The 72,089-nt window shown below is 41.3% G+C and overlaps 1 long non-coding RNA gene across 2 annotated transcripts; it reads right to left on the bottom strand.

Moving 5' to 3' along the window:
* Window positions 1-37,899: 37,899 nt before the first annotated feature.
* Window positions 37,900-70,249, bottom strand: LOC132377178 (uncharacterized). Of its 2 annotated transcripts, none has more exons than XR_009506559.1 (4): window positions 70,171-70,249; window positions 69,661-69,733; window positions 65,307-65,440; window positions 37,900-37,972 (listed from the first exon to the last, which is right to left on the bottom strand). It is a non-coding gene; the product is annotated as an uncharacterized LOC132377178 (long non-coding RNA). The 2 variants fall into 2 exon arrangements; XR_009506558.1 differs by lacking the exon at window positions 37,900-37,972 and adding an exon at window positions 49,065-49,122.
* Between the last annotated feature and the right edge of the window lie 1,840 nt (window positions 70,250-72,089).

Genomic DNA, 72,089 nt, shown 5'->3' with positions numbered 1-72,089 from the left:
ACACTCCCAGGGTGACCATCCCCTGACAGAAAGCCAATCAGAAGCCATATCACCTTATGACCTAGCTCAGAAGTCACACAGCCCCTCTTTGGCCAGTAACGGGGGCCCACCCCACTGCAAAAGTGGGTGATGATTCCCAAATCTGTATCTCTGGCCCATTCCTCTCTCCTAGATTCTGGACCTGATCACCCAACTACCTATTAAATATGTCCCCCTGGTTGGTTATCAGACTTCATCCTGGCAATGCAGGCTCGACACATCCCACACTGAACTCAGTGTCTCTGCCCTGCTTCTCCTCCTGAGAGAAAGTGGTTCTTCCAAGTCCCACAGCTGGTTGGTTCTACTTTTTCTGGACATGCATATCTGTCTCTTTTTCTCCCCAAACTACATGCTTTCCCAAATATTTCATGCAGACTGTTCATTTCTTATGTCCATATTACATACGGAAAAATTAATTTTATCAGATAAGGATAGTGATCATATTCCAAAATATTAAGGATGTTTTTGCAAGGAAAATAATTGTATTTACATAATTCTAAAAGCCTGAGGATACATCATAGGAGACTTGATGAGGTAGAAAAATGATGCTATGGAAAGGTGGAGTCAGAAAAGTCACAGGAGAGAAGATAAGGAATAAGAGGAGGAGGACCAGGGGTCGGGGGGAGGAAGAGAATAACTATCAAAGTCTCTCCATATCCTCGCTCTCACAAGGGGGACCAGCCACGCCTGTAAAATAACATCGCACTTCTAGCCTCGCACATTTTTCTCAGTCGCTCTTTCATGAATGCTACTGATGGCTCTCTTCTTGAGGGGTGGTATCTATCTCCAATCACCCATCCCCAGAATCCTTGCTGGTGAAGTGTTTAACTTAGACACCCAGGCCATCAAGCAGGCATCAGCAAACCACAATCCAGGCCAGATCCAACCCACTACCTGTTTTAGTATGGCATCCAAGCTAAGGATGGTTTTTACATTTTTAAATGGTTGGAAAGTGTCTAAACAAGAATAATATCTCATGATACATGAAAAGTATATGAAATTGAAATTTTCGTGTCCATAAAGTTTTGTTGGAACACCCTGATGCCGATTCATTTACATATGGTCTATGGCTGCTTTCACGCTGCAATGGCAGAGTTGAGTATTACAACAGAAACCACATCGTCCATAAATCCTAAAATATTTACTGTCCAGGCCTTGACTGAAAAAATGTGCTGACTTCTGACTTGAATCCACCCAAGTTATATCTCTTCCCTCCCCCAGCTTCCTTGGAAGGAACCATGTGGATTCCTATACTGTCTACTAGGCTCTTTTCCTATCTAGCCCCAGAATCTTTAGCTGAAGTATGAGTTATGTCCAGACAATTTAAATTTACAGCTCCTCTCCCCTTTGTCCACAAAGCACTTTGCCACTCTTCCTGTCTACACTGAACTTTTCCTATCTCTGAATCCACCTGTGGTACTACTAGCTAGTGTGACAATTTACTATGTTACAGTCTTTATGTTTTGTTGTGTTACTGCTATAAATTCCTTGAAGTAGTTTCTATGTGTTACTCAAAATAATACACATGGTTTGAGCTCTTAGTATGTGCAAGGCACTGTAGAGAATTTGAAGAAGCATAAGACACAATCTCTGCTCTCGTGGATTTATTATCGGGGCAGGGAATAAATTGAATTTTATGATGCACACACACACGAAATATATATATATATATACACACACACATAGGATGTGAGAGTTCAAAAGAGAGGAAAATATCATCCAACTGGGGCACAGAGAGTGAGAGGCAAACCAAGAACCAGCATGAGCCTTCAGGGACCAACAGAGGGCAGTGAAGTCAATAGGAATGGTGAACCCCAAGGAGACAAAAATTACCCCTGGGTTAGCTATCTCTCCCCACCTAGTGAGTTGCCCTCTTTTCAATAGGAGAGATGTTTTCTTGCCTTGCCATATGTATTGAACAGGACCAAGGACTAGAGCCAGGGCCAGTGATTGGCAGGTCCAAGGAGTGGGACCATGGCTGCAATATGAAGAAAAGCTAATATTCAGAATCATTCAAAGATGGAACAGACAGCCTTAAGAGAATATGAGTACCTCCTACTAAGAAGGTTTAAACATACACTAGATGCTCATCATAAGAGAATGCAGGCGACGGTTGGACTAGACCCTGTACTCAAAAAGATGATTCACGGACCAGAAGCATCTACATGGCTTGGGGGTTAGATGCTATGCAGATTCTCAGCCCTAATCCAGAATTACTGGATTAGAATCTCCCAAACCCTAGTTATTAGAATTAACTAGTCCTCTAGGTGATTTGTAGACACATTAAACTTTGTGAAGTGTGAACTAGACAATCTTCAAATTTCCTCCCAACCCTGAGAGTCTTGCCTTCAAAATTAGGAGTGGGGACGCCTTAAGAGACTAGACATTAATAATGTTATTCTGGATAACATCTTTGCTGCTTCTTTTAAAGAGATTCCTAAAAATCACCCACGAGCTTTCAGATATTCAGTATCATTAGGCCTATACTGTTGTCAGGGGCATCAAGTTTAAGGGTCAAGGAGATTATACCGCAGATAAGAGCTTCTAAATGATGTACCGTTATAGACATTTGAATTTTCATACGTGCTCAATTCCAACACACCATCAAGGTTAACAACACCAACCAGTGCTTTCTTGGTTCACATCAGATTCATATCACAGACTCAGTCACAGCCAAGAGGGGCCCATGGCCTATTTTGATCCAACTGCAGGAGAAAGACGACTTCCTGGGAGCCTCTGCAACCCTAACAATTGACATTGTGAGGCCCATTGCATGTCAAATACTTTCCGAGTGTAGTTCCCCACTCTCATCACCAAAAGGAAAACGGAGGGCAAAGGACTTACGCAATCCCTTCCCAGTGTCCCCACCCCCGCCCATATTGTATTCTGCACACACGCTGAAACATTAGCATCGGCTGATTTGGAAGGAATATTGGAAATGAAGTGATAGCCGAGTAAATGTCAATGCATTCAGTGTGACACCGTGAGCACCAGATCTTAAACAGCTTCATCATTGTGGCATTTACTGTATCCTGAAATAATATTAATCCCACTGTTGTCCTTCTTGATGGAATCATCCGTGAATATGGTTTATGGGCCTGGCCAAAGTGATAATAGGTTAAAAGAACAGCCCATCCAGTGTTCCGCTAAATTAAGGTCGCTTCATGGAATTTAATGAAACAAGTGCTGCATGGGGTTTTCAAAGGACGTTCTTGTAATTCATGTCTATTTAGGGCTCCTGATAACCAGAAACCTAATTTCTTAGAGTAAAATAGCTTTTTGTAAAGCCTGGTCATAGAGAAAAAGAAAAAACTTTAAAGAACAATAATCAACTGTAATATTTTGTTGTTTCAAATCCAAAGTTTAAGCAAAAGAAAGTTGGGAGGGAAGCAATGAGGCCTTTTGAATAAAACAAAATATGAAAATTCATCAGATTCATACGTCATTTTGCAGTTGAGGGCTGAAATAAGGATCTTGTCCGACCTGCTCCCATTAGCCACATACCCAGAGAAATAAAAAGATCTTGGGCTAGAGAAGGCCATGGCATGCTAGAAATGATGAGAATTGAAAGAACTGTTCAGACATTGAGAATGGTAGAGGGAAAACAATAACAAATGTCCCTGCATGTCTATTTCCATTTCACCTGCCAAGGCCAAACAGGGCTCAAGGGTTTAAACCTTCTCTAAGAAAGCCGTAACCCCAGATTCATGCCCTTGGAAGTATAGGAATATTCCATTGCCCCTGTCAAAGACTGAGCCAAAAGTATCAGACAATCATAAATATTTATTTTGCAGCCAATATGGATAGTAGGACATTCCATCTATGTTTTAGTGTAGAGGTAAGTCCCAAAGGGATGCTTCAAGTTCTTTCTGGACTGTGCCTTTTTCTTATTCCCTATTACCAATGACTTCATATACTTTTGTTGGGGGGAGGTCACAAACTCAAATAGCAACAGAGGTCAGACAGGTAATTTACATAGGTGAAGTGGGCTAGGTGAAATAGACAATAGAGCCTGGTTGGTACTGTGTTCAACAGGGAAATGTGTGTCCCTTTGATATGGAAAAGCCGACATTTGAGCTCCTGATAATTGTTTCCATGCCAGAACCCTACACTTAGTGTTGCTAGAGTTTCTGACTTTTCAAAACATTCCAGAAACTTCATCTTTATAGTCTAGCTATAGAAATATTCTAGCTTTAAAGGGGCACCATTTACAATTTTGTTTTTAAATGTTACAGGACATCATGTATATGGGCTGTGGCTCTAACTCAGCTTATAAACTGAGAATCTGACTGTGTGTCAGTGCTACAGCTAAGGAATATCATTTAGGATTTGAAGCACTAGATTGGAAAAGAGAATGTAGTATTAAAAATAAACCCAGAAAGTATATATAATAATCATGCAAAAAAACAATCGTTTGATTTTTATCACATTAAATAAAAAGAAGCCACTTCTTTTCTATCTCACCCGTTTTCTGTCTGCACTGGGCCAATTCAGTCAATTTTCAGTTAAATTTGCATTTTAAGCAAATCTTTGCAAGGCTCCTGAGGTCAAGGTTATTTTCTCTGACTTCAGGCAGGTGGGAGGGGACTATAGCCACCCACCACCTTCTGAGGGACTCTTGCCATGAGTTTCCATGAATAAGTCCTCCTTCCCATCTCTATATGGTGAATCACCAAAGTCTATTCTGAACTGCCCCTTTCACTAAAAATGTGTGAGGATGTCTCTCTCAGTAAATTTCAGTTATACCTCTCAAGACAAAACTGGGTTAATCACTCAGAAAGTTGGCTGTCTTTTAAGAGCCCAATTTACTCTGACCCAGAAGATACATATGTAATATATTCAGCACAAGCTGCCACGGCAGCCTCCCCAATCTCCAGCTCAGGCATGGCAGGACAGCCCAGTTTTTCAGCTTCTAAAAATGCTGAAGATGTAATCTGCCCGCAGACAAGTGCCCAGGTGCCCTCTGGGAAGGTGTCCCCTAGCTGGTAACCAAGTAGAGGGCTGTACCAAGGGCATGCACTAACCCTTGCAGTGGGCAGGACAGAAGAAAATGGCAGAAATTGCAGCAGCCATGCAAGCCCTCTGGGTTGGAGCAGAGTGATAGCGCCAGCTGTCTGGATTTTCCAGGAGACAGCACAGAGTGAAAGTGCAAACCAAGAGCCACCCTCACCGCACAAGGCCAGTCTCAAGTATGTCTTTACTCTGACACATCGTTTCTCTCCAGCATCCCTCCATCTCCTCCTATGAGCTCATAGCAAGTTCAGTCTGTGCTCAGTGACACCTTGTCTTGCTTTACTATTTAACTCTTTCTGTGTCTATGCCTGAGCTGAATTATGAGCTTTTAAAAATTAGGGTATATTTGTGATTTCTCTTTATATTCTACACAGAGCTAACACTGAGCCTTAAGTGTTGTTGGGACTCAATTAATATTTATGGAAGGGAGATGGAGTGGGAGGTAGGGGTTAGCAGGTGTAGACTATTATATATAGAATGGATAAACAACAGGTCCTACTGTATAGCAAAGGGAACTATATACAATACCCTGTGATAAACCATATTGGAAAATAATATAAGAAAAGAATGTATATATATGTATCAATGAATCACTTTGCTATACAGCAGAAATTAACACAACATTGTAAATCAGCTATACTTCAATTAAGAAATAAAGAACGTCAGCAAGAAAAATAAATTATAGAAGGGAAGAGAGGAGTTGTCCACCAACAAATAAAAGTCAAACTCAACCACTGAGAAGAATTCCACTGAATAAAGGACATAGTCAGAAGCAGGAAAATCAGCCCACCACCCATCAATTAACAAAGAATTTATAAAATGTGATTTTCAGGCTGACATCTCAAGCTCCTGGTCACAAGATTCTGGAGGGAAATGGTGATGTGATTTCTACTCAATCTTATGTTACCATCTTAGTCAATTCTTAGAATATTTATTGGGTCCAATCATGCCAGCAACAAAAACCTATAGGAGTATATCCCCTGAGATATGCACAAATGACTGCCGCTTGATAAAAATATATTTATTATTTTATCCAATGGTTATCCATTTGTTTCTAGTGAATCTAGAAGGAATTCATTAATGATGTGACTTTTTTGACTTCCCAAAATCAAAAAAAATGGAATCTGATTTGGCAAATATGAGAATATGTTTTCAGTGCAATCCAGGTCAATAGGAATCAGCATGATCTCCAAAGATCAGTGCTGGTCAGCTCAGGTCCACCCTCCCCTATGCTGGCTCAGACTCCCTGCCCCTTGCTCCAGGTCACTGTATTAACCTTCCCACGGGGCTCTCTCCACATATAATTGAGGTTAATATACCATCTGAACTAAGAAGAAGTGGGTAAGGTCTGGGGCTTCAAAGTAGAGAAAGACAATTCATAGGAAGATGAGAAAAGCAAATATTTGGTAAACAAATGTTTGCCATGCAGATAAATCTTTCTGATATAAAAACTTATCTCTGACAATAGTTCTCTTCCTGGTACAGGTCCATATCTAAATTCTTTTAGGCAGTTAAGGTGTTACCAGACCAAACATGGGTCTGCTGGCCCACTGCATAGCAAAGCCAATTTATGTTGTGGTAAAGAAAAGTACAGTGTTTGTTTATTGCAGGGCCCAGCAAGGAGTATGGATGGCTTGTGCTCAAAAGACCCAAACTCCCAAATGGCTTTCAGAAAAGGGCTTAATTTGAAAGGCAACATTTGGAGTGAGAGTTGCAGGGGGAATGACTTTCTTCTGATTGGTTGGTGGTGAGGTAACAGGGTGATATTTGTGGAATCTTATTCATCAACCTTCTGGTTTCAGCCAGTCTGGGGTCTATGTGCTTGTGCTCAGCATGAGGTCACCATCCTCCACCTGGGTGGGGTATCTTAGTTCCTGCAGAACAACTCAAAGATATGTGTCAGACTGTTATGTATTCAATATATTCCTTGAGGAGGAACTCTGTTTTATTGCTGAACTATTGTTTCTTGACTGCTTTTCCTTCGTTTCTGCATTCCCTCACTTCTCTAATTAATAACTGCTTAAATCTCTCTTTGGAATTCAGGGAAGGCCTAGGAGACTAAAGGCTTTTTCTACAAACAAGAAACAGGGGGTTTCTGTAGTCAGTAGACCCCGCAGGATCCTGCTCGGTTTCGAAGGGGGAGGTAAGATGCTCTTCCTGAATCTGCTGGCCCCTGCCTTTAAGCTCAAAATAATCCACATGTCAAAGTGGCACATTCTGGGGTGCCGTATTCTGCTCCACCCCCATGACCTATGTAAGCAAACCAAAACCTAAGCCTGCAAATGTCTCAAGGTAATGAAATCAAAACCTAAGGACAACCAATCACAAAGAGCCAACTAATCTTTAAGCTATAGCCAATCAAAAGTTTCCTTTCTTTGTTTCTGTACCTTCTCTATATAAGGCTTTCCCCGGCTCCTGACGGTGCAGCGCTTCTACCCATTTCCAATTTGATGCTGCCCAACCCAAATTGATTTTTGCTCAAATAAACTAAAAGTTTTAATATGCCTCAGTTTATGTTTTAACTGCAGAAACCTGACTGTGCTACATAGGCAAAGTTCATGATCAACCAAAAGCAAGTCACTTAGTGCTTCATCTACACCAGGCGTTGTTATCTACTTCTTGGGGAAAACAAAGGTGAAGAGGGTTCTTGTCCTTTTATCACTTACAGTGACCTGGGAAGATAAGAGCCACACAACAGAGGACAATGCCAGGTGTGGTCAGTGTAAGGAGCAGCTGCCAGTGCGCAGACACCCTCTTCCCTCCTTCTGAATTTGGGAACAAGGTGGTGGGTGATCCTCTCTAGAATTGAAGCCATTAGGGACAGGGTTTGCCATCTGCAGAAGTAATCCACTTGGCTCTATCTCATTCGGCTGTTATGTTTGCCTTTGAGCCATAACCCCTTCCAGCTACTCCTCACCAAACACACACACACACATAAACACACACATCCTTTTTTCTGCCTCCTTCCACTTCTTTCCACTTGTTTTCCCATTTCTTCTCCTTTCTGAGCCTCTCTCCACACTTTCCTTTCCACTGTGCTTTTCTATAGAAACAGGCCTCTAATGCGACACCCTGGGGTCCTGCAGAAAGTGTGCACTGAGAGGTGGGCAGAGGATGGGAGGCATCAAGACTGAGTTCTTTAAATAACACTTAATGAACAATAAACACAATCCAGCCCAGCCAAACTGGTACTTAGCTCCTAAGTACCCAGTCAATGGCCCATCTGTCATATTGTTAAGACCTTTAGAAGCTGTTTAACAAAATGTTAAATGAGATGACATTCAGCAGGCAGCAAAATGCTTGACTGCCTAATGCAACCCCAAAGGGCCGGCCTGGTGGCGGTGTCTGATATAATGCTTTGTATTCCCCTCCCAAGAACCCAAGAGCAGGAGGTCTCCCTGCCTGTCACTTCCTATCTCGGTAAAGTGAGCCTGGGGTGGGAAGGACATGATTACCATTGCCAAGGAGGCCCCAGCCGGCTGATGAGATGCTTTTCTGAAGAAGCACGACAGAGAGGGGGCACCTGGAAATAAAGCCAGGAGAGAGAAAAAAAACAGTAATTCATCAGCAGTTTCATTCTCTCCCCTTCCTTGTCTCCAGTGGACCCTACCTCTCTCTCTGTTGGCCTTGCGGGGAGAAGGCAGGGGTGATAATGACAGCTGACTTTTTCTAAGAGCTGAAATATGAAGCCAATTACTAAGGGGAAGATTTCCAGCAAATTGGTTCCTGATAGCTCACATTTATCTGCTTTAGATTTGCATAGTCGGGAGGAGAGGCTCGGCTTTGGTCCAGGTAGCAAAGACAGAATCTGTTCAGCAGAGGTGAATGACTTATTCAAGTTACCCTCAACCTTTCTATCCAGAGTTCAACCATGAAAGGCAATAATGAACAAATCACAAATCTCACAAAAAATTGTTTTAAGGGAAAGGGAGGAAAAGGTTAAAAAAAAAAGTCTTTTCCCCTTTGACTGATGCTGTAAGAGGCTTCTTTCTCTACAAAGAGGAGAAAGCCCCAAAACCGTTGTAATGACAAAGTTCTTCACTGGAAAGTAAGCTTCCAAAGTCTTTTCATTTCCTTCTTCCTTTTCAACTTAGAATTCCCTGGTCTTTCTACCATTTTCAAATGCTTACTTCAAGGAAAGGACTAAATATCCAGCAAATTTAATCAGCCCTCAGAACCCTACAGGAAATAGAAATTGTACCGTCACCTTGCCGGATAGAAAACTAAGATCTAGTCTTACTGAAATAAATCCCCCACCTATAAAGTCATCTTGCATAGCTCAACAATAAAAAGACAAATAACCAAATAATCCAATTCAAAATGGGCAAAAGATTTGAACAGACATTTCTCCAAAGAAGATACATAAATGGCCGATAAGCACATAAAATGATGAAATGATGCTTGACATTGTTAGCCGTTAGGGAAATGCAAATCAAAACCACAATGAAATACCCCTTCACATGCACTAGGATAGCTACAATCAAAAAGACAGATAATAACAAGTGTTGGTGCAGATGTGAAGAAATTGGAACCCTTCCATTGATGATGGGAATGTAAAATGATACAACAGCCTTGGGCTATAGTTCCTCAAAATATTAAGCGTGGAGTTACCACATGACTCAGCAATTCCACTCATAGGTATATACTCAAAAACAATGAAGACATACATGTAAATGAAGATTTGCACACTAATGTTCACGGCAGAATTATTCATAATAGCCAAAAAGGGGAAACAGCCCCAATTTCCATCAACTGATGAAAAATAAACAAAATGTGGAATAGTCATACAATGCGATATTATTCAGCCATAAAAACAAATGAAATATTGATACGTGCTACAGCATAGATGAACCTTGAAAACATTACGCTAGGTGAAAGAAGCCAGTCACAAAATACCACATACTGAATGATGCCATTTATATGAAATGTCTAGAATAGGCAAATCTATAGAGACAGAAAGTAGATTAGTGGCTGGTTAGGGCTGGAGGAGGGCTGGGGGACAGAGATGGTGGTTATGAGGAGTGACTGCTAATGGGTACAGTGTTACTTTTAGGGGTGATAACAGTGTTCTTAAAGTAATTGTACTATTGTAAATATACTAAAAACCAGTTGAGTTGTAAATTTTAAATGGGCAAATTCTATGGTATGTGAATTATATTGCAATAAAGCTGATAAAAATGAAAAAAATAATCAAAACATTTTTTAATCCCTGCATTAGTTTGCTGGGCTATCATAACAAAGTACCACAGATTGGATGACTTAAACAACAGAAATTTATTGTCTCACAGTTCTGGAGACCAGAAGTTCAAGTTCAAGGTGTCGGCAATTAGGTTCCTTCCAGGGCTGTGAGGAAAAATCTGTTCCATGCTTCTCCCCTAGCTTCTGACAATTTGCTGGCAATATCTGGCAGCCCTTGACTTGTAGAAGCATGACTCCAATTTCTGCCTTATCTTCACATGCTGTTCTCCCTTTGTGATTGTCTTCAAATTTCCCCTTTTTATAAGGACATCATTCATATTGGATTAGGTTTCACCCAAATGAGCTCATTTTAACTTAATTACCTCTGTGAAGACCCTATTTCAAATAAGGTGATAATTCTGGGGTACTGGGGGCTAAGACTTCAACATATGACTTCGAGAGGGCATAATTTAACCTGTAACAATCCCATTCAAAGGATTTAAAATTGGCTGAGACATGGTCCCTACAAGCTCGCAATTGATTGGGAGATTTTAAATCTAGCACCAGACCCTAGAATTTTCTCTCTCATGTCTCTTGTTAGCCGTTAGGCCTGGACTCTCTTAGGGGATTATCTATGAGACAGTGTATCAATCAGGATAACCTAAGTTACTATATGGTAACGAAACTTCAAAATCTCAGTAGCTTATGACAATGAAGACCATGTGGATCAGTAGAGACTCTTCATAGTCTTTCAGTGACTCAGGATGATAAAGCTTCTACCATTTGCCACAAACTCATAACATGTCTCATGATCTCTAAGCAAAGAAGGAAAGAGCATGAAGACTCACACTGTGTCTTAAATGCTTCACCATCTCACAGTTACCGAACCAAACTTGGGTTTGTTCATTCACCACACAACAAAGAGAATTTACTGCCATCGGGTTGTGGTGAAGGAAAGTGCAGAGTTTATTGTAGGCACCAAGCAAAGAGAATGGGCAGCTCATGCTCAAAAGACCTGAACTTCCTGATGGCTTTCAGAGAAGGGTTTTTAAAGGCAAGGTGAGGGAGAGAGTGTCTGGGCATGTGATCAGCTCATGCACCATTCTCTGATTTGTTGATGGTGAGGTAACAGGATGGCGTCACAGGGGTTGACATCATCAATCCCCAGGCTCCAGCCAGTCTGGGGGCTACACGTTCATGGTCATCTTGCAATTAACTTCTTCCATCTGGTGGGGGGTTTAGCATCTGCAAAACAACTCAGGAATGTGCATCAGACACTTTTATCTATGTCTCTCAGGGAGGAATTAAAGATTCTGTGGCTCTACTTAACGATTATGGCTGATCTATTTAAATTGTCACCAGTTTTCCTGGTCCAACTGCTATTTTTTGTTACTACGTGTTCACATTCTTCCAATCATTAATTCTTGAGCCAGCTTTTTGTGGCTCAGGGGAGCCCTGATAGACTACAGTTTTCTAAAAACAAGAAGCAGGCAGAGGATATGCGGGGGCAGGGGGTCTGTCCCAGGAAGACCCCATAGGACCCTGCTCAGTTACATCACTTCCACTCAATGACCAAAGTGAGTCACATGGCCATGCTTAACCTCAAGGTTCTGGGGAAGTGCCATCCTCCAGTGGGCCTGGATGGAAAGAGCCAGAAGTGCTGAGGAACAGCCCTGATTGATCTCTACCGCAGACAGAATCTGAGGGCTCAGGATGGCTCTTTCTGCCAAAAAAGTGGCTTTATCCTGAACCAGTGTAAATCCCAGCTCAGACACACACTTATTTTTTCAATCATGATTTTCTGGCATTATTTAGAGGAAAAGGGATTGAACAAGACAAGCAACTCATCTCCCAGCTCTGCTAATTACCAGAAAGTCACTTCTCATGTATGCTCTCAGAAAACACTTATGAAGGGTCTTTTAAGGCCAGGCATCATGATGTTACCTTGGGGATAAAAGGCTGAACAAAGCATCTCAGTTTCCTTATCTGAAACAAATAGGGTATGAGTAGCCCAATGAATACTCAAAGGTAAAAGTTTATATACCAACTTAACAAAAAAGTGGGGGAAGGGTCAGGGCTTCAATGCGAAATTATGCACGGTTCTATTGGGGTTTTTTGATGTTAATGGGAATGGGCAGTTGGTCTGTCTCCTTCCTGGACTTCGAAGTGAACTCCCTTGGAGGGGAGTTAATGGCAGCTCTATTTTCTGGAAGCTCTAGTTTAGTTAGATCAGAAAAGTTTAGACGAGATTTCAAATGTTTTTCACTTTAAAATAATCTTTATGCCCAAACTGTGATTCCTTTACTACCAAGTCCCCACATGATGCTGGTGTTGTTGGTCCATGGACCACATTTTGAGTTGCAAGAGCCCAGAAACCATCTCAAAGTCATCTCCAGCTTTCTAACTCTGGGATTCTACATTGCTCTGAGGGAAGAAAATATATACTATCAAATATCCGGGACAGGCTATTCTTTATAAGAAATAACATATCAGGATAAAGGCAGTCAGAGAGAACGTAGTTCTATCATCCCAGTTACTCAACATCCAAAGACTCTGAGCTGCCTACACCCAGCAGGCAAGCCCTAATTGCCATAGGAACAGAGGACAGTCCAGCTCACCAGGCCACATCCTGCTGGGGAGACTATTACATCCCTGAAGTCAGGACTCCTTCAACCTGTGATATACACCAAATCCCACCCCTACCCCAGCCCCACCCCATGCCGAGCTGGGTTCCACAGCCTGGGCTAGTCCTATCCCACTGCTGCCGAGAACATAATATCCTGTTGTTGATCTCAATAAGAAAAATCCATTTGAAATGGGATCCCTGGGTATAGGTACCAAACGGACTCTTCATTAAGTACTTTCTGATACCTGAATTTCTGCCCTTATACCTACCACTCTCCTTGCCAGTCAGACAGTTGCCTGAAACACAGCCAGATGGGAGACATTCAATAAACTGACTAGCTCTTCCCCCATAATACTGAGATTTACGGTGTTAATTTAAAGCCCTCAGACATCTGTGACACCATACCACCTTGGCCAATTTTTTCTCAAGGAGCTGTATGGGTTTTCTAAAGAATTCACTGTTAGATCAATATTAGCTTTAAAGGAAAAGTTGCACCCTGAAGTCAAAGCAACCATATTGCTGAACTACACTCTAATAATTCTGTGTGATGGGAAAAATGCTTACAGGTAAGTGCCAGTCCTAGAAAAGTTAGGAAAATCACTCAAGTTGCTCCTACTTTCAATTGGGAGGTTGGGATTGACATATACACACTACTATATATAAAATAGATAACCAATAAGGACCTACTGAATAGCACAGGGAACTCTACTCAATATTCTGTAATGGCCTATATGGGAAAAGAATCTAAAAAAGAGTGGATATATGTATAACTGATTCACTTTGCTGTACACCTGAAACTAACACAACATTGTAAATCAACTATACTCCAATATAAATTTTTTTTTTAAAGTTGCTCCTACTTTTAAAGGTGAGCAGGAATAGGAGACTTTGACTTTATTCCTAAATTAATGTCAAAATATGCCTTTCCCACTATACACAAGAATTATAAATACAAATGTGTGCATAGGGAGGGAGGGGAATCTTACTGTAATAATGGAAAGAACTTGGACCAAGTGTCTCTAGAATAGTTCTGTCTAATAGAACTTTCTGCAGCAATGGAACTGTTCTATTTATATTGTCCAATATGGTGGCCATTGAGCATTTGAAGTGTGGCTAGTGAACTGAAATGTTCATTTTATTTTAACCAATTTCAATTTAAATGGCCATGCGTGGCTAGTTGCTACCATACTGGTCAGTGCAACTCCACACACTGTTTCAGGGGTGTGACCTTGGGCAAGTCATTAAACCTCCATGAATTCCACTTTGGAGAAGTTGAGAGTAAGAATAAGAAATGGGTGTGGTTCCTTGGAGTTGTTTCACTCTATAATCCATGAATAAATACAACAGATGCTCTTGTACTTGGGGATGTATTCAGATCTTTGGTTAAACTTAGGAACAATCTCTCTCTCTCTCTCAATCTCTCTCACAACACGTTAGTGACCCAGCATGGACAGAAGCCTTTTGTGGCATATAATCTAAGTACATAACCCAACACCAGCTGCCTGGCCACCAGCGTCCCTCTTACTTTTCCTCCTAACACAAGACGAAATTAAACTTCTCTTGTTCCATTTTGGCAACAATAAACCTTGGCTGACCTGCACCATGAACTCTGTGTTACAATCAAGGCTATTTTACCTGCACACTGACCAGAATCCTCCAGTGTGGGGTCACAGGGCAGAGTACGGTGGAGAGTCTGACAGCGTCACAATGCCCACGTGACCCGGCCCGCAACTGGCATGGCCCCACTCTGCGAACCTTAGTTAATTTCAGGGCTACCTCCTACCAGGTTTGAAGGGAGCTGGGAAGATCAATTATAGAAATGATTAGCATGCAAATGGCAGCAGCAGGCTACGGGCAAGAACTCTCTCTATAGGGACTGCAGAGGCCAACTGCGTTAGGAGCAAATCATCCTACTATAAACTGAAGAAAAGTCACTAGCTTTTTTATCAGTGGAAAAGGAATTGCTCTCACTATTTTAAGTGTGTTATTCTGAAACATTTTAATCAAGCGATATAAACTGGAGACTCGAAATATAACAATCAAGATGAAAGATAGAATACCACTTTGTCCAAAAGACATAGTGGAACTTCTATGTTTTATTTATTCATTTCATCTCTCACTCATTTTCTTTTCTGCACTTATTGGTGTCCTTGTATGACTCAGACATGAGGCCATGGACAGGTGCTAGCTTATACCAACATTTTTCCCAGTCCAGGGCACATTTTAAAAAATAAGGACATTGTAATCAATTCTTTATAAGGCTAAATTTATTCAAGTAAAAGGAGTTTCCGATTATGTTTGTTCTACTTTTGATATTAAGAAGTTCTTTCTTTTATGAAATGATTCTAAACAGGAGTTTGTTTTTTCAGTTTGTTTTTGCTTTTTGTAAATATCCTTACTGGCAAAATTAACAATTAACTATTGCCAGATTTGTGTTATGTCTGTTTGGCTGGGTGAGTAAATCCCAATGTCTGGAACCCTCTGGCTTAGATATCAAGAGAGACATTCCAGATCTTGCCAGGGCCGGGTAGGCCATGGTCCATATAAGAGGACTCAGCATGGAGGTGTTTTGATTCTCCACTTCTCTGTGCTCCGTTAGTAGAAAAAATGGTTCTCCTAATCCCAGGTATGGAAGAAAGAGACTTCTGATAGCATCACCACCCCAGTGATATCTACTTGGCACTGACCAGCTTCAAATTAAAAAAAAAATTTTAAGTCTCTTGACAAAACACTGAGTTAGAAAAAAAAAAAAAAAAGGTATGAGTTATGCTGACTATAGACATTATAATGAACATTCTATTCAGCCATCCATTCTTGACATAGGTCATGCCCCTCTGGACCAGAGTATTTACAAATGAGAGATTCCTTCACATCACCTCCATGCTTTCTAAAAGGAGTAAAGCAAAGCCCACCCCAACTGTTCAAACTTCAAGTGTTGGGAAGAGCACAGTATCATCAGGGAGAAGGACCGGTAACCAGTCCTTGGGAGAAAAATGCTTACAGGATAATCGGGATAATTTTTCTACCTTCAAGAAGCAATAAGGGGGTTTGTGTGTAGCAAGAGAAAGATGTGAATATGTGCAAGTGTGTAGAGGGTGGGTAGTGTAAGAAGCAGTAGCAAAGAAGCTGAACCCAAGAGAGCTCTTTTGACGATGACAAGGATGGGGGCTAACGGCTCCAGATAGGAGCCAATCCAGAGCAGCTGCCTAAGCAAGATGCAAACTAAGGTCTGCAAAAAGGACACACGACAGAGGGTGAAGACTGAGGCTTTGTACTCCCCAAACCAGGAATTAGAGGATCCCTGTGCCAAGCACTCTGCTGCACCCTTTGCATAGATTAATTTATTTAATCCTCACAGCAACCCTGTGAGGCAAGGGCCAGAGGCTGTCCACTTCCTCCTACAAAGGAGGAAACTGAGGCTTGGATAGGTTATGTAACCAGCCTTACGTCACAAAGCCCGTAAGTTGGAATTTGAACCCATGGTAGCACGATACCAGGGCCCTTGGTAACAGGGAAAACTTTGCTACAAGAAATACCAGGGCAAGACCTTTTCAAACGGATGCTTGAGATAGAGCAATTAGACAAGAGGACTTTGAAAGTGCTATTTGCAAGGGAAGTTTTAATCATTTATGTTACCACATTAAGGCCAGTTTCCTACCTGCTCTCTGGAGATGAAAGTAAAGTAGTTTTTGGTATTTCCTTTTCTCAGAGTCACAGAATGGTAGAGCTACAAGGAAACTCGGGAAACATCTGGCCCAACTCCTTTATTTGACACTCCAATAGGTCTCAGGAAGATGAAATAACTATGGCGAGGGTCCATACTGACAAGTCAGTGATCTGTGCACAGCTTAAGTTGACAGTCCGGGTGAAATGAGCTGATGTGTCGTTTGGCATTTAACAGGATTTTGACGGAGTTTGGAACATGCCACCCCAAAATATACCACTTGGGCATACTGATTATTTTGAGGCACTTGAGAAACAGCCGATGCAGGAAAGGCTCTGTGACCTCCTCTTTCTACCTAAAAGAAGGTCATAACATCTCCCATGAGAAAGGTACCCCCTGAACCCAGAAGAGAACATTCTTATCACCAGAGACTGGGAGTCCATACCGAAATGGATCTACCCAAAAACCTACTAAAACAACCCATATCTTCCATTAGTTTCCCCCCATATATTTCATAGTCACTGCCCCAAAATTACTGCCACTAGCCCAAAACCCTTTGTCTTGTCACATCCCTATAATTTATCCCTCACTAGTAAGCTCTGGGGTCTGACAGCTTCTTTGGGTCTTCATTTTCCTTTTGAAGAACCCCACGTACATGTGAAAACATTAAATAAATTGGCATACTTTGTTTTGCTGTTTCTCTCTCTTATGTCAGTTTAATTCCTAGGCCAGCCACAGAACCTAAGAGGGTAGAAGGAAGTTTTTCTTCCCCTACAGTTCCAACAGTGTTAAAAAATATTACACTATCATTTCAGTGCCTAAAATAAACTTGGGCTCAGAAGTATGCACTCAGGCAATGGGCTCAAAGAGTTCTGTTGACTCAGAAAAACAGCAAAAATAAAACCTCTCCAATCAGCACAAGAGATGTGAATACAAAGTTGTGGGGCTCTGTGTGGTTAATAAATGGCACCAGTTTTATTTCTCAGTACATATAACCAAGTCAATAATAAATTTGGTCTAAGAATATGAACCAGTCATGGTGCATGCTTAGGTAGATTTTTATGCCTATAATCAAACAGGCTTTTCTTGGTCAAAAAGGAACTGGACATTCAGCTCCACCATATTTTATTAAGACTTAAATATGACTCAGAACTGGCTTGAAGCAAAATTAGTAACCAGATATTGTTACCTAAACCTTGGATAATCCCTTAATCTTTTCCACTTCCTTGAGAATTCTTGTCCTAAAATTCATCATGAAAGGGAGCAAAAAAGATGAGCCACTGGATACTTCTGCAAATAAATAAAAAGTCTTTGACTTCACACGGATCTCTATAGTTTTAGCTAATTTCTCACAAAAGCAGTGGTCTTTAACATGACTAATAGGACTTAACAGTTACATAGATTGCTGCCTCATTCTGGCAATTTACGTGCAGTCTCCAAAAAGGCATATTCCAGCCGTAAACCTACAGTGTTGATTTAGATTGAAATGATAAATTCCAAGATGATAAGTAGTATCTAAAAGAAAAGAGTAAGACCCCCTAAAGTCTAATATTGTGCTAACTCCCTGAAATAAATAGGTTCTCTTTGTAGAATGGTAGAGTTAGGGCAGTAGATGTATCTTGAATTAAACAATGAATTCACAAGATGAGGTTGTCATTTAAAAATCAGAATTTGGGGCTTCCCTGGTGGCACAGTGGTTGGGAATCCACCTGCCAAGGCAGGGGTCACGGGTTCAAGCCCTGGTCTGGGAAGATCCCACACGCCGCGGAGCAACTAAGCCCGTGCTCCAGAACTTCTGAGCCCACGTGCCACAACTACTGAAGCCCATACACCGCAAAGAAGAGTGGCCCCCACTCGCGCACAGCAATGAAGACCCAAAGCAGCCAAAAACAAATAAATAAATTTATATTTTAAAAATAAATAAATAAATAAAAAATAATAAGAATCAGAATTTGATCCTCAAAAGTCATGTGGCTAACTTTTCAAATGATCTTCATATCCAACTCTCACCAAATTACACTCTCCTTTTTATACAGTAAAAGGTAACCGTGACCAACATGGTATTCTGCTACCTCATGAAGACATGGATGGCAGGGTGAGAGTCGAGCAGACTAGAGATGTGGTCCAGAGCCTCTGTCGCAATAGATCAGCAGTCGGGTCAGGGAGAAGTTTTCAGAAAGAGATGTGAGTCTTGGTTTATAATCCAGGAGACCATCTTAAGGTTGAGAGGCAAGAGAGTTGGTTATGAAATTTACTGGTAAAGAGCCCACAAGAATATTTCCTGGGAGAAAACTTAAGGCTAGTAATGAAGCTGAATCAGAAACCAGAAAAACAGATGTCAGAGTCAGGAACACTTTCTGCTAGTGTTTCTAGATGTTTAATGAACAAAGAGCTCTGTGATCAAAAGCGTTTGGGCATGCGCTGGGTCAAACATGGTTTTTTGTTTTGTTATTTGACCACAACATTTTCACTCTTTTAATTATACTGGTGTCTGGTATGAATCTCCAAGAGGCATATGTAGCATATAGAGTTTCCAAACTCATTTGACCGGGAACTCTTTGTTCACTAAAGCTTCCATTGAAAGATAAGAGCATTGAGTCCCAAGAAGTTAAGAGATCTGGCCGGCGTGGCATGGCCACCTAGATGCAGAGCTGGGACTAGGACCGTCCGGAGTGCCCAGTTTGTGGTTCATCACAGCAAACCACGTGGTCCACCTTTTTCTCCTCTCCTTGCTGAAGCCTGCCTTCGTTAGACACCACTGAGCTCGGGAAAATAATAGCTATGCTCTCCTTCCTAACAGCAGCCAAGCCCACCCCAAGGCACTTCTGCCAAACCTTCCCAACAGGAAACCCAAGACTGTCTACCTCTGGCCCTTCCCTCCACCCGAGTTCAGGAAACAACTACAGTTTCAATTTCAACTCTTCCAGCAAAGCTACAGAGAAGCTCTTTGGTGATTAATAGCTGATTAACTTCTCTGCCAAACATCTGCGAGCTCCATTAATTAGACAAAATGCTAAATGGTAATCAGACAAGCACTGAAAACATCAAGACTGAGAGAGCGTTTTCCCTGAGTAGGATCACTACCTGTTACACAGGGCTCCAAGCTATGAATGGGGCTCACGGAACTCTGAGTCCTGAGGTCTACATTCTAGATCCTTCTCTTCCTGGGCCCTCCAGATGTAACCAGGAAGGAATGTTTACCTGCTTCAGCACCTTAAGCACTCCTTTTTAAAAAAGGAGGTGGAAGGGAGGAAACTGACCCTCTGCAATCTACATTCAAACACTCCTGGCTCAAAAGCCATCAATGTCTCCTTAACACTCACTAAGCATGGTTCAAACTCCCTGATCTGGTATTCAGTGTCCTCTACGATCTGTCCCTACCTCTCCCTGATTCTCCTACACAGAACCCTCTTTCTTACCTACACAGGACCACTTGTTGCCCCCATCATGCCTCTTCCTCTCCTACTTTCACCTAGAATGGCTCTCCTCACCCTCTCTCCCCATCTAACTAACCCACAACTATATCTCAAGAGTCAGACTACGTTCTCCATGAAACCTCACTGATCACACCTCCAGAAATTGATCTCCTCCTTCAGAAAATTTCTATACTTCTTCTTGTCTATAATTTCCATAGAATTCTTATCAGAAACCATCTTGAAATGCAATTAATTGTGCACATGTCTTATTTTCCAGACCAAATGGTAAGCTTTTAACGACCAAGGTCACTGTCTTCAACATTTTCTACTTGACACAGTGGAGGCACTCAATGAGTGCTCAAAATCCTTTAGTTGCCCCTCTCTACCCACACTTCCCCCATAGCCTTTAGGGTAAGGTTCCAACATCTGAACTTAAGATACAAACTCCTTCATAATTTTCACCTTTCCAACCTCTCCTGTCCAAGTCTACCCCTCTTGTCTAAATCCTGTCTCTAGCCATGCCAAGTTATTGAGATTTCCCAGAGGGCCATGCTTCTACCTCTGTGGACATTCTCCTCTCTCCCTGGAATGCATTTCACCCATTTATCTACCTGGCAATCTCAAGACTTGGCAATTCCACACAGGAGCTTTCATCCCTGGTCTAGGTTAGGGGCCCCTGCCTCAGTGCTCACAGAGCCCCTGTAACTTTGTCATGGTACCTGTAACACTTCCAGTTTACTTCTCTATATCCCCCACAACTTGAACTTCCTTAAGAGGTCCTTGAAGACAGGAATTGCATCTCATTCATTTTGCTATCTCCAGGAGAGCACAGTACCTGCATGTAGAAACCTGCATGTAGTAGATGTGCTCACCAGCCTCCAAGATGGCCCCCAAATGATCACGGCCTCCAGGTGTTCATGCTCTTGTGTATTCTCTCCCACTGAGTGTGGGCTGGAATTGCTAATGCATAGAATAAGGAAAAAACAACACTGAATGACCAAGATTAGGTCATAAAAGGCAGTATGGTAGCTCTCCCTTGTGCTCTTAAATCACTTGCTGTGAGGAAAGCTAACCCCCATGTCCTGAGCAGGACTACGCCCCATGTAGCAAGCCCCTGAAACCTCCAGCCAACAGCCACATGTGTGAGTTTGGAAGAGGATCTTCTAGCCTGGGTGGAGCCTCAGGTGATTGCAGCTCTTCTGACACCTTGATTACAGCCTTGTGAGAAACCATGAAACACAGCCACCCAGCTAAGCTGCTCCTGGATTCCTGACCCACAGGAACTACAAGATAATAAAAGTGTATTATTCTAAGCTGCTAAGTTTGAAGATTTGTTGCTCACCCTTAGATAACTAATACATATTTTGGAACCTGGAAGTGGAGCTCAGCAATAACAAATATCTCACATAATGGGAGCGGCTCTGGAACCAGGTAGTGGGCAGAAGCTACAAATCTATAGGATCTGGAGTAGATTGTCAGTGAGAGCTTAAAGTGCCTTGAACACAGTGTTTGAAGATCTTTGGACCCTGAGGAGGCTACTGGGGAGGATAATGAGGAAACTCTTTTTGGAAAGTGGAGGAAAGGAAATCCTTGCTATGTAGTGGTAGAAAATTTAGCAACACTGTCATCTGCAGTGATGTGGAAAGTAGAACATGTAACTAATAGATAATCTAGCTGAGAAGATTTTCAACCAGAATGTTGAAGGGGCCACCTGGTTTCTGTTTGCTGCTTCTAGTAAAATGCAAAATAAAAGAGATAGGCTAAAAGAACTGTTAAAACAAAAGATACCAAGACTTGCTGGTTTTGAATATTCCCAACCTCTCCAGACAGCAAACGATACTAAAATTAAGAAATGGTTTCTAAGCAAAGATCAAATGAGGGCACCCAGGAAAGCATGGTCTAAAGATAAAGCCAACAGTATAGCTACAAACTCTTCTAAGATCTCAGATCCTAAACTATAAATGCTTTGTTAAGAGAACCTAAAAGATGAAGTCCTTTTGGCCTAGAGTACTGATCAGAGAATCATGCCCTGCCTTTTTCAATAACATTAACACTATAGTTGATATTGATAAAGCACTATATTTTAAATTTCCCAAATTTGACTCTCAAAACAACACTGTGAATTAGGGCAGATATGAGTAAACAATGGACCCAGAGAGATGGGCAATTTGCCCAATATCTCATAACTAAATCATAAAAGAATCAGACGCTCAGTCAAGTGTTCTTTGTCCATCATAAAGCCACTTCATTAAGTAAATAGACCCTTGAAAGTATGTCTAAAATTGTGGAGAGCAGAAAAGTTCCAAAGGCACTTGTGTACAGATACTTTAACATTTTGTTTTTAAACTACATTTTTCTCTTTAGCTGAAATCTGTAAGAATTATGTAACTTAGATCTCTCAGCTGCTTCCTCATCACCCAGGTCCTGGGTCCACATGTGCTGTGACTGTTTTCACTTTGCTTAAACCCTGATACAGAACAGCATGTCCTTGATTTCCTCAAGGATGAATCTACTCGCATAAGCATTAGTGACCAAGGCACATGCTATGGAAGACTTTTCAAGAGGCAGAACATACTACAGCAAGCCATGTCAAAGTTCCCATTAAACACTTCTTTCCAATGAAATAATGCCATTTGCTGCAATATGGAGGGACCTAGAGATTCTCAGACTAAGTGAAGTCAGTCAGACAGAGAAAGACAAATACCACATGATATCCCTTATATGTGGAATCTAAAATATGATACCAACAAACTTATCTACGAAACAGAAACAGATGCACAGACATACTTGTCTGTGAGTTGCCATGGGGGAGGGGGTGTGGGGGAGGGATGGATTGGGAGTTTGGGATTAGCAGATGCAAACTATTGTACATAGACTGGATAAACAACAAGGTCCTACTGTGTAGCACAGGGAACTATATTCAATATCCTGTGAAAAACCATAATGGAAAAGAATATGAAAAAGAATGTGTATACATGTCTGTGTGTATATCTATACATATATATACCCATATATTATCTGAATCACTTTGCTGTACAGCAGAAATTAACACAACATTGTAAATCAATTACACTTCAATAAAATAAATTTTTAAAAAATACTTCTTTCCTTCCGAGTTCCCCCTTGGATTTGCTTCAAAATAAAAAGAGAGAGGAGGAAGTACATTGAAGACACAGATGTAAAAGAAATTGGCCACGGGTACCTGGCGATTCATTATATTATTCTGTCTACTTTTGGATATGTTTCAAAATTTTGTGATAAAAAGTTAAACAAACATAGTCCCCCCCACCCACCTTAGCTATGAAGACTTTGGCATTTTTCTCTTGGGTCTCCTCTCTCTTTTTCTCATATTCTCTCCCCTCCACATCCTGCAACCTGACTTCCTCTTCTCTCAGACCTCCAGTTCTTCCCTCCTCCTCCTCCTCTTCCGCACTGGCTTACCAAACTGCTCACTGAATTCAACAAAACAAAGGACTCCCCAAGTAACAGGACCCACCCTCCTTCCAAGGCTGTTGAGTGACTGTCTTTTGTTACTTGAGCATCCTTTGGGGGCTTAATCCCCAGTCAAAGTGGTTTATCAAAGTAATTCTCCCAAACGCCTACAGTGCTTTCCTCAAGAATACTGGTGAATAAAATTTTCTCCATCTTGTTACACTTATTATTCTGAATTCCTTTGCACTTTGTTCAAAAGAAGCCAGTCATTGAAACTTGATTTTGAGAACCAAAGCTTGTATTCAACTACTTCTGAAAAGAGTAGTTAATTCTATTTGAGTTTCTCTCCATAGCCCCATTCAAAACAGGTTGTGTGTATCTAAGAATAAATGGAATCACCACACAAGAGGTTTATTATCAGGGCGAAGCTTCGGGAAGCAACTCCCACTACTTAATGCTGAAAGGAAGGGAGAAAAAGCAGAAGGAATCCAGGCTGCAATGAATGGAAGGTGGCAGTTAAAGAGGAAGGAGGGAATGGAGAAACAGGAGGAGAGGGGGACAGTGTGGGAAATATTTGAAAAACCACTGTCACTATCATCGCATACAACTCTCTGCTGCACCGGTTCAAAAGAAGAACAAAAACTACCCGTACAAACCAGAAAGTCAGCTTTGATTTTACCCCCTCCCAAAGCCTTTGCCCTTCTTTGAGTATCTTTATTTAGACCGCATTTGGCTTTCTACTAGTTTCGTGGGGTTTTGTACTATTTTCACTGCCTCTTTTGGTTAAAAGGATAAACTTAGTCCCAAGGACCCTGCAGGCCTGTACAGTGACCTATGATCCTTTATTCTGCCTGCACAGGGTAGGTGTTTGATGTTTAAATCACCCTGAGCCTATTTTTTTTGTTCTTGTTTGTTTTTGTGAAACACCCCAGTTTTCTTGCTGCTGCACCTGCCGAGCAAAAAAGGCCTGAGATACAGAGAAACTGGTCCCTCTGAAGGGGACCAAGGGCTGATTATGTCAACAATCTCCCCGCCCTGAAAGGAGCTGGCCTGACGGGTCCCGAGTTGTCAAATGACAATTGTAACTCCCTGCATTTCAAGAGTCACGAACAAATGGTTCCATCTGAAGCCCTCTGGGTAATAGTAGCCTTTTGAGGTTATGATATCTCTGGATGGAATTCAATAAGAGAAATTCACATTCAATTGAGTCCTTGGAACAGAGCCAGGCAAGCTGAACAATACAATATGCTTCCCAAGAAAATTGGACCGATCCTCTTTCTTTTTCTCCTTCTTTTTGCTTTCTGCTTCTAACCTTGTTCACATGTTACCTCTTCCCACTTCCACTCCCTCCTTCTTTCAGGGGACAGCAGAGCTTTTAAAAATAAAACCCAGCACTTAAATAAGAGCTGTTGGTATAGAATGACACAGCTCCCATGTGACAGCCTTGAGAATTCACTCTCTCCTCGGCTGACCTTTGCGACTTCTACCAGGAAAATGGCACAGAGCCACTGTGAAGGGGAGACCGGGGATTATCACAACCACCAGTCTTCCATTACTGGTTCATATAAAGAGTTTGACTCTTTTCTTTCTATTTTTTACTTTTAAACTGAGAGGAGGTGAAATGTACAAAGCCTGCCCAAACACCGCGGCCTAACTGCTGGCTTTTTTTCTCTCAGTAACTTTCTGCCTCTCTCTCTCTGTCTCTGTCTTTCTCTCTCTCTCTCTCCCACCTCCGTGTGTGTGTGTGTGTGTGTGTGTATGTGTGTGTGTGTGTGTGTTCTTCTCTCTTTCTCTCTTCCCCTCTTTTTGCTTGGTTTATTCCTCATTTTGCCAAGATTTTCCTCTGAATAATTATTATTTCTTGGCCTGGAAAAGGTTGTAATTCTCTTTGTCTTTTGCATTTGATCGTCCAAGTGGATTAATGTGGGTGTTAAATGGGTGGAAGAAGTCGTTTTCTTTGTCAAATTCTGTTAATCATCCTTTTGATTTCACACTCTCATTCTCCCCACCCACACACATCCCTCCCGCCCCAACAGAAATGGTGTGGGTGTGTTTCTTCTCCAATGCTGTTTCCTTTTTGGAGAGCAGTCCATCCGAAAGCCAGGAATGAGGAGACGTGCAGAAGAGCACCCCACACCTATGTACGTCTTTGTATCTACCAGGAAGGGGTGTGTGAAAGGGATGGGAGGGGTGTGTGTTTGCACTTTTCTCTGGATCTGTCTACAACTTCAGCTTCAAATTTGTTCCTCTGAAAATCTCTCTGGTTCTAATATCTCCAGGTCAAGGGGCTGACTTTGGATATTGTTTGTTTTTTGTCTCAGAAAAAGCATAGAGGAGGCAACCATTATGTAATATTTAAACCAACACCAGTGAAGGCCAACCACCCCAAGCCCAAAGCTCTGGTCCTCTTGTGAGTTCAAAATCATGCCTTCTTCTAACCTCAGGTGCAGAACCTTTGACTGGACTCTTTCCAGAAGGTTCTACCAGCCCACCACCCACAGGCCCTCCTTCCCCAGCCCCTGTTCCCTGCATGGATTCTTACAGAACCATGCTTTGGTGAACTGGGCATGATGATTTAGAGACTTAGAGGCTATCATGTGTGGGTGAATGGGAAATTACTCTGACTGAAGGAAAAGCTACTTTGAAGGGCTTGGTCCACCCTTTCAGGAGGCAGTATCCTGGAGGGAAGAGTGCCTGGAAGGCAAGCAGCCCAGCAAAGAAATTCAAAGATATTTGACCAACCAATATGAAAATAGTTAATAGAACTAAGAATTTGATTGGTGTCTGAAAGTTGCTGTCCCTGAAATCAAGTGTATTTGAGGACAGACCTGTGATGTGTCCCCTTGTAACCCAGATAGTTCCATAATGTCCCTAGAGTCACCAAGTCTTTATCCTCATCCCCCCAATGTTCCTACCCTGCTAATAATGATAAACTCTTAGGTAGAGATACTAGCTGCTCTTAAAGCCTTCCTACACCAACCCTGTCCATGAAGCTCCAAAAACTCTGACATTCCAGGTACCAATGGGGGAGCCACTGTGTATCAGTAGAGAAAATGGATGCATGCTGTTACCTGCATGTGACCATATGGTCACCCAGCCATCAAGGTGACTGGTCTCAGCACTTCCACTCCTAGGTATATATCCAAAAAAACAAAAACCCACTCATTTGAAAAGATACATGCACCCCAATGTTCATAGCAGCATTATTTACAATTGCCAAGATATGGAAATGACTTAAGTGTCCATCAACAGATGAATGGATAATGGATAAAGAAGATGTGGTATATATATATATATATAATACACACACACACACACACACACACACACACACACACACACAATACTACTCAACCATAAAAAAGAACAAAATTTTGCCATTTGCAGCAACATGGATGGACTTGGAGGGCATCATGCTAAGTGAAATAAGTCAGATAGAGAGAGACAAATACTTTATGATATCACTTATGTGTGGAATCTAAAAAATACAACAAACTAGTGAATATAACAAAAAGGAAGCAGACTTACAGATATAGAGAACAAACTAGTGGTTACCAGTGGGGAGGGGCAATATAAGGGTGAGGAAATGGGAGATACGAACTACTGGGTGTAAGATAGGCTACAGGGATGTATTGTACAACACGGGGAATATAGCCAATAATTTGCAATAACTGTAAATGGAAAGTAACCTTTAAAATGGTATAAAAAATGAAAAAGGTGACTGGTCATCATGATGCATCTGTTATCTACTTAGTCAAAGACAAAAAAATAGATTTTTACCTCAAGTTCCAATTTTGATTGACTCATAATGGCTACCTCCAAAGCTGTACTGAAAAAGATCCTGAAGCTACATCAAAACCTAGCAGACAAGAATACTGAGATCAATAGATAAACAACAAGGACCTACTGTATAGCACAAGGAACCATATTCAATATCTTGTAATAACCTATAATGGAAAAGAATATATATATATTCTTTTTCAGATATATATATATAGATATAGATATATATAACTGCTGTACACCTGAAACTAATGCAAAATTGTAAATCAACTATACTTCAATTTTTAAAAAAAAGAGAGAGAAAAAAAAGAATACTGAGATCAATTAGCTATGTCTGGCATGGGTTAGAGTGGTAACATAGATGCTGCCTATTAGCTATTCCTGACAAGGGGATTCCAAAGGCTAGAACAGAAGACGTCACATCAATGTTTCAAATTCTATCGAGTGGAAAAGCCCTGTGTTTTTCCAGAACAGTGTTTCAACCATGTAAAATGCTGTTCTTCTCTAATGCTGCCACTGATTGAATATCTGTAGTGTGCCAGGCACTATGCTGTGATCAGTACTTACATTATTTTATTCAATCTTTATTATAACACTGTGAGGTAGGTGTTATCCCCATTTTGCAGCTGACAAAATATCAGTTCAGAAAGGTTAAATAACTTGCCCAAGGATTCTTAGGCAATAACTGGTGAAGCCAATACCTGAAGGCAGTCTGCCGTGAAATCTAAAGGCAAGGATCCTGCCGTAAATCCTGCTGTCTCCTTGGGATTAGAAGACACAAAGGCAGAATCAGGGAGCGGGAATCCTTGGCAGTTTGCTGCCAAGCCTTACAGCAAAGTCTTCAAGCTGCCCATCATTCTTTTTGGCTCCTGACAGCTCCAGCTAATTGTCTGCCATTAGGCAGTTGAGATTTTTAATTACAGTTATATTCAGCTGAGCTGAAATTTCAGCTAATTATAATTGAAATTGAGGGCTAAAAGCAAGTTTCAAAGGTCATCCAGCAGTTTTCTTTGTGTGTATATATGTCTTTTTTAATGCTGTGTAAGTAATAAGTGTATATGGTTTAAAAAATCAAATACTATATGAAAAGACTTACATTGAAAATTGGTGACCCCTCCTGTGCCCCACCCAGTCTTGCTTCCCAGAAGCAAGCACTTTTAATCATTTCCATTTTTATTTCTCCTGGTGGTTACTTCCAATCTCTATATAATAGATACATAGCTCAATTTCTTGATTTACTATCTTTAGATATTATCTACTGACTTCCACTACGATGGATGAAAATTTAACTCACCTGCACCACCTCTTCCTTACTGCCCCTCCCCCTCCTCATCCCAATTTAGTTACACCTCCATTTTCAGTTCTTCCTCTCGACATCGGCAACTTCAAGTGGCATATTAAAGCCTCACTTCTTGTTCCGTCAACTTTTCACAGCTATTTCCTTCTTCTTCTCTTCCATTCCCCAACCTGTGACAGCTATACCTGTAATGTTTACATTATCAAGACTCATAATGTTTATATTCTGCTTGGAACCATAGTTAAGTCCTCCGTGATTTGTATGAGTGAAAGTTAAAAGCTGAAAAACAGAAAATAATGTAACATTTCTGGCATCTATTCAAATGGATTCTCCTCTTCACATCCCATCAACTAGTCAAAATCATACCTCAGGTGAGTTGGTTTTATATTTGGACAGTGCCTTTCTTGTACACTTCTGTTATTATTGTCTTCCTGAAGTCTCTGATTCATTTCTCCATTTTCTTATTTTCTGCAACATTATAATAGCCTCATGATTTTCAAAGTTCTCAACATACAACTTAACCTGTAAGCTCCACTGTCCTCCACTTGGCCAAGACCTCTTTCACAGCATCCCCTGTCTTTCCTCTCCCTTCGGGACTAGTTTCTCCCTAGACTTGAGACCCAGCTGCCAGGATGGGATTTTTGTTTGCTGCTTTTCTGGGTTGGAGACTTTGTCTCCCATAGCTTCCTCTTTTTTTTGTTCACTCCTTTGATTTCTTTTTCTGAAGCACATTCTCTAATGTGCATGGTCATAATATTTCTGAGTCCTTGAAAAAATGATCTTTATTCTGACCTCAAACTTGATTGATAGATTAGCTAGGTATAGAATTTTAGAACAAAAGCCACATTCACTCAGAACTTTGAAAGGATTGCTCAATGTCTTCTAGCATTCAGTATTGCTGTTAAGATTAATTGCCAGATTAATTTCTATGGTCTGAACGTTTGTGTCCCCTCAAAATTCATATATTGAAATTCTAATGCCCAATGTGATGTTATTAGGAGGCAGAGACTTTGGAAGGTGCTTAGGTCATGAAAGTTGGAGCCCTCATGAAAGGAATTAGTGACTTTAGCCCCCTTCCACCATTTAGGGATACAATGACACGGGACCAGCTATGAATCAGGAAAAGGGTCTCACTGGAATGTGACCATACTGAGACCTTGATCTTAGGCTTCCAGACTCCAGAACTGTGAGAAATAAATGTTTGTTTTATTAGCCACCCAGTCTCTTATATTTTGTCATAGCAGCTTGAAGAGACTAAGTGACTCTTGTTCCTTTCTAAATTGCCTGCTTTTCCTCTCAGGAAACTTTTAAGACTTTCTCTTTAACTCCAATGAAACAAAATTTTATGATTATTTGTCTTGGTGTAGATCTTTTTTCATTTATTCCATTCAACACTTTAGGTCCTTATAATTTGAAGACTTGTATCTTCCAACAGTTCTGGGTAATTTTCTTTTCTTATTTATTTAATAATTTCCCCTCCTCTGGTTTCCTCTGTAAATTCAGGAACTCCTATTAAAGTCAATCTATTATTCAGAGAATGCTACTCCTGTATTGATCCTCCTACTTTTTCTTTTTCTTTCTAATTCTTTCTTTCAAATTCTTTCTATCTCGCCTCACTTCCTTTCTTTATCTCTCTCTATCACTCTTTTTATTCTAAGTTTCCCTTCACTTATCCTAAGATTTCCTTCACTTCACCTTCCAATCTTTATATCAATTTATTTTGTTGGCAGTCATCATTTATGTTTCACAAGATCTTTCTTATTTTATCTCTTTTTTTCCTTTTTGTAACATTCTCTCTTGTTTTATGGATGCAAAATTTTCTCAAATCCCTTCGAGGAAACTAATTTTTTTTTAAGTGCTCCTTTGTCCCTTGAATTATTTTCCTCCAGGCTCATTTTTATTTGTTTCTCTTAGCCATTCTCTTTCAAGTTACTGGCTTTTCTCAATACTATGTTAATCATCAGGTATCTTTTCATATTTAAGAAGGAAACCACAGAATGGCTGACCAGGAGCTCTGTGAATAAGGGTTTGGCTTATCAACTGGCAGGATTTGCTTCACGTGAACCAGTGGGAAACCATCCATTACATCTGGAGATTCCTCAGTTCCAGAATCAAGAGAGCTTTGGTCTGGGGCAGTAATCCTCACACTAGTCCTCTTCCAAAGACTGTGTTCAGTTTCTGTAGAGATATTCACTTTGAGAACAAGGGCTATTCTGGGTTGCACAGGAAAGATAGCAAGAGTGGGGTCAACAGTTCCATGGAGCTCCAATTTGTCTTCTGTTTTCAATCCCACTGACATTCATGCTATCTCCAAGGACAGAGCCTCCCTATAGCTCTTTTAGGCAATGGATGTTCTACTTTTACTAAAGCCCAAGTTCACATTCCTATGCTGAAGCTTTCTTCACTCTGTTTTATTAGCCAATTATTTCTCCAAATGTTTTCTGCCTTCTAGAGATTTGTTGAAATATATGAACCATCGCTACCCACTTATACACTTATTACTTTTAGTTTTTATAAGTTTATAGTTTTTTAAATTCTTTACTATAATTTTAATGCCATCTGAGAAAGAGAGAGAGAGAATACTTCTGCCATTTTGAACAAAAGACCCTGAAATTGTTTTCAGACAGTGCTCCACAAGGCCAAGCTTATGAAGAGAAAGAGCAAGGATGGGACACCAAAATAAGAGATGAGTGGGTGAAAGCATCCAACTTCAACTAGAGTGCTCTGCTTTTTATTGATTGTGCTTCTGCAGATTTCATTTCATTAGATCTTCCTATAAGAAAGAATCAAAGAATAATTCAAGATAAAATCTAATCAAGTACTGAAATAAGTGGTCCAGAAAATGAGCCTTCAGGTGTGGGCTAGAATAGTCAGAGAAGGGTATTTGGGAGAGGTAGGACTTCTAGAGAGATCTGGGTCTGAAAATGTATGTTGGGGCCAGATTCTACAAGACCTTTTAAGCTATGCTAACAAGTCTGGGCTTTATCTAAATATGAAGAAGCAATTAGATGGTTTAAAACGAGGGAGTGAAAGTATTTGATGTGTGTTTCAGAAAGGTCACCCTGACTTCAGATGCATTGAGGTGATCATCAGTAAGTGGGCAAGGACGTTTCATGCTTCCTCTCCCTCCATCCTTACCACACTCTCTGCAGGTAGCCTAGGCAGGTATTGTTGCTATTCCTAATTCACAGGTGAGGAAACAGGCTCAGAGAGATTTTGTGATCTGTTCGAATTTACATCAGTCATAAATGTCAGAGCCAAGCCAGAAATCTGGCTTTTTAAACTCCTTTTAAACAGGTTTAAAGGAACTATAGTGAACTAGTGGTGTCTGGCCAAAACCGACCACTCGGGACTTCCCTGGTGGCACAGTGGTTAAGAATCTGCCTGCCGAGGCAGGATACACAGGTTTGATCCCTGGTCCGGGAAGATCCCACATGCCACAGAGCAACTAAGCCCATGCGCCACAACTACTGAGCCTGCACTCTAGAGCCTGGGAGCCACAACTACTGAGCCCGTGTGCCTAGATCCCGGCCTCTGCAACGAGAGAAACCACTGCAGTGAGAAGCCTGCGCACTGCAACAAAGACCCAACTCAGCAAAAAATATAAATAAATAAAATACAAAACTGACCAGCCAGTGTCACTGCCCAACCTGGAGGACCATGCTGCCTGCCCACCTGGCCCATTCCCTATATGCCCAGGAGCTCCTACCACTAACTCCCTAACTCTTTAGAGCCTTGCTTTCCAGCCACCCCAGGAAATCAAGTTCAGAGAGATAAAAAGCAGAAGGAAGACAATAATGTGAATTCATCATCCACTATGTACCCTACCTTCTTTTCCAAAATCCCTTTATGGATACTGAAATGGGTTGGATAGTGTCCCCCCAAATTAATGTCCACATGGAACCTCAGAATGTGGCCTTTGTTACAGCTAGCCTAGGAAACTAAAACAAATGCTAAATTCAAAGCCAGTTTTGAAAAAAGAAAGAAAGAAAAAGAAAAGAAATATTAATTACGTATAAAATAATCACCAAAAAAAAAATTTCAAAACTTAAAAAGGGTTTAATGGAAAAATTAAACTGACTCTTGGTTTTGGTGCGCTTCCAGCTGCTTTCCTGGGTGCTAAGTTTGTAAAATAAGGATGATGTCAGCTGAAAACATGGGCTTTGAGAGAGAAGGGAATCCGCAGAGCTGAAGTCCAGGAAAACTGCCCCTGCCCCTCCCCACCCCCAGAATATTCTTTTTTTTTTTTTTTTTTAATTGGAGTATAGTTGATTTACAATCTTGTGTTAGCTTATGCTGTACAGCAAAGTGAATCAGTTATACATACTGAACATTGGCTTTCTCATCCTACAGAGCAACCTCCAAACCACAGAAACTACCATTTCTGAACCAAGGGCTTCCCCTGTGCTAGGCACTTGACTAGCTTGACCTCACTCTCTCCTCTCCACATCCCTGTGCGGCAAATACTAAGCTCTCAATTGCTATTTGTTGACCAACAGACTAGCCCTGAGAGGCACGTCCCAACCTGCGTCAGGAAGCCAAGTGCTGTTGTGGAAAGTTTTCTGGCAGGTCACCTCTAAGGTCCCTTCCGATGTTTGCGTGCTCTTCATTCTCTGACTCTATTTCTCTGCTAAAGCAGCACCCAGCCAACACCCAAGAAAGGGCTTTCCTAGTCAATGAAACACTCCCCGTTTCCTGAGCTCCAGCTAAGCCCAGAAATAAACACACTTTAGGGCAAAGTGAAATTCTTCTCTGTGCTGGCTTTTTGCCCATGTCAAGTTGAGAGAACAAAATGCCAAAGGTGATTCATAATTAGCCTCAGAACAGAGACATCAAGCAGAGACGCACGTACACACGTCCTTCTCTCTCGCACACACATACCTCCAGCCACGTGCCTGTTCCCAAAGCCTGACTGTCTCAGACCTGGCCCCACTGGTATCCTAATGGGTGAGGGAGGGTGGAAAGAAAGCAAGAGTAAACCTATTCACAAAGCTGGTAGATTTCCAAGATTAAGCCCTCAGGACCATGTTGCCTTTAACCTCCCAAAATGGGCTCCTCAAGGTATTTGTCACAGATGGCCAAAAATAAAGCAAAGTTAAAAGCTTCTTGTAATCCAAAGTGAGGAAGAGAAAACTTACTGAACTGAGAACCAAGAGATCAGGGCCGAAATCCACCCAACTGCCAAGTCTAGCCATGTGACCTTGGGCAATTCTCAGCTTCAATCGACGAAGGATTAATTTATCTACAAGGTTCCTCGACAATCCCTCATCCAGTGGGCAAATCCCTCCACTGTCTTTCCCCAGTTCCCTGGACTCCCCACTGCTCTCATGCTGCTGCCCACACACATGCTGACATTTGCACACTTCTGCCTTTGCACAGACCATACCCTCCCTCTGGAAAGTTCTTCCCAGCCCAACCCCTGAGCGTTCAAATCCAACCCTCCCTTCAAGGTTAAATCCAAAGGATTCTACAAAGTCTTCCTGGATCCGTTCAGTTGGAAATAATCTCATTCTTAAACTCCTCTAGCACTCTACCTGTGATGAAATTTGACTCTTTCTATCTCACGCTTTAGTTATTTGAGGTATATTTGTTAGGACCCTCCTTCATTAGTCTGTGAGCTTCTGGAAGGCATGGTCTGTAACTCGTTCATCTTTGAATCGCCTGTCGACCTCAGTGCATGCTCAGAAAGCCTCCAGAAGTTGCCAGAGGACACAGAACCCCTTAGTTCTAGTTCCTGTCACTGTGGTTCTCTTTTTGTTCTCATCTGGGGCCAGAGTCCCAGGTAGCTAATAAAGTTGGTTCATGCAAATAACTCCACATCATGTGACAAAATTTTACATGCATTTTACAAACTTGGGGGTGCATGAATGACTGTTTCGTTTTGCAAAAGTCAATTGCAAGGAAACCCCACCTTCACTTGTTTGGCTGAGCCTCCTTCTGGGGACCAGATGTGGTGTGAATGACTGCTGTCATCAAAGGACCCTAAAATACTTCAGCCCTAGCAGGTGTTCCAGGGCTGGGCCTGGGGTCTGGATTCTGTGTATACTCTTCAGAAAGACATCTATGGGTTGCTTTGGAAGCTGATTGTGATGGCGAGAAGGAAATATTTGCTCAACAGCAGTTTACAAAAAAAGTCCCTTCCCCCAGTGTACCCCATATCCACACAGCCTGACCTCAGGCTGGAGGATTAGAGCATTTCTTGAAGAATAATGGATCTGTTTGCCTTCAGAGTCATGACCTGTTTCTTCTAATTAAGACAAACATTCTATTTCGGTACAACATGAAAAAGTGAGGAAAGTGAGAAGGTTTTGAAAAATGAAGCACTTTTGTAAATTACCTAATCCTATTTTTTTTCTTTCCCAGGTGTCACCAGCCATTCCTACTTGAAGCCTGACATGGCAAACACCACCTATTTGTCCTCTAATGACAGACTAAAATTATTTTTAAGGCCATCTCTATGATGAAAAGCCCAAGAAACAGCCATAAATTACCAGGCAGAGCCCTCTGTTTACAAATATCATAAATAATCATAAGCATTATATATAACCGTAAATAGATATCACAAAGTTCACCCTTTTCCAGCAATCAGATAAAGCCAAATAAGAAGTTAAATGGCCCCATTCTGCTGACCCTCACCTGCCTGGTGAATGAGACCTTCCACTTCTCCTGCTGGAGTCTGGCTCTCCTGGCTCCCTGAGAAAAATCAGCTTGGTGTACAATCCCGTGCCAATGCTTGCACATTAAATGTTGGTAATCAAACCCCATTCATCACCCACACAGAGCCTAATACTGATTTGCATCTTGGGGTTTCTAGTATTTAAGAGCTCTGCTCTGACATCAGACAACGGAATCAGATCAGCTTCGCCATTCCCCAGCCAAGCCACTTAAAGAAACTTACTAAAATTCTCTCAGCCTCCGTTTCCCTGTGTATAAATAGGAACAATAATAGTGCCTCCCCCATAGGATTTAGTAAAAGTTAGATCATGTGTATAAACCGCTTAGAACAGTGCTTGGCAGATAAGGACCAATCCAAAAAATGTTCACTGCTATTATTCCTCAAATGTACGTCTTGCTCAAAATGAAGCTTGACCTCCTTTGCCTTGTTTTATGTAGCTTAGAAAACAAGTGAGAACAGAGAAGGGCACACACACAGCACACACGCACACACACACAGTGGAGACTGTATGCTAACAATGTAGTTCCAGGTAACATCTGGCTGGGAGCACCTATCTATCATGTTACAGCGTATAGGCTGCATTTCCCCCAAAGCAGAGCCTGAGACAAAGGCTTGCATGCAAGTTGTTTATCTGGGGGTGTGATCTCAAGAGGCAGAAGTGGGAAGCAAGAGGAAACAAAGAAGAAGAAAGAGCCAACATAAGGATGAATTATTGAGTTGGCCCCTGTTATATGAGACTGGGTACTGGGTCCTGTGGGATCATGTGTGATGCCCATGTTGTCCACTAGGGGAGCATTGCTCCATCAGCTCCTATTGTCCATGGATCAAGAGTTGGCCCATCCACATGCATGAGAGCCAAGCAATTCCTAAAGAACCCTGTGCTGCAGCAGTGGAAAAGTGAGGAGCATAGCACTATCCTGAGAGTTGCACCCATGAAACTGCTGGAAATCTGTACTGAACTGGTCACCACAGCAGTAAATGGAATAAGAGATAAAGCCAAAATGCTATTAGGTTATAAAGAGCTTTCATCAAGAGATAACCAGAAGAGGCTGAAATGTTCTTAAAGTAGACTTCCAAGAGATTGACTCTTTTCTGACAAATATACTGTCTCCACTGTGTTTAAGTCCATGCCATTAGATGATGGGAACTTGATTACTTCTTGGCTCCTGACTCAAAATAACCACCTGAAGGTGTTCTTCCAAAGTTTACATCCCAACCTCACCAACTTCACTCTTCCTCACCCTCTATTTCCAAATCAGAAAATCTTATGGTTGATAGTTCCAACTACCTCCATCAGAAACATGGCTCCTTTCTGTAATGGCCATGACAAGAGGCAGCTAGTTCATGCTAGGACTCTCTCAGTGAAGGAAATTTCTGTTCCTCAGGATGCAGCTGATCTCTCTTCCCACAGCTCTATTAAAAAATTGTCTGACTTTCAGCTATACAATTCAGATTGAACACACATTAATCAATACTCTTTCCACCAAACAGCCCAGGTCTCTTTTGACTATCCTATATCAGAGAGTAGGAGCATTAACATAGTTCTAGGGTGAGACTGTAAATGAACACTGTTGTCCATTGCAAGTGAATAGCAGCTGTTTCTGATCCTTTTTGAGAAGACCAGAAAAGAATGCAATTGACAGATCAATGACCTCTCATACCTTGTACCCAAGGTTGTGTTGATCTGCTTCGGCAAAAAATACCGCAGTAGGGACTTCCCTGTTGACACAGTGGTTAAGAATCTGCCTGCCAATGCAGGGGACATGGGTTTGAGCCCTGGTCCAGGAAGATGTCACAAGCTGTGGAGCAACTAAGCCCATGCACCACAACTACTGAGCCCACATGCCACAACTACTGAAGCCCATCCACTTAGAGCCCGTGCTCCACAATGAGAGAAGCCACTGTAGTGAGAAGCCCACGTACTGCAACAAAGAGTAGCCCCCACCCACCGCAACTACAGAAAGCCTGCACTCAGCAATGAAGACCCAACATAGCCATAAATTAATTAATTAATTAATAATTAATTTTTTAAAAAAATACCACAGTAGAAATCAGAGCTACTACTTGGGTGAGTTGGCAGTAGTCTACTACCAGTCTCCAGGATTTGTCTGGATTTCTCAGGTGTCAGTCTGATGAATTAAATGGGAATATGATGGGAAATATCTTGCATCTTTAGATCTTGAAGACTGACACTCATTTCTTCCAGTGCATCACTGGGCCTGGTCTGTTTTTCTTTATCACTTAGGATGACCAACTTATCTCAGTCTGCCTGGGCTTTCCTGGTTTGAAAACTGAATGCCCCACATAGTGGGAACCCCCTGAGTCCCAAACAAACTGGGATAGTTGGTCACCCTAGTGCTGCCTCCCTTTACCATCCCCAGAAAGAGATGAAAGCCTATCTATATGCTACCACGAAGGCCCTCTAGATTTCACACTTAGCTTTTAATTGCTGATTAATCATTTGCTTCTTATTATCTTTTTCCAGAACATCAGTTAACAATAGACACACAGTTCCATCTTCTTATACTTAATACTGCTCCAGTATTTCTCAGCACCTGAATTCTTTTCCACCAGCATGCAATTCTAATTCACTGCCAGTGAAACTTTTAACTATGGCACTGCTACGTTGTTATTTGTGCCAGGAGTTAACTGCTTACCTTCTGCTGGTGATGGACTCTTTATTGGCAACTGGGCAGCAAGTGATCCAGCTCTAAAATTTCACTCCAGCATCTGCTTTCTTGACCACTTGTGGCACCAACTGTTGCAAGTTGGGTTCCCTTGGAAGTGGATCCTGAGATGGAGAATAGCATGCTGGTGAATTACTAGGAAGCGAGCTTGGAATTAACACCTGTGGAAGTAAAGGGAGGAAAACAGGATTGGGTAGAGGGACAAGTCGTGCCACACTGCAACCTCAAAGGAGGGTTCAGCTCTCCCTCCAGTGAGATCTGAAACTAGTATGACCCTTCAAAATTGTCCCAAGTTGAGGAAGGGAGTCTTTATGTCCTGTGTAGTAAAAAAATTAACCTGGTCCAAAGAGAAGTCTTGCCTTTGTCCCCAGTTCCTGGAAGGTCATAACTAAGCCCTTGGAATGTCCTGCCTGATAAAAGTGTTTTTATTTACCTAAGAGCCTTGGGCCACAGCAGATAGTTTCACAGTGTGATTTATGGTAGGTTTATTGGGTCACAAGGTATCAGCTTGATCTCTAGAGAAGTTGGGGACTGATGTCAGCCATGTGGGCACTCAACCGTGTCCATGTGATGGAACCCTAAATAAAAACTCTGGACACTAAGGCTCAGGTGCACTTACCAGGCTGGCAATACTCCATGGGTTTTGTCACATATTGTTGCTAGGGCATTTAGTGCTGTCTGCAGTTCCCCTGGGAGAGGATGATTGGAAGCTCCATGAGTGGAACTTTCCTGGACTCTATCCTATGAGTCTCCACCATGGATGATTTCAATCTGTATCCTTTCATTGTAATAAACTGTAACCATGATCATAACAGATTTCAGTGAGTTCTGTGAGTCCTTCTAGTGAATTATTTAACTTGAGAGTAGTCTTAGAGATGCTCGAACCCTGGAATTAGTGTCAGGAATGAGGGTGGTTTTGGGGAATTTTGTATATCCTGATTTTGATCAGTGATTGGATGTGATATGTATCACCCCTGGAAGGATGGTAACTTTGGGTGTGGTTTTCTTCTACCAAGGCAAACCCAGGAGGGGGCTGGCAGCTGGGGGTTTTCTGCTAGTAATGGTCCCACAGACTGGGGAATGAAGCTTTTCATTCCTGAAGAAGGCAAGTACATCATAGCATCCACCACAGTGGGACAGGCATTAGTCATCAGATGTAAAGGACTGGATTAACATTTCTTTGAAAGGAAGGAAGAAGATTCACATAGCCACTAAATGGGAAGAAAGTTGTATTACTGTCTCATTTTTTGGAATACTAGAAAATGGAATGCTTGTTTCCTGGACAGAATCTGTGTCATTTTGCATCCCTCCATGACTTTCTGGAGTTAGTCATTCAATGCTGATTTCTAATGACCAAAAGCATTATCATAATCAGCACCCATGGCTCCTTGTTTGAACCCCTCTCAGCAAGTATCCACGTACTGACTTTAACAGTTCTCCTAAGATGTGAAACCTAAATGTAAAAGTCAGAAACCAAAACCATTGCATTGCTATGTGTCACTTTGTCTATGAAGTAGACAGTCCCTTTGCGATTTACATCATGCTGAACAGGGCCAAAGAAATAATCTGAAGCCATGGGTGGGTGTCAAGATTGCATTAGCCTCATAAGAACACAATGCTAACAGTAGACACCTATTAGCTGTAATAAGTAATGACCATCCAATACACACCCAATTTCAAGTCAAATTTGTTAAAGCCTTCTGCTATAGGTCTGTGGCCACTGATCAAAATGTACAACAGCTGTTAAAGCTTTAATGGGGATTTCAAAAGGTCATCAAGTTTTCCTTGGCCTTCCTTATTGCCTGCCTCTGCCCCACTCCAAAGTTGGAATGATTTCTCCTGTCTAGATAGCTTTGTTTTTATTAAACATCACTCCAAAGTTGGAATGATTTCTCCTGTCTAGAAAGCTTTGTTTTTATTAAACATCTCTAGACAAAGAGTTTCCACAACTTCCCTTGGTAATCACTTCCCCTGTTCTTTAATCTTGAAGTTTAAGTGAAAAAAAAAAAAATTTAAGACATTTCCTTCTGTCAGACTGCCAATGAAAAAATATATGGGTTAGTCTGCTCTGGTCTGAGTTAAGTGTTCAGTAAATATGGAAATTCTTTTTCTCTTCCTCTTACCTCTTCAGACTCTTAGCAAGCAGTCACATTAGTATTCTACTAACCCTAGCAAAGTAAATAGCTGCTACTTTCCCTGATGTCTCTCCTAAATCAAATGACTTATCATGGCTACACAAAAGAGCTGGGTTTCCACTTAGGAACCACAGAGGGATGGATCCATGCCAAAATCCAAATTCTCTTCCAGAAAGGGCTCTGGTAAAGAAGGGTCTTCCCCCAAAACAAATCCATTCATAAGTCCTAAACAGAGTTGGCATTAAGTCCACAATTGAAGGATAGCCTTCTTTTTCAAAGCTGGGTGCAAGATAGAGGGTTTTTTTCCCTAATTAAACAGTTAGCTGACTTCTCTTCCATCTTTATCATGACAGATGGATGCTTAAATATAAGATTTGGGATTTAATGTTTATTTTAAACTGTACTATTTTATAGCATTAAAACGTATTCCAGTCATCACTATAATTACTAAACATGCAAAATAGATTATGATAATGCAAGCTGAACTTGAATTTTAGAAGATAAAAGTGGAAGAAACAGTAATTCTTAAGCACCTTTCAACACTCAAAAACAGGCTGTAAGATCATCTGTCTCTCAAGTCTACAAACACAAATGCTCACAGTAAGCAGGTAGGCAGGAAGGCCAGTAATGCAATCATGAGTGCTGAGGACTCGAACACTTGGAGCAAAGGCCCACATGAAGGAGGTAGCTGCTACGCAGAAACATAGGACTGTTTTCTTACCAGGATGCCATCCCAGTGTCTCCAGATCTTCTGATTTTCCCAGAGAAGCTGGAGATTCAGGTTTCATGTAAAATTTAATCATTGTTAAAACTCACAATTCTGGGAGGCAAACAGAACCCTTCTGAATGCCAGATTTAGCCATTAACCACCGGTGTGTAACCTCTCAACTAGAAATAGGTGAGGTTCTGGTTATTAGGTAGAAGGTAGCTTAGTAGACACCCAAGATCCGTCCCAACTCTGCAAAATACTGCTGAACAGTAAATCACCCCAAATTTAGTGGTATAAAACAACAAAGATTTTCTTATGCTCAGGATTCTGTGGTCAGAAATTTGGACAGGACACGATGAGGATGATCTGCCCGTGCTTCACAGTGTCTGAGCTTTGGCAGGGAAGATTCGAACTTTTGGAGGTAAATGAATGATGAGGACTGGAATCATCTAGAGCTTCAGTTGCATGTCTAGCACCTGGATTGGGATGTCTCAAAGTTTGGGCTTAGCCAGAACTGTCAACTATAGCTGTGATGCTTACAAATATGGCTACTCCATGTGTTTTGGGCTTCTACCTAACATGGTGGCATCTGAATAGAAAACTTCTTACCTGGTGGCTCAGGGTTCCAAATGTTCCAGCAAATAAAGCAGAAGCTCATGGCCTTCTGTGACCCAGCTTCAAAAGTCACATAGCATCACTTACGTCGTTGTCTACTGGTTGCAGCAGTCCGAGCCCACCCAGATTTAAAGGGAGGGCACGTAGACGAACTGCTCAATGTTAAAAGAGTCAAGATTTTGCAGCCATTTTTTTAAAACCACCCCAGGTAGGAAAAGCTTATGTTTGATGCGGGAAAGATCTGTATTCAAATCCTAGCTCTACTTTTTACAGAGCATGATTGAGCAAATCATTTAACATCATTGATCCCCAATTTCCTCAGAAGATTAGAAATGTGTGTGAAGTCCATGATATATTGTGCATGCTCAGTGAATAGTAACTATTCTTTCCATTTTTTTATTGAAGTATAGTTGATTTACAATATCATGTTAGTTTTAGATGTACAACAAAATTATTCAGATAGATATATATGGATATATAGATATATATTCTTTTTCAGATTCTTTCCCATTATAGGTTATTACAAGACATTGAATATAGTTTTCTGTGCTATAGAGTAAGTCCTTGTTATTTATCTATTTTATATATAGTACTGTGTATCTGTTAATCCCATACTCTGTTTTATCCCTCCCCCACCCTTTCCCCTTTAGTGACCATACATTTGTTTTCTTTGTCTGTGAGTCTGTTTCTGTTTTGTAAACAAATTCATTTGTATTATTTTTTTAGATTCCACATATAAGTGATGGCATATATTTGCCTTTCTCTATCTGACTTACTACACGTAGTATGATAATCTCAAGGTCTATCCATGTTGCTGAAATGGCATTATTTAATTCTTTTTTATGGCTGAGTAGTATTCGATCGTATATATATACCACATCTTCTTTATCCATTCATCTGTTGATGGACACTTAGGTTGCTTCCATGTCTTGGCTGTTGTACATAGTGCTGCTATGAACATTGGGGTACTTGTATCTTTTTGAATTAGAGTTTTTGTCTTTTCCGAGTACATGCCCAGGAGTGGGATTCCTAGATCATACAGTAACTCCATTTTTAGTTTTTTTTAGGACGCTCCATACTGTTCTCCATAGTGGCTGCACAATTTACATTCCCACCAACAGTGTAGGAGGGTTCCCTTTTCTCCACACTCTCTCTAGCATTTATTATCTGTAGATTTTTGATGATGGCCACTCTGACTGGTGTGAGGTGGTACCTCACTATAGTTTTGATTTGCATTTCTCTAATAATTCGTGATATTGAACATCTTTTCATGTGCCTGTTGGCCACATGTACATCTGTTCTTTCCATTTTTATCATATTGTAGAGGAAGATGATATGGACTTTCTTAACTGGATTCCCTTTGTAGCTTTTCAGAATTTATTGCAGGGTCAGTGACTAATTTGACAGGCATTTTATTTACTGACAACACACCCTGAGTGCTTAAGAAAGGTAAACTGCAAACAAAATCATGACCCAACTAGAGTACAACAAAGCATTCTCATACCAGTCTCATGATGGTCTATTTTGAGCAAGCAAACATCCTTTGAAAATGGCTGCTTGCTCTGGAGTCTCAAAAACAACCACCAGTCTGTAGGTTTTAGAAGGAGAGAGAGGACTCTAGAAATAGTGGGAGGTTGAGTAAAGATGGAAATGATCTTACAGTGTTTATCCGCCTTAAGTTGAAGGAGCCTCTTAGTATCTGCATATGTCATAAATAATATAATCACCTCTGTGCAATTGGATAGTGCTAATGGAACCAGTGAGGCCCACAGTATATAATATTTATTTGAAAGAGAAAATGATTTCATTTTCATTTTATTTCTGGTACAGCCAAGCATTCGAGTAGCACAAGATGAGCCTTTCAATTACATGTTTAATTCATTCAGATGATTTGTGCACAGCAAGGAGATTTTAATCCCAGGGATTCTTAGTAAGAATGTCCTTAGGTTAGTATGTTCTCAAAGGCTTCTTAGATTGGATTCTACTTAACGCCATCTTGCAGACTAAGCTATAGAGTCAGAAAGCCCACCAAAGGCCCAACAAGTAATAGTAAAACTTCCCTCTGCTACGTCAGTTCCTCAGAGATGGCTGCTCACACCTCCCGGGTCAGACCAGCTCGCAAGCTGAGCCTACACTAGGATCTAGTATCTCTCACATTTTTAAAAATAGTAGTACAGTTTTATTTGACCAATAAACAAATCCAGATTATAGTGAGAAAGTTCAACACAGCTTTATAAGTAATTGATTAATCTAGTATACCAAAAAAAAAAAATCAGTAAACATTTGTGGAAGATCTGAATAACACAACTAGCAAACCTGATAAAATTATCACGGTTATAATACTATAAGCCAAAACTCTAGAGTATATCATTATAGAGTACGTAGATCATTTGCAAAACAAGATTATGTTCTTATCCATAAGACAAATCTCAACAAATTTCAAAGAATATCATGCAGAATATTTTTTCTGATTACAGTAAAATGCAACTAGAAATCAGTTTAAAGATGTTTTTACAGTCCACGTATCATAGGCAGTTTTTTAAAAGGTAAAATAGACTTTATTATTTAATTTTTATTAATACTATAAAACCCTTTTAATCATGTAAGAAATCATTTGTATCATTTTTTTTAGATTTCACATATAAGTGATATCATATGATCACATTTGTAATTAAACAGTCTTTTGTGTCATCATTTGTAATTGTGTAGGCTCCACACTAGAATGTAAACCCCATGTGGTCAGAGACCACGTCTTACTTATCTCCAGTGCCCAACACAATGCCTGACTCATGGTAAGTCTTTGATACAATTTGGTGCATAGTTTTCAATACAGCACTGTTTATTCTGGAAAAATAAATTAGAAAATATACATAAGATAGTATCTTATGGAGCAATTACCATTTATGATATAGATACATAGTTATTGACCTGAAAAGGCATCCATGGATTTGTTTTCCAAAACTGGTTATAAAACAATATACATATTAGGTAGTAGTAGAATGTAGTGCTTAAAAGTAGTAGATGAATGTGGGTAAGCAACTTACCCTCAATGAGCATCAAAAGAGGGACTAGGGGCTTCCCTGGTGGCGCAGTGGTTGAGAACCTGCCTGCCAATGCAGGGGACACGGGTTCCAGCCCTGGTCTGGGAAGATCCCACATGCCGCGGAGCAACTAGGCCCGTGAGCCACAACTACTGAGCCTGCGCGTCTGGAGCCTGTGCTCCGCAACAAGAGAGGTCACGATAGTGAGAGGCCCGCGCACCGCGATGAAGAGTGGCCCCCGCTTGCCGCAACTAGAGAAAGCCCTAGCACAGAAACGAAGACCCAACATAGCAATCAATCAATCAATAAATCTTTAAAAAAAAAAAAAAAAAGAGGGACTAATAATAATCTCAAGTGTGAAGGGCTGTTAGAAGGATGAGTGAGAAAATTGACTAGATAAAATAAAGTAAAAATAAAATAATAAAAAATCTCAGCAAAGTACCTGAGATATATACTAAGTGCATGATTGATAAATATTAGTTGTATTGGAGATTACAACCTCCATTTATGGAGAAAAGTACTTTTCTGTGTGTATATAAACAACTCAAAACTATTCACATCAAATTGTTAACATGAAAACGTTGGTAGGATTTTAGATTTTTTTAATTTTCTTTTTTTATTTTTGTCTATTTTCTGGACAATAAGGCTATTTTAATCTGGGGGTGGGGATAATAACTTAGTTTTCTTCTGTAACTCTAGCTGCCTGACCCTTTATTACAAAGCAGAATATTTTGGAGATGGCTTGTCCAGAAAAATGATCTCAAACTTATGTGAGTGAGGAAGACCAAATGAAGGTTTCAAATGGCTGACTGAAGAAAAGTGTTTGCCTGGTCACATTCTCCAAATTCCGTGGACGTGACAGAGGAAATGTGCAAACAAAATAAATTTTAGCAGAGCTGAAAAACCAAGAGTTGCCACTAGCAAATCAGAACCTTGAGAATCTTCTAGAAAAAGAAGATGGAAACAGATCTAAAGAATCCAGACTTCCAGAAAGGAAGTAAGAAGTCCTCCAAGAAAGAACTCTAAAACAATCCAATGATCAGAGGCAGTAGGGATAGAAGAAGGAATAGGTGATAGGCCTGGGCAATGTTTTAAGAGTGGAGGAACGGTGTTCCTGCCCAGGTAGAGTGCCTGGTGCTGGCTTTGACCTCAAGTGCAGCTCTGCACTATGGGAATTTTGACACAGGAGACTCAGAGTAGATACTGGGGCTGGAACAAAGCAATTCCCTAAATATTTTGGGCTACCTCAAGGGAAGATACTGACCTTCATCTGAAGACAAACTACTGGTTGCCTTAAAGGGTCTAGCCTACCAGGACCCATAACTGTTCTTCATTCCAGAACGAACACCAACACCACCAACCAGAAGTGTAGTGATCATCAAGAGAAACAGGGATTTCCATGTGCACTAGAAAAAAACATATCTGAGCTGTCAATTCTGTCCATTTATATGCACTCATCTAAAAACATGAAGTGCCATGAAGTATTGTCAAACATTCAATGGAAATCAATAGTTGACAGAGTGAAGGGAAGGTGAAAAGGAAAGAAGGAAGGAGGGAGGAAAGGAAAAGGGAAAAAAGAAAACAAACAAATAATTTCAGCATGTCTGGAGGAATCTCTGAACTCCAGCATTTAAGAGAAAATTTTTAATAATCAATAGAGAGGGTAAAAAAAGGTTATGTTCAGAAGAACAAGAATCTGCCTGGCATAAGGCTTCTCCTCTGTAACTAGGCTCTAGAGCGCCATGGAGCAATGTCTTCAAAGTTCTCATGAAATACCATTCATTATGAACCAAGAATTCTCAAATTAACTATCATTTAAGTGTCAGGGCCAAATAAAGACATTTTCATACACATGAGTCCTCTGATGTTTTAAAATTCAGAAAACTATTCTGAACAGATTATATAAGTATAGACAATATTAAGATGGAAAATGAATCTACGAAAGAGAAAGGATTGTTTTAAAAAATAGTGGTAGATAAAAATAAAGTATAGTTAATGCTAAGTAATTTAAATAGCATGGCTGTTAACCTTAAGCAATTTGTAAGACAGCAGTGGAAGTCGCACCCCAGCTCTTAAATACTTGGCTTGGAAGTGGCACTCTAACTCGTGGCACTGAGAACCTGCTGGTCAGAACTAGTTTATAGCACATTTAACTGCAAGGCGCTAGGAAATCTGGGAGAGTGCATGAATATTATATTAAATGAATATGAAAGGTCCTCAATAGTTCATAATGATTTTATCTTCCCAACGGACTATATCTTTCAACAACATGTTATGTCCCTCTTTAGCCATATAATGGCTTTCATATTGGAATCTATATTTCTAGAAATTAATATTGACCTCTCTATCTTTTTTCTGTTACAAGTTGTTTATTTTCAGTTTTTCTGTGTCATTTTTGTGTGTGTGTCTCTAGTGTACATCAAATACCTGAAATCTATTCTCTAACTCAATCTGTCTCTACATTTAATAGGCTATTTTAATATAACCACCTTTATTTTGTTACCTGATATTTGATAACTGATAACTGTTCCCATTCCTGTTACCTTTTTTTTCCTATGAGCTATCATTGCATTGTTTCTTCTTTTGCCTTCCTCTTTAATTTTTGCTGATTAAAGAAGTTTTTTGTTTCCTTTTTTGCTCTAGTGGTTTAAAAATAACTTGTTCTATTTCCACTTTTCTCAAGATTAAATTTACACTGAACACATGTATTTTAAATGTTTTAATTAAAAGTTTTATTAAAGGTTGAAAAATAATTTGTACATACAAGCTCTTCTTGAAACAAGGCAAGATGCTTATCATGCTTTCAACCACTCCTTCCCTTTGCCTCCTCCTATGTTTGTTGAAAACATTTGAATTCTTGTTTCCTGTTTTTATTATTACTATGATTATTTTAAAGTTAGGCCTCTATTTACTAATAAACCATTTAAAATTGCCAAGTAGGGTTTGGCATTTAATTTAATGGCGTTAAAAAGTAGGGTTTATTCAGGGAATATAATGAGGGTTCAAATTTAGGACATTTACTATTGCAACTCCCTATATTTACTTAGTAAATAAATTTCCCTTAACTTGATAACAGGAGTTACAGAAAACATCATACTTTAGGGTGAAATAGTAGAGTCATTTGATTAAAACTCAAAACAGGGAAAGATGCTACACAACATTATTCTGGAAGTTTCAGTAAATACAATTAGATAAGGAAGGTGGATAAAACTCATAAGTAGGGAGGGAGATGCAAGGGAAGGGATATGGGGATATATGTATCTGTATAGCTGATTCACTTTGTTATAAAGCAGAAACTAACACACCATTGTAAAGCAATTCTACTCCAATAAAGATGTTTAAAAAAAAAAAAAACTCATAAGTATTGGAGAAAAAGAGACAGAACTGCCATTATTGTCAGTTGACGTGATTATCTTTTTTTTTTTAACAAATAAACCAAAAAACATAGAGACCTAATAAGAAGGCTCAGTAAGGCAGCCAATTATAAGATTAACATTTTAAAAAATCAGTAGCTTTGTACTTCAAAAAAAAAATCTGATAGAAATTGCAATGAAATTTCAAAATCCCCAGAGGAAAAAAAAACTATGAAATACCTAGAAATAACCAAATAAAAAGATGCACAAACTTTGTGAAGAAAACTATTTTACTGAGGTACTAAAAAAAATTTTTCCAGATGAATGGGAAGACTAAATTTTGTAAAATATCAATTCTCCCATAATTAATTTATAAACTCAGAGACATGCCAGTCAGAACATCAACAGGGTTTTCAACGGAACTTGAAAAGGTGAATCTAAAATTCACAAGTGCGCAAAAAATGGCCAAGGTGAGAAATGTCAGTATTTTATAGGGTGATATTCACATGATACTAAACAATGAAATAGAATACACAGGTTTAAAACCAAATGCAAATTTAGTATATGACCACAAAAGGGTGAACTAGATAATAGATGATACTGGGACAAATGGTTATCCAATTGGGAAAAAGGTATAAAATTAGATTCTTACCTTACACTATATGCAAGAATAGATCCTGGTTAGATTAAAAATCTTAATATTAAAAAGTTACCAGAAGAAAGTTTGAGATAAGAACTTTATAATCTTGGGGAATGTTTTCCTAAGCAAAACATAAAATGTATGAATCATAAAAGGAAAAGTTACTGATTTGACGACTCACAAATTTAAAGCATCTCTAAGGCAAACAACACCATAAACACACTTCAAAGAAAAGCAATAAACCAAGAAGAAAGATTTGCACCATAATAAAGTCACTATCCATTCATAAAGAGTGCCCACAAATCGGTAAGAACAATTTTTCTAAAAAGGAAACCAGATATGATTAGGTAATTAACAGAAGAAACACACATGGCAAATAAGAAAGGATATTCAACCTCATTAGGAATCACAGAAGTGAATATTAAAGCAATAGAATGATACACTTTTTTCTCCCAGAATGGCAAAATTTTTAAAGATTGATTGTATTTATTTATGAAAAGAATGTGATAAAATGGATAAACATACATTGTGGTGGGAATGCAACTCAGCGTAGGCTTCTTGGTGGCCGCCTTGACAGTATGTAGCCAAACCTGCAGACCCTGGGCTCTTCCACTTCTGAAAATAGATCCCACGAAACACTCACACAGATGGCCCAAGGCAAGCCACGAGTACTGAAATATTCACTGATCCTTGTTCATCTGGATTCAGTTCAATGGTCATCACTAGGAGGATAGTTACAACAAAGGCGCTATAATGCACTCACAAAGACCATGAAGGTCGAGCCAGATAGACACAGGTGGAAAGATGTCCAAGACGCACTGTTAAGAGAAAAACCAAATCACAAAATGATACAAATGGTTGGATCCTTTTATCTTTTTAAACTACATACATGTTTGTTTTATATCTATATATAAATGCACAGAAAAAAATTCTGAATGATAAAAACCAAATGGTTAGCAGTGGTTCCCCACAGGGAAGAGAACAGCATCTAGGAAAGAAATGAATGGGTGCTTTGATTTTTTATCCTGTATACATCTGTACTGTTCAAACTTTTACAGGGAGCAAGTATTCACATATTACTTCTATAATTTTCTTAAAAAGAAATTAAGATCAAATAGCGCCAAACTTCCCTGTTCTGTCACTAACTTTGAGAAGGAACTACTACTACTCACTGGGTCCTCTCCGAAGAGCTCACATCCACTGGGGGTAAGGCAGCTAAAATGACATGGCATTGTGAAAAGAGCTTCAAATGCACTCTGTGAACAAAAGCCTTACTCCAAACTTGATCTTGTTTTCCCAGTTTATTTTCCCATTGCCCCACATGTGTGTTTGTGTCTGACTACTCTGTGTGTGTCTCTGTGAGCGCCCTTAAACCCTGATGGAGAATATCAGTAAGTATCGTGAATAGCAGAGGGTCCTGAGTCTGAAGCTCTGGGATACAGATCACTCACAGGTCCATTCAATAGCTGTGAAATATGGAACGAGTCTCGGCTTCTCCACACCTTGTGTTCTCCATCTGTAAAATGCAGTGGCTGGCCCAGTGCTGTCAGAGTCCCTTTCCAGCTCTTAACCTTCAGGGTTCCTGTTCCAGGCTCCCTCTGCCCTCCACATCCTAAAGGCGCTGCGACAGGAAAGTGTGAAGTCCCTTCATCAGCATGGATCATTGGGACTTGACTATATTTCCATGTGGGGCCAGGGGCTGATGAGGAATTAATGATTCACAAGTCTGCTGTCAGAAGTTACGTGGCAACCATTTTTATTTCCCCCACGACAAGGCTCATTTGGAAGACACGTGGATAATTCATGCTGGGGGCCTCTCTGTGAGGGTCCGGTGTGGTTCCTGGCCATCGGTCACAGTGACCCACAGATCTGAGCCAGGTGTCCCCTCCTGGTGATACCGACCAGGGCTCTTGCCTTCCCCAATCAATAGAAACTGATTAGAGGCCAGACAAGAAATTCAGGCCAGCCTTCAATAAAGCCCCTGCTGCAGCAGCGGGGAGCGAGAACAAACAACAGGTTCCCTTGCTTGCAAGCTCTCTGAGGTGGCGTGGGGCGAGCTTGTTCCTTATATGCGGTGAAGGTAGGGGTGTGTCCAGGGATCGGGCCACAGGGGTGGCTTAGGTGTTTTGCCCACCCCTCTGGTGGTGTTGTGTGCAGGCGGCATGTTCAGTACCCTGCTTTTGCTCCCAACACCCTGTTTTCGCTCCAGGGTCTTCCAAAGCGGCAGTTGAGTTTTTTTGGTCTCTTTGTATTTTTGTCCAGAATTTGCCTCAACTGCACATGCATGCAGTTATTTTTAGTCCCATACAGTTTCTTTGTATTTTGTTGCTCAAGGATAGGTGTGTCCAGGTACAAGCACTGCAGTACCGCAGCAAAGGGTTCCAGGTCCCAGCCTGTCTCACTGGGAGCAAATAATCTCTGGTTGGTCTGCCCTTCTCAGTAAAACCACCAATCCTCCTGTCACACCAATCACCCTTGGTTCTTTTTTGTTTTGCTTTCATATTTACATATCTTCCTCACCTGATTTACCATGTATAAATATAGCACATCTATAAGAATATATATATATATAATATGCACAACTTTAAAACTAATGAAAATGCTGGAGAGGATGTGGAGAAGAGGGAACCCTTCTACATTGTTGGTGGGAATGTAAATTGGTACAGCCACTATGGAAAGCAGTATGGAGGTTCCTTAAAAAACTAAAAACAGAGCTGCCACATGATCCAGCAATTCCACTACTGGGCATATATCAAGAGAAAACACTAATTTGAAAAGATACATGCATGGGGTTGAGATATATACACTACTAGATATAAAATAGATAACTAATAAGGACCTACTGTATAGCACAGGGAACTCTACTCAATACTCTGTAATGACCTATATGGGAAAAGGATCTAAAAAAGAGTGGATATATGTATATGTATAACTGATTCACTTTGTTGTATGCCTGAAACTAACACAACATTGTAAATCAACTATATGCCAATAAAAATTATTTTTTAAAGAAAAGAAAAGATACATGCACCCTATTGTTCATAGCAGCACTATTTACAATAGCCAAGACATGGAAGCAACCTAAATGTCCATCAACAGATGAATAGATAAAGAAGATGTGATATATACACACACACACAATGGAGTATTACTCAGCCATAAATATGAATGAAATAAGCCATTTGCAGCAACATGGATGGACCTAGAGATTATCATACTAAGTGAAGTAAGTCAGAAAGAGAACGACAAATACCATTATATGTGGAATCTAAAATATGATACAGGGGCTTCCCTGGTAGTGCAATGGTTAAGAATCCGCCTGCCAATGCAAGGCACACAGCTTCAAGCCCTGGTCTGGGAAGATCCCAGGTGCCGTGGAGCATCTAAGCCCACACGCCACAACTACTGAAGCCCGCGCGCCTAGAGCCCGTGCGCAAAAAGAGAAGCCACCGCAATGAGAAGTTCGCACACCGCAACAAAGAGTAGCCCCCGCTCACCGCAACTAGAGAAAGTCCACACACAGCAACGAAGACCCAACGCAGCCAAAAATAAAATAAAATAATTTTTTTTTAATAATTAAATAAAATATGATACAAATGAACTTATTTACAAAATAGAAACAGACTCACAGACATAGAAAACAAACCGATGGTTACCAAAAAGGAAAGGGGGGGATAAATTAGGAGTTTGGGATTGACAGATACAAACTACTATATATAAAATAGATAAACAACAAGCATCTACTGTATAGCGCATGGAACTATATTTAATATCCTGTAATAAATCATAATAGAAAAGAATATGAAAAAGTATATAGGTATATATACATGAATCACTTTGCTGTATACCAAAAACTAACACAACACTGTAAATCAACTATACTTCAAAAAAAAATAAAATAAAATAATAAAACTAATGATACAACAAATATCCACATAACCTCTGTCGTGTCTCCACACACCCACCTCCCCATCTCATGACAAGTATTGCTCTTCCAACTAATCAGTGTTCACTAATATCCTGATTTTTTTGTCTTTCATAATTTTCTTGTTTTTCTTTACACTTTTACCAAATATGTAGCATTATCTTTTTTTTATTTTTATTTATTTATTTTTTTTTAAATTTTTTTATTTATTTATTTATTTTTGATTTATGGCTGTGTTGGGTCTTCGTTTCTGTGCGAGGGCTTTCTCTAGTTGTGGCAAGTGGGGGCCACTCTTCATCGTGGTGCGCGGGCCTCTCATTATCGCGGCCTCTCCTGTTGCGGAGCACAGGCTCCAGACGCGCAGCCTCAGCAATTGTGGCTCACGGGCCTAGTTGCTCTGCAGCATGTGGGATCTTCCCAGACCAGGGCTCGAACCCGTGTCCCCTGCATTGGCAGGCAGATTCTCAACCACTGCGCCACCAGGGAAGCCCATAGCATTACCTTTTAAACGAACAATTTTTTTCATAAAGTTCCTATGAGGATTAAATGAGATAATACTTAAAATCCTTAGCACAATGCGTGACACATATCAAGTACTCAAAAATGTCATCTATTGTCATGATTCTTTTAAATTTCCATTAATATAACGCAGGAGATCTTTCATTTATTCAATAATTCATCTCATTCATTTCTTAATCACCTACTATGTGTCATCTCATCTCTACAATGGTAGATGCTGTAAAGACATACAGTTTGGGGCGGGTTTTTTTTCATCTTTTGACCTTTTATTTTTAAATAATTATAGACTCACGAGAACTTGTAAAAAGAGTACAGGGAGGTTCTGTGTACCCATCACCCAGCTTCTGCAGACATCTTATATATCTATAGCACATTTTCACAACCAGGAAATCAACATTGGGATGATACAATTAACAGGACAACAGACTTTCTTCAAATTTCACCAGTTTTTGTGTGGACTCTTTTTTTTTTTTTTTTTTTTGGTATGTATGTTCTTGTATAATCCTGTGACATTTTATTCCATGTGTAGACCTGTGTAACCACCATGGCTATCAAGATATAAACCTGTTCTGTCACTACAAAGGAATTCTCTATGCAATCCCTTTAAAGTCACACCCTTCCTCCCTTACCTAATCCCTGGCAACCACTGATCTGCTCCCCATCTCTATTACTTTGTCATTTTGAGAATGTTATGTAAATGAACTCATACAATAGGCAACCTCTTGAAATAAGCTATGCAGTTTTACACTCATGGGAAATTGGCCTTACATCCTGACTCTGGATTTCCTGGCTGGGGAGAATTCCTTGACTAGAGTTTTACGCAGGAGAATTAATTCCATCTTCAGGTCATGTAGAGTGTTTCAGTGTCTGGGAAATCTGAGAATCTGATGAAACTCTAAAGATAAAGAATTTAACCATTAATGAGAATTCACCAGGACACTGGAAGGTGTCTATGAAAGATCCAGAATGGAAGAGAGGGAGAAAGAGCAGAAAACAACCCTGGAACTAGACCCTCTAAGATGTCCGAGGGCCCTGATGTGAACTCCATAATTAATGGCAAGCCTGTTCAGTTGCTGCCCTTGCTGAAAACGAACGAACTTGGAAGAGGTTTGTCTATAAATGTCAGAAATGAGTTTCAAAGACTTTCATCAATCCCTCACCCCCAACTGACCAAAAAAGGGGATTGTTTGCAAATTGCACAGCAGGCCAGGAAAACAGTCTGAAAACACTTTTAATCAGATATTTTGGAAGGCGCTTGTCTAAAAACCACCTTTGCCAAGTTTCCAGGCTGCTCCTTTGTAAGCTCATTTTTGAAGACATGTCACAAAGCAGGAACTGGAAGGAGAAACATGTTTTATTTTGTGATACAATGAAGTCCTTTGTCCAACAAATAGATGTGATAATATCACTGTGTTGGATCCACAAAACCGTTCTCCAAAGTGATTGTGGCTGCTTTTTAAATTTTTGCACCTTCCGTCTGGTTGAGAGCACTGAAAGAATGGTGCTAAAAGCCTCTTTTCAGACACTTCAGGGGCATTCTTTTGTTTGAATTTACTTCCCCTTTCCCAGCCGGTCCTTGGCACCAAACACAGCCTTACAGATCGGCTCAGACTGGCAGGCGGGATGAAGTCAGCAGGGGCCATGCCAAGTTCCTCTTCCAGGCTCTGCTCACCCAGGCCCTGCTAGCTACCCTCTCTCCACACAGACAGGGCGGCCTCGCTGCTCTCAGAAACAGAACCTGGTACACATGCCAAGTGGCTCCTGGGGACAGTTACAGCACAGCCCGTCCCCACTTTGATTTTTACCTAGACTGTGTCAGAGCAGAACTTTGCAACTTTGCAACTCACCACCTTTTCTCTTTACTTAATATTAGAAGCTCTGTCTGATTCTGCAACTGATTCCTGGAAGGGAGTTCCAAATGAAGACACATTTCCATAAGCCAATGACACCCAGAATTACCTTATAGGACAAACCATTTACTGTCTCCGACTGGATTTCAGAGATCACTCATGTGAGTGCTACAGTTTCCTAAAACACACAAAAGCATGTGAAAATGTAAAGACATGAACTCCAATGGTGTTTCCCAATTGCAGGTCATGGATTTTTAGGCAGTACAACTTCGAATTAGCTCAGCTGCGTGGTTTAGAACACTGGTTCTCAACTGGGACAATTTTGCCCCCCAAGGGCCATTTGGCAATGTCTGGAGACATTGCTGGTTGTCACAGCTGGGTGGGGGGTGTTACTGGCACCTGGTGGGTAGAGGCCAGGGGTCCTGCTAACCAACCTGCAGTGTACAACACAGTCTTCCCTGCAAAGACTTCCTAGTCCTAAATGTCAATAGTGCTGAAACTGAGAAACCCGGGTTAAAGGAAAGCACGGGGCCTTTGAAGTCAGATATCCTGGATTTGAATCCTACCTTCATCTTCAGCCTAACCTATCCAAGCTTTGATTCCTCTTCTTTAAACTTGAAATTATCCTACTTGCCTTACTGAACAGTTGGGAGGATCAAATGAGATCAGAAACTGTAAAGATTCTACTGCTTAGTATTCAGTGGGTATTCAGTAAAAGAGCAGATTCCTTCCCTTTCATTCCTTGCCTTACACTCCCTCCTTTGAGACCCCCCAAGTCGCCTCTCCTTCACTGCTGAGTCAGCTGTCGCAGTAAATGCCTGCTGTGCTTCCCCTGTGAGCACTGACCGTCTGGTCTGATGGGCTGGCTACCACCCAGCCCTGATTCTCCCATCACAGGTGTGATGACAAGATCCAGAGCACCCCAAGCCCTGGCCACAGAGTGTTTCAGAGGAGGGACCACAGCCCAAATCTGACCAATCATAGTCATCCAAGGAGTGGAACCAGCGCTTTCAGGAAACACACATCCTCTTTTTTCTCTGAGATTGATCAGAAAATGTGAGAGCAAAATAAATCTGGAGTTGAGCTGCCCAGAGCTAGCTATCTTTGCTACAAGCAGAAAAGAATTAAAGCAAGAATGAATCAACGTAGGGGACTTCCCTGGTGGCGCAGTGGTTAAGACTCCACAGTCCCAGTGCAGGGTGCCTGGGTTCGACCCCTGATCTGGGGACTAGATCCCACATGCATGCCACAGCTAAGGAGCCCACCTGCCGCAACTAAGACCCGACACAACCAAATAAATAAATATTAAAAAAAAAAAAAAAAAGATCTCCCTCTGCCTTCCTCCAAAAAAAATGAATCAACATGTAGAAATTAGGGACAATAGAAGGCAGGGAGAAGGCAAGATGGGGTTCCAGTGATAACCTTTCAGTGACCTTGTAGCTTACATTAGTTTGAGTTAGGTTTCTGTCACTTGCAGCTTAGAGGTTTCTGACTAATAGAACTGAGTAGGGGTTAGAAAACACAGGATGTCAGGATACCAACCAACCCACAAATGTCTACTGGGTGCCATGCCAGGCCCTGAGAATGTTAAAAGGTATAGTTCCTGCCCTCAAGGTGTTTCCATTCTAGTTGGGTAGACAAATAAACAGCAAAAGGTTAGCATTACAAGGTTGTGTAAATGCTAAGAGAATCAGAGCCATATGGCTGATAAATCGGGGGGAGGGGACATTTTTCTGCTTTGGAAGGAACAGGAACCATTTTTATGATTTAGCTGGCACTGTTCCCTAACTGCCTGAGCTAAGAAGCTGCCCTTTCATTACCCCAGTATACTTATGTTCAGAACTGGGGAGCACATTATACCTCTTGCTGAGCTATCACCACCCCTAGTCTGGTGCCAAGACCTCTCTTTATTGGCCCAAGGCCCACCATCCCCTGGGTACTGTCCACTACTCTCATTTTTCAGCTCCCGATGTACACTCCCCTCTCCATAACCTCTCCTCTGCATTACTAATATCCCCGGGATGCTCTGTATTTCCTTGCCCCACGTCCAAGCCCCTGTTCCTCCCCTCCTTATCAAACCCTTCCACTGTGGTCTCTGAAGCTCTTACGTCAAGATCAGCAAATGCTCACATTTCGTTTTGTCTCAGAAAGTTCCTTCCACCCCTTTTCTATATTGAGAGTCAGCTGTCCACTGAGCACAACCGAATGAGAATCTTTATCTTCTCATTCCCCTCAAATCGCATTGTCAGAAGGTAACCTTATTCCCAATGCCACTTCTAGGCAGTTACTGCTCTGCCCTCCAGCCAAGATCCCTGCTCCTTTGAGGACAAGGCCTTCTCACCCTGCCACCTCCTCCCCTTTACTCTCATCTACACATCTACACATCTGGCTCACAGTATCCTTCTTCGCCCAATTATTGCCATCTTTCCTGGTGACTTCAACACCCATGTGTAATTTTCATCCAACATCCTCTGTTTTCATCCCCTGGTGCAGTTGCCACAATGCCCAACTCCAGGGGCATAACGAACATTGTAGCCTATGGGAATGGTGCCCCCTGGAGTTGTTAATTGCACATTCTGCACAGCCCTATGCAGCACCCCAGTGTCTTGCTATCATTTCCAGTCACCTTCTCTTCTCCCAGCTCAGCCAGCACCTCCCTCAATCGCACCCTGAACTCTGCATTACTCCAAATTATTAATTCAAACATTCCAATCCCTTCAAGTTACTCGCTCAAATAACACACAGTAACAGTCCTTCCCTGTGGAAGACTGGAGAATACCTTTCCACTTTCTGTCAATTCTCTCTGCTTTCATTTCTTTCTTAGTTTATCCTGGAATTCATAGTCTATCATTATAATTAATCCCTGGTAAATTCTCCCAGTCCTTTGCTGCCTTCATTCCATTCCACCTGGCTGGCAGAACCCCAGCTCTGAATGAACCAAATCACCCACCATCCCTAACCATCTGCATCCTGGAAGCAGTACTTCCTGAGAAAATCACAAAACAGGAGAGGTAGGTATCACGCAAGTCATGACACTTCCCTCTCCCTCATCGGCCACATCCCCTAAATCACCAAGTCCTGTTGAGTCTTCCTTCTTAGTACCTCTTGGGTACACACTCTTCTAACTCAATGCCTCTACTGAAGTCTACACAGCATCAGCACCCAAACAGACCACTGAAATAGTACACAGTGAGTTTTTTTTTAAACATAAATATCATGTCATTCCTTTGTCACTGCCTAAACCTCTTCAATGGTATACACTTGTTATTAGAATAAAATCAGATATTCTTATCACAGCCTACACAGCACTGTATGACCTGGCTCTGCTTGTGTATCTACTCCGATCTCATGCTCCCCTCTCTCTGTGTAGTCCTTTAAGCCAGTCACATTGACTTTTTTCTGTTCCTCAAATTTGCCGTGCTCCTTTTAACCCCCAAGCCTTCCTTCAAGCTGTTCCCTCTGTCTACACGGGAACGAAGCCAAGAATCCCCAGAATGATGTTGGAGAGTGATTCCAAGATGGCATCTGGGCAGCTTGTCTGGAGGGCAGCCTGTCCAGATTAGAGCATGTCAGAAATTTTTTTCAGAGACTTTCATTAGTTGGATGTTGGTCATTCTTAGTACTTCTCTCATTTTCTTTCTTTTTCTCCTCTCTTTTCTATTTCCTTGTCTTTTTCTTCTATCTTCTGGAAGATTTCCTCAAATTTACCATTCTAGTAAAGTTTTTATTTCTGCTATAATATTTTTATTTCTAAAACCGTTTTCTGGTTTTCTAGATGTTCCTTTTTATAGTATCCTGTTCTCATTTCACGGTCGTGTAAAAGAATGTTGAATGGCCATTATGGAATAATCTTTCTCTCTCACTCTGGCAGGGTCACCATCTTATTCATTTGGGGGTATACAATACATAACACAGGGCCTGGACAAATGTCAGTTAAATTATTGACTATCCATGTGTAGATGAATTGAAAGAACAGCAGAATAAAAAGAGAGAGATCCAAGCTTAATTATTTACCAGCTGTGAGGATCTTAAGCAAGTCATTTTTTTCTCTTCAAGTCACAGTTTCTTCATCAATGAAATGGAGATACTATACTCTGCCCTGGCTAACTCCCAGGGCTACTGTAAACATAAGTGAGGTCCTCGGATCGATTAGGCAAAAATCTCGAGGAAATTACTCTTGGGAAAACTCTTAAAACATTCACTGAGCATATCATACATGGTCTTATGTATGTAGCTCTGAACAGTTATTTTATGCACACTAAGAGTTGAAAAACAGCTAAATTTAAGAAAATAAAAGCAAAGTTTATATGTAGATGAAGGAGTGAGTTTTCATGAGTATTTATAGTAATCTGCTTTTTAGATACTATCAAATCTCTAGGTCAGGTTTTCTCATTTCTATTGACATTTGGGACCAGATAATGCTTTGTTGTGGGGTACTGTCCTGTGCATTGTAGAACATTTAGCAGCAACCTGACCTCTGCCCACTAGATGCCCATAGAAACCTCCCTTTCTTCCCCCTCGCCTGCCCTCACAGTTGTGACAACCAAAAATGTCTCCAGACATTGCCAAACGTCCCCCAGGAGGGTACAAAATCACCCCAACTAAGAATTGAGGACTATTGCCCTAGGGTAAATGAGAATTAGGTTTCCTAAAGCTTTCCTGCTTGCCTGCAGTATTTACTGCATTCTTCCTTAAAATTAAGTCTCTGAAACTTTATTACATGTTAATATATCTGTTTGCTGTTCTGATGATTAAATGATAAAATGTATGTAAAAACACCTAGCATAGGGCACAGCACTTTGATCAATATTTGCTGGCTTTGACATGGAAACAACCTAAATGTCCATCGACAGATGAATGGATAAAGAAGATGTGGTACATATATACAATGGAATACTACTCAGCCATAAAAAAGAACAAAATAATGCCATTTGCAGTAACATGGATTGAACTAGAGATTATCATACTAAATGAAGTAAGTCAGACAGAGAAAGACAAATATCATATGATATCACTTATACATGGCATCTAAAATATGACACAGATGAACTTATCTACAAAACAGAAACAGACTCACAGACATAGAGAACAGACTTGTGGTTGCCAAGAGGGAGGAGGGGGGGTGGGGGAGGGAAGGATTGGGAGTTTGAGGTTAGCAGATGCAAACTATTCTATATAGGATGGATAGACAAGAAGGTCCTACTGTATAGCACAGGGAACTATATTCATTATCCTGTGATGAACCTAATGGAAAAGAATATGAAAAAGAATGTATATATATATACGTACAGATACAGATATATAGCTATCTGAATCACTTTGCTGTACGGCAGAAATTAACACAACATTGTAAATCAACTGTACTTCAATAAAAAAACATTAAAAAAAATTTTTTTTTAAATGAATATTTGCTGGCTGTGAATCTACACCTGGCTTGGTCAGACCCATGGGCACATAGTTTTTTGAAAGCATAGAAAAGAACTTGGCCCCCACTTCCTGTCTTTCCAAGCTGGCACTTCCTGTCAGGGTCTCCATAGTGCCATGAAGCTACCTACCTCTCATGCCCTGCACCACAGGTCTCATCCTAGGAGAGGGTTAGGTTTAAAGTCGGCATATAAATTAAATGCACTTACCATGTGACTACACAGCATGTGAAAGTGTTTTGTAAATGTACTACTACTTGCAGCTTCCAAGGTCACAGCTACCTTCCCAGACCTCCTCAGCCCAGTGAGAAATTCCTAGCTCTGTCTTTGACTTTGTTCAGTAATTAATCTCTTTTAGAGATAATGTCCCTATATGTGTTTCATCATTTTTTCCTATTCTGCTGTCATCTTACTTGGTATGACCTTACATCCATGCTGAGAAGCACCTAGATGAGGGTGGAGCCGTGGCTCATGTGTCTCTTTATCACCAACTGTGCCTACAGAGATGCTGGCAGAGATGCTCGAAAACATTTTAGTGATTTGCAGTGCTTTTAAAATACGTCTGCAAATTCTTTGACATCATCAAAAGTGGAGTGGGATTCCACTGCCCTTGGATGTGGGCCAGCTTAGCAACTCGCATCTAACAAACAGAAGGCAGCGGGAGTGATGCAGCATATCTTCCAAGACTGGGTCACAAATGGTGATAGGGCTTCTCCCTGGCACTCTCTCTCTCTCTCTTTTAATTTTATTTTATTGTGATAAGAACACAACATGAGAGCTACCCTCTTAACTAAAGTTTAAGTGTACAGTGTAGTATTGTTGACCATAGCCTAGCTCTCTCTTAGAACGTAGACCTTGGGATGCTGAGCTGACCTATAAGAAGGCTGGCTACACTGAAGCCACCAAGCTGGAGGGGACACATGGAAACAGAAAGATGCCCAAGGAACTCCAACTGTGCTAACCCCCGCTGTTTTAATCTTCCCAGGATTAATCCCCAGATATCGGAGTGAATGACCTTCAGATGCTTCTAACCCCAGCCTTCAAGCTACCCCTGTTGACTTCCCAACAGTCCCCACTGCCCAAATTCATAAGCAAAATAAATATTATTGTTTCAAGCCACTGAAGTTTGGGTGGTTCGTCATGCAGCATTAGATAACAGGAAGAGATTTGGATCCACAGGTGAGGAGCTGTGGAATACCCAACCAAAAATATTCCCCATTTCGAATATATCCCCAAAGCTGCAGGGTGAATGGTTAAGGTCACTCTAATTGCACCATTTCACTTTGCTGGTTCCCTCCCTGAGCTTTAGAAAGAAGTGGTGCTACTTTGATGACAAGGACCATCCAGAAAATCACTGGGTTAACGTATTACTAACCCCCACGTTCCAGCTCCCGGGGAATTTATATTTTTACTTTCCAACCTACGCTTTTTTGCTAGATGTTTTCAACTAATGGTTTCAATGCTATTAATGATGAAATGTGGCTTTTTGCTAGGCAGAAGTGGAATATTTGTCCTTTACTCCTTACCAATTGAACTTCAGAGATAATCTCATTAAAGTCTACTAAGAAATTCAGCACAGCAACCAGACTCATTTTTGTTTAAAATTATAGGTGCCCAAACGCAGAGGCCATTGTCGGCTTTGAGTCCCACTAGGATGGAAATGGCTTCCTGGACTGGGAAGTCTCTCCCATCAGCCCTGATACGCTCAGTGGATCCCTTTGCCTTCTTCTGGCTGCGTTTCTTTCCTAGTTTGGTGTTTAAAAATCAACTACTTTGACCTTCACAAGCAACTTACCAGGAACTGAACAAAGACAACTTAAAAACGTAAACTAATGTCAGATGTTAGATCGTTGGAAAAATCCAGGAAAATCGGAATATTGCATTTTATCCAGTTGGCAGGTAGTCCGTGATCGTGATGAATTTCTTAACTCTGGTTGACACATTTTCAAATGTTAATGTCCTCTTGAGGAATAAACTTTGTTCTAATGATTGAAGTAATGGCTTCAAAGGTGAGCATTCCACTTATTATGGTTTCAAACCTTGGCACTGTGCACCGAGAGGTGTTAGGTTATGTGCTCAACAGAGAAATAATTACGACCGCATAATGAAAAGGAAAAGGCTTTGAGAGAGGGATTATGGAGGGGACCTGGGTCATGGGGGAAAGAGACTCCATCAGCAGGATGAAACGGCCCTTAATCAAGTGCAACATGATGTGAAAGACACAATATCAAGTTTCCTCGAAACTGTGCGATTCACACCCACCAGGGCTCCAGCTTGTGGATGCATTTTCTTCCTCTAACCTGAAAGGGGAGAGAGTCCGAGAGATTTTTTTTCTATCAAAACTCAACTTTCTTTCCACTTAATGCTGAGTCAAAAAAGGCAGGAAACTCGAGAGTAACAGGGTGAGTTCCCAGTTTTTTCATCTCTCCAGGAGGAATGCAGGGCAGACAACCTCCTGGTGACCAAACACACTTCCAGCTGCAGGCCGACTGGTAGAATTCATTTGAGAACAAATAAAGAGCAACTGTCAGCAACAGGAGAGAAGAATTGGAAATATTATCCGGAAAGGAATTATTGGTCTCCTATGGCACTGCTTCTTTCCTTGAAGCCATGGCCGATAAAAGCTTCTCATTCTCTTAAATCCATCCTGAGCTACCTTCCAAGGAAAACTTGCAAAGTGCTTCAGCACAGAAATTCCATCACACATGGAGTCCGTGGTTAGCTGGACCTTTAATACTGAAGCCAATGCAGAGACTCTCCTCGCTTTTCCTGAGAGAAACATATTGTGAATCATATAGATGCAAAAATTCAGCTGAGTGACACTAAGAAGGAAAGTGAGGGAAAACAGGTTACCACCCCTCCAACTTTGTCTTGTCCTGAGCAAAGGCAGCCCTCCAACAGGCAGTATGCCTCAGTCTTCTATGCTATGCGACAAATCACCACACACTTAGTGGCTTCAAACCACACCCATTTATTATCTGACAGTTCCATGGATCAGGAGCCCGGGCATGGCTTAGCTAGGTTCTCTGCCCAGGATCTCACAAGGTTGCATTTTCAGCTGGACCTCAGGGTTCCTGTCCAAGCTCGCTGGTTGTTGGCAGAATTCAGCCCCCTGCATTTGTAGAACTGAGGCTCTCAGCCTCTAAAGACCTGCTGGTCCTGCTGCATGGCCCTCTGATAACATGGTTGTTTGCTTGTTCAAGGCTAAATGAATCTACTCAGGTTACCATAACAAAATACCACAGACTGGGTGGCTTAAACAACAGAAAGTTATTTTCTCACAGTGCTGGAGGTCCGAGATCAGGGTGCCAGCATGGTCAGGTTCTGGTGAGGGCTCTCCAGCTGGGTTGCAGACAGCCACCTCCTCACTGTGGGCTCACGTGACCTTTGCACATGCATGTGCTCGGGGTGGGGGGAGGGTAGGGAGAGAGAGAGAGAGACAGAGAGAAAGCTCTCTGGTGCCTCTACTTATAAGGGCACTAATCTCATCATGAGGGCCCCACCCTCACAACCTCATCTAACCCTAATGACCTCCCAAAGACCCTAGCTCTAAAACCATCATATTAAGGGTCAAGGCTTCAACATACAACTGGGGAGAGGCGTGGGGCACAAGCATTCAGTCCATAACAAAGGCCAACAGGAGAGTGTCTCTAACGTCTTCCATCTCTGACCTCCAGACCGCCTTTTAAAGTGTTCACCTGATTAGGTCAGGCCCACCCAGGATCATCTCCCCTTTGATAATGTAAAGTCAGCTGATTAAGGGCCTTAATTAAATCTACAAAACCCATTCACCTTTGCCATATGATATAAACTAACCACAGGAGTGAAATCTCATCATGTTCACACACTCAAATGGGGGCAGGGGGAGAGGGATTATACAGGCTGCGTACTCCAGGAGGTGGGTATTTTGAGAGCCATCTCAGAACTCGGCTTGCCATGCCCTATCATTGACCCTGTGCTGTCCTTTCTCTCATAACCCTTTACCCCTCAGGGCCCTCATCTGTCACTCTCACTACCACACACACACATGCACGCACATTCACTACTTTTCACAGGTACCTACAAATTAGCTGCAGGCATTTGGCCATTACCAATGGCCTCCCCATGTCCCCCTTTCCTGTGCCCAGATCCATCTTGACCTAAAAGTGCTAACCGGGACTTCCCTGGTGGTCCAGTGGTTAAGACTCCACACTCCCAGTTCCGGGGGCCTGGGTTCAATCCCTGGTCAGGGAACTAGATCCCGCATGCCACAACTAAAAGATCCCCATGCCGCAACTAAAGATCCCGAATGCCGCGGGCTTCCCTGGTGGCGCAGTGGTTGGGAATCCGCCTGCCAGTGCAGGGGACACGGGTTCAAGCCCTGGTCCGGGAAGATCCCACGTGCCGCGGAGCAACTAAGCCCGTGTGCCACAACTACTGAGCCCATGCTCTACAACAAGAGAGGCCACTGCAATGAGAAGCCCATGCACCACAATGAAGAGTGGCCCCCCTCACTGCAACTAGAGAAAGCCCGCGCGCAGCAACAAAGACCCAACTCAGCCAATAAATAAATAAATTAAAAAAAAAAAAAAAAAGATCCCGAATGCCACAACTAAAAGATCCCACACATGGCAACGAAGATCCCATGTGCCACAACTAAGACCCGGCAAAGCCAAATAAATAAATAGATATTTTTTTAAATGCTATAAAACATAAATAAATAAAAGGGCTAGCCTATTGGAGCATAGAGGGAGGCTCTGAGAAGGGAATTTTTTTCTTTCTACCAATTGACGTAAGTCTTTTCTCTAAAGACATTTACGAAGCATTATTAGTTACAGTGACAAGTAGCTCTGAGCTTTTAAAGGGCCTACCAAGAAGGTTTGAGATGGAGAAAAAAACAAATTCATCATCTCCAAAATATAAAACTCAGTATAATTTAATTAAATGCTTATAAAACATTTTATCAGAATAAAAAACATACTGTTATATGTAAATTTATTTAATGGGGATGTGAGAATATTATATGTTCGCTATGATGAAGCACGGGACTCCAAAAAGAAGGGTATCAAGGATTTGTGAAGGATGCAAACAACTTAGTGAGACCCGTTTACCCACTGGTACTAGAACATTTAGGTGGTGTTAGAGAAGGAAAATCTCAAAATGACACTTACGTTACCATCCTTTCTACTTTTAAGGTAGGTATTCTGGCCATCAAGCTTACTTGATTCTATTTCCTTGTGAATTAGAAAAAAAAAATAGACATTATTTTTATTTCACATATTGGGAAAGAATCATAAAGTACTTACCTAAGGCCACAGTAGAATTATGTCAAAGAACATGGTCTAGAGGACTTCCCTGGTGGTCCAGTGGGTAAGACTTCGCCTTCCAATGAAGGGGGCGCAGGTTCGATCCCTGGTCGGGGCGCTAAGATCCCACTTGCCTTGTGGCCAAAATACCAAAGCATAAAACAGAAGCAACATTGTAACAAATTCAATAAAGACTTCTTAAACGGTCCACATTAAAAAAAAAAAATCTTAAAAAAAAAAGAACACGGTCTACCCCTAAACTATAGAATCACAGATTCTGAGCTTTGAACCACTGAGAGCCATCACCTGACAGATGCAGAGAAAATGTGATGAGCCCAGCACCACACTCACCAGCGAGATCCCAGTGGAGACAGGAATCAGGGCTGGCTGACTCCTCACCCAGAGGTCTTTCCAACACGATGTGCTTTTTCCTTTATCTCTTAATACTAGACTCATGTTCTTTCAGTCCAACATTGTTTCTCAGACTAGACCTCACACATATGCAGGGGGATTTTCAGTTTTAACTCCTTTCTTCCCAAGCCTCACCTGGAATTCTGAGAATAAACCATAAGAAGAATCCTTGTATCTTGGTACTAGGATACCTCTCAGGGATCATCTAATCCATCCTCTTCTTCAGGCTGGATATCCCTTTCACAATATCCCTCCCAAGAGGTCAACAGGCCTCTTCTTGAATACCTCCAGTGATGGGGAACTCACTACCGAAGACAAGGGCAAGTCCATCCTGAGCAGTCTTAACTGCTGAGATGCTTGGTCTCCACCTAATTTCACATGTGGTCTTCCAGAGGTACATGGAAAAGTGTAAGTCATTTCAGAGGCCATGGTGTCTCATACTTGAAGACGATTCACTTTCTTCAAATCACTTCTCCCAGAGTTTCTCAGTGTTGGTGTCATTAGCATTCAGAGTGAGACTTCTTCCTCAAGTGGGCCTGTCCCGTGCATTGCAGGCTATTTAGCACCACTAGTCCCCTGGGAACTAAATTCCAGTAGCTCACATACACTCACCATGAGACAACCTATTCACTGTGATTCCTCCCATATTTCCAAGAACCCTTGGGGAGGGCAAGGATACTGTCCCTGATTGAGAACCACTGTGAGTCTAGGTCAAGACCTCCCGAGCGCCCTCAACAATTGACTGTATTGCACACGGCACAGGTGTAGAGTGCTTTACCACCCATGGAAGTCTCAAAGCGGCCCATGATGGGAACTTTGTGTCACTATCCTCATGAACACAGGATTACAGGGGGGAAGAGACAATTAATGCCAAGAATTTAACAGTGACTAGAAGACAAGCTTTTCGTTTTGCCATATTAAGGAATCTTCCATCTTGCACCATTCCACATGTTCCCCACTTAAAAGACACCTCCCTGGTCTGCTACAGTGATTGGGAACCATATGCTGTCAGTTAAGTAATTTTACTGAAACTAGAAATCTAGATCACCTTGCTTCCCGCCCAAACAGCCACCTCTCAATTATTCTGCCAACAGAAATGCCTTGTAGTTCTTTAAAAATCTTTCACCTCTGGCCATTGTTTTCATAGCTATTAACCAACTACGGTTGGACCTTTATGATTTTGATTTAAATTGCTTCAGTCAGAATGATTGTTAAGGCGGAAAATAATTGAAATCCAAATTGCCCCTGAAATTGCTTTGAAATCAGAGCACAAACAGGCAAGAGCTCATGATGTCATCGAATGTTAGACTGCCACACAGACCCTCCAATATCTTGTTCACTCTTTCCCCAAACATTCTTGATTACACACATGACAGCTGCTGTATTCGGGGAAGCACCATGCAGTATGGTGGTAAAAGCATGGGCTTCTTGCTTTGAATCTTGGGTCTGCCACTTACTAGCTGTGTGACCATAGGCAAGTTTGTTAACTTCTCTGTGCCTCAGTTTCCTGTAAAATGGAGACAATAATACTTACTTCCCAAGGTTGTGGGAAGGATTTGTCAACAAAAATAATCAATAAACAATCAAGAATAAGAATAGAAAAGAGGTTTATTTGAGCCAAACTGAGGGCTAGCCCGGATGCCCACTTCCCAGATTACTCAGAGAAACTGTCCCAGAGAAGCATGGTTTCCAGCACAGCTTTATACCTTGTCAGAGCAAAGAACATTAAAGTCAGGGATACATTTCTTCAAGGTTTCAAAAAAAAAAAAAAGAACAGACCAGCATGTACATAGCAAGTCAGCATGGCCTTGCACCTGCGGAGGGTGTCTTATCATTAAAGGAGTACCAGCATTGGCGTCCCAGGAAGAGAGGCATTTAATCTTTATTTTTAACATGGACATTCTTTACTTTTGGTCAGTGTGTGCTTTTCTCTAATAATTAAAGCACATGTACAATGTGTGTTTGATAGGCCATAAACAGGCTATTTTAGTTAGTGTAAAATTCAGGTTAATTCATGGATAAGCCAGAATGACTTCCCTATATCTCAATATGTGAAAATTTCTTTTGTCAGTTTGAGTGAGCTGAGAATGAGCAAGCAGGTCCTGTGAACACTCCACCAGGACCACCAGAGCATTCACATGGTTTCTTGGGTCTTTTTCCCTTCATCTTCTTTCTAACTCTTGTCAGAAAACTGTTTGAAGGCTACCAAGGCTGCTCTGTGGTGTGACACAAAAAGCCAGAAGTACCTGGGAATTCACAGCCCCCAACACCACCATCACCCCACTGAGGTGACCCTGAGCCCGCAATGGACCGGGGTCAGTATATGAAAGCCCATTTCCCTTGCCATCAGTGAGGACAAACTCCACAATGTAACTTACACTCCAGAGCCCCCCACGCGATCAGGCTGAGACTGGGGCTTCACCTAAAATCACACCCCTGCTTGGTTTCTTCTCTTCCTCTGCCCTGCTTCTTCCATTCTCAGAGAAACCCTACATGAGTCTCCTGCATACAAATTCTCTTCTCTGGACTTGAAAGTCCAACCTGAGGCAGGCACTCACCATAATTCACAACCGGCAAGCATTTAATAAACGTTAGTCTTTATTACATTTGCCATTAACAGGCACTATGAACTCAGTAACACTTTAATAATAAATTACATATATACACGACATTATGTCTTCATAATGTGTCTGGACACCCTGTAGTCATCCTAGTTCTCTGTGGTCACATTTGGGAAACATGGCTTTTAAAAAAAGCTCCCTTATGTCACTGAAAACGAAACCAGGAACAAGAGAGTCTGTGTGAATGGCCCCAGTCCCAGGGCTAGGGAATGGCAGGCAGAATTTTAACCCAGGTCTCCTGCCCAGTTCAGTGTCATTTTCATCAAACCCTTTAGGCGCCCACTGGCCAGTTTTCAGAGAGAGGGAAACAGTGGGAACTCAGAAGCCTGCTCAGAACACCGGCGGCAGCACCCCAGCGGCAGTTATGGAAGGCCTGTGTTCACACCCCTGCTGGGTGTTTTAACAACAATCAAAGCGTATAGAAGCTCCCTGCCTTCTAGAAGCTTGTCACTGAGTATGGACAAAGGCCAAATGCTTGAGAATCATAAGAAAATATCCGGAAAACATCAGGAAGCTGAGGTTACCGAGAAGTGTGGGATACATTTAGAGACGGGAGGAACCTTAGCAGACATGCTGCCTGGTGATTTTCAGTGTATTTTTTTAAGCAACAGAATCTTTGGTTTGAATGAGTCCATTGCCAAAATGCAGAGTCTAGAACAGGTAAAAGCGGGTATGCTCAAATGAACTGGGGTGGGACGGTCCCATCTCCCTTGCCCTCTCCACCCCACGGATCCAGTCTGATGCCCCACTCATTCATAGAGGAGGACACTAAGGGTCACCCTCCCTTGTCTTTGTAGTCCCACCACCAACATCCTGACTCCCTCTCACCTGTCTTGGCTAACAGCCTTCGTGCCCTCTTCCTCCCTTCCCTATCCACACCTCCCTCCCCTCCCCTGAGCCTGACCCACACATCACTGTGTGCAGGGGCCTTCACACTCTGCACCTCCCACTGTCACACAAACCCTGTCCCGGCAGCCTTCTGGTCAACCTTCAAGGACCACCAGAAATGCCTCCTCCTCCAGGCAGCCTCCTGGGATCTTTCCAGTCAAAAGTGTCCCTGCCCTGCCCTCCAGGCTCCTGCTTCACACACCCCCAAACCCCCGCCAACTTCCTCACCCCCAGGGAGATTTGTGAACATCTTGCTTTCCCGCACTGGGCGATTTAATTGACTTTGTACCCCCCCCCAAAACACACACACACCTTGGGAATCACTTTGCCCACAGTGGACGCCCAACAATAGGCTCTTGAAGTGATTGCCCAGAATTACACCACAACCTTGGTGGCATCAACCAGAGAGGGGACCCACGGGCAGGATGGAATACCTGGGTCTGGGTGGGTGTCTGGAAAGACTTCGTACAGAAAGAGCACACACTCCCTTTGCAGACTTGTCGTTATCTGTAGGAAAAACCATGACACACATCTGTTTAAACTATGCAGGCACAGAGCCTTGGGGCAGTTTGGGGAAGCCACAACCAAGGGGTGTGTATACAAATTGACAGGAGGTATTTGTCAGGAGGGAAGGGAGTGCAACTGAGGAAGAAACTTCAGCAGTTCAACTTCACTGAGGATGAATCATCACACTCGGTGTTTTTCCTTAGACAGGGAATTTTCTTCTCGGAGGATGGGCTGTACAGAGTAAATCCTCAGGAGAAGGGCCCCTAGAAAGGCCTGTGCCATCTCGGAGTCCCCAGCCTGTCACAGTTAAAAAGGGGCTGCACCCAATCATCACAAGAACCCTATGGCCAGGTGGCTGAGGTTCTAGACCCACAAACACAAACAGGGGCTGGAAGAGAGAAATAAACCCCTCACTGCTAAGCACCCCTGAGACATACCTGCCGCCTTCAGGGCAGACGTCTGGGCCTTTCTGCCTGGCTCAGCTCTTCAAAATCCACCCAGCAATGTGAAAAATGCAATTCTGCAGATCTGCTGGCATCCTCCGCAAGGAGTAGGCACACGGGTGGGAGGATTACACTATTGCATACTTTCCAAGGGCTCAGTCACTGGCTTTGTGGTCAGGAACTCAGCCCAGGAACAAAGAAAAGATGCCCCAGGGGTGGTCTCAGGCCAGGGTCCGCCTATTCTCCGAGCCCTCCCCCGACACATCACTTCTCAGCCCGTCACAGCCTGCTTTCAGGGATCCCAACAGCCACGTATACACCCCAAAAGCCACGGTTTCCCAAAGGGTATTCACATATATTGAAAAAGTGAAACGGATGTTTTGCCCAAATGAGTTAGAAAAATCCCAAGTTCAAAGACATTAATTTTCTCGAGGACTTCTCAGAGCATTTAAAAGCTAATGAGCACTGGGAAATCCCAACACTGTGATAGAATACATTGCATTTTCCCAACAGGACTTAATCACCCTTTCCCCACATGGCATCTCCTAGAACCAGCAGAATTTAATTCAATTTGTTCCCTCTCTACCTCAGCAGGTTCTCCAAGAGTGGCCCATGGACACACTTTCAAAGATCCACATCTTCTTTATCCATTCATCTATTGATGGACATTTAGGTTGTTTCCATGTCTCGGCTATTGTGAATAGTGCTGTTATGAACATAGAGGTGCGTGTATCTTTTTGAATTAGAGTTTTGTCCAGATATATTCCCAGGAGCGGGATTGCTGGATCATATGATAGTTCTATTTTTAGTTTTTTGAGGAACCTCTGTACTGTTTTCCATAGTGGCTGCACCAACTTACATTCCCACCAAAGAACATGTGTGTGTGTGTGTGTGTGTGTGTGTGTGTATAAAACTGAATCACTTCTCTGTACAGTGAAAATTAACACAGCATTGTAAATCAACTATACTTCAATAAAAAAAGATCCACAAGGTCAAATCTATGTTCATAATAATAGTAAGATGTTATTTGTCTTCTTCACTATTTGGACATTCACACGGATGATCCAAAAGCAGTAAGGGGGAGGGTAAAACTGCTGGTGCCTAAGCATATATCAAGGCAGTGGCCTCGTAGTGTATGTCTTTCTCACCATGTACTCACAAGAAAGAAAAAACACTTTTACTTTAAAAATGTCCTTTATGAAGCTGTAAGAAATATTAACTTTATTTAATTGCAACCTTTGAATATATATATATATCTTATATAACATGCTGTGTGAATACATAAAAAATATACATAAAGCACTTCTCCTGCTTATTGAATGGTTGCCTCTGGGAAATGCTCTTGTGCAATTGTTAGAGCTGAAAACTGAATTAGTCTTTTTTTAAATGGGACACCACTTTAACTGACTGACAGACAAACTATGGTTATACAGATTTGAGTATTTGGCAGACATTTTCTTGAAAATGAATGAAATGAGCAGATCTCGACAAGCAAAACAACTGGCAGAGTTTGATGTCAATTATAAAATTTGAGCTCTCAAGCAAAAATTAGAATTTTGGAAAACTCTATGCACCATCATGCGTTTGACAGCTTAAAGACTCTTCTAATGAGCTCGATGGGGATATTAACAAATGTGATGTTTTGATATGACACAAAATGAAATATGTCAACATTTGGAAGATATGAATAACTCAGTGAACTAATATTTTCAAAATAATTAATGCATGATGTTACAAAAATCTTACATGGGTATAAGAACCATTCAAAGTACAATTTAGACCAGTGGATTTTAACGTAACAGAGTATGAAATTTTCATTGCTATGGTTTCAGATTCTACATGCAGCCTTCTAGAAATTACCACTTGTCAAGATTTGTTGTAGTCAAAGGGAAACAACCATAAATATATGAAAT

The sequence above is a fragment of the Balaenoptera ricei genome, chromosome 13 (assembly GCF_028023285.1).
Source record: "Balaenoptera ricei isolate mBalRic1 chromosome 13, mBalRic1.hap2, whole genome shotgun sequence".
Taxonomy (NCBI): domain Eukaryota; kingdom Metazoa; phylum Chordata; class Mammalia; order Artiodactyla; family Balaenopteridae; genus Balaenoptera; species Balaenoptera ricei.
This window is presented reverse-complemented; position numbering and strand designations above follow the sequence as displayed.